Source organism: Chenopodium quinoa, unplaced genomic scaffold (genome assembly GCF_001683475.1).
Source record: "Chenopodium quinoa cultivar QQ74 unplaced genomic scaffold, ASM168347v1, whole genome shotgun sequence".
Lineage (NCBI taxonomy): Eukaryota > Viridiplantae > Streptophyta > Magnoliopsida > Caryophyllales > Amaranthaceae > Chenopodium > Chenopodium quinoa.
The window spans coordinates 7948938-8017068 of NW_018742484.1; the positions used below are offsets into that span (position 1 = coordinate 7948938).

The 68131-nt window shown below is 34.7% G+C and overlaps 9 protein-coding genes across 17 annotated transcripts; 6 read left to right on the top strand and 3 right to left on the bottom strand.

Moving 5' to 3' along the window:
• The first annotated feature begins 8431 nt into the window (after window positions 1-8431).
• Window positions 8432-10078, top strand: LOC110719700. The gene is made up of 6 exons (XM_021898681.1): window positions 8432-8789; window positions 8877-9036; window positions 9139-9267; window positions 9343-9486; window positions 9601-9801; window positions 9901-10078. Exons 1-6 carry the CDS (start codon window positions 8743-8745, stop codon window positions 10012-10014), a joined length of 795 nt encoding a protein of 264 aa, XP_021754373.1. The 5' UTR covers window positions 8432-8742; the 3' UTR covers window positions 10015-10078.
• A 145-nt stretch (window positions 10079-10223) lies between these two features.
• On the bottom strand, window positions 10224-14601 carry LOC110719701 (protein FAR1-RELATED SEQUENCE 7-like). Of its 4 annotated transcripts, XM_021898682.1 has the most exons (7): window positions 14172-14601; window positions 12540-13647; window positions 11293-12295; window positions 11125-11214; window positions 10966-11049; window positions 10816-10881; window positions 10224-10729 (listed from the first exon to the last, which is right to left on the bottom strand). In XM_021898682.1, the coding sequence occupies exons 1-7, from the start codon at window positions 14404-14406 to the stop codon at window positions 10247-10249; spliced, it is 3069 nt and encodes a 1022-aa protein (XP_021754374.1). In that variant the 5' UTR covers window positions 14407-14601; the 3' UTR covers window positions 10224-10246. The 4 variants fall into 4 exon arrangements, with proteins under 4 accessions (XP_021754374.1, XP_021754376.1, XP_021754375.1 ...); XM_021898684.1 differs by lacking the exon at window positions 11125-11214; XM_021898683.1 differs by lacking the exon at window positions 10816-10881.
• Window positions 14602-15835: 1234 nt separating this feature from the next.
• LOC110719703 (uncharacterized protein At4g10930-like) lies at window positions 15836-28572 on the top strand. Of its 4 annotated transcripts, XM_021898686.1 has the most exons (15): window positions 15836-15991; window positions 16161-16266; window positions 17570-17655; window positions 17741-17831; window positions 18236-18285; window positions 18371-18440; window positions 19934-20043; window positions 20853-20918; window positions 21358-21776; window positions 21869-21998; window positions 22169-22174; window positions 24041-25256; window positions 25353-25427; window positions 26821-27912; window positions 28124-28572. In XM_021898686.1, exons 2-15 carry the CDS (start codon window positions 16201-16203, stop codon window positions 28337-28339), a joined length of 3693 nt encoding a protein of 1230 aa, XP_021754378.1. In that variant the 5' UTR covers window positions 15836-15991; window positions 16161-16200; the 3' UTR covers window positions 28340-28572. The 4 variants fall into 4 exon arrangements, with proteins under 4 accessions (XP_021754378.1, XP_021754380.1, XP_021754381.1 ...); XM_021898688.1 differs by lacking the exon at window positions 22169-22174 and having other exon boundaries at window positions 15837-15991; XM_021898689.1 differs by lacking the exons at window positions 15836-15991; window positions 16161-16266; window positions 17570-17655; window positions 17741-17831; window positions 18236-18285 and having other exon boundaries at window positions 18373-18440; window positions 19938-20043.
• Window positions 28573-29150: 578 nt separating this feature from the next.
• On the bottom strand, window positions 29151-32713 carry LOC110719704 (E3 ubiquitin-protein ligase SINAT5-like). Its single transcript, XM_021898691.1, has 3 exons — window positions 32188-32713; window positions 30709-31095; window positions 29151-30036 (listed from the first exon to the last, which is right to left on the bottom strand). Exons 1-3 carry the CDS (start codon window positions 32422-32424, stop codon window positions 29677-29679), a joined length of 984 nt encoding a protein of 327 aa, XP_021754383.1. The 5' UTR covers window positions 32425-32713; the 3' UTR covers window positions 29151-29676.
• A 6010-nt stretch (window positions 32714-38723) lies between these two features.
• Window positions 38724-46760, top strand: LOC110719705 (probable inactive ATP-dependent zinc metalloprotease FTSHI 1, chloroplastic). Its single transcript, XM_021898692.1, has 15 exons — window positions 38724-39619; window positions 39695-39779; window positions 40687-41121; window positions 41236-41289; window positions 41379-41444; window positions 42248-42343; window positions 42417-42545; window positions 43164-43216; window positions 43312-43507; window positions 43720-43834; window positions 44211-44485; window positions 44913-44996; window positions 45083-45195; window positions 45277-45526; window positions 46118-46760. Exons 1-15 carry the CDS (start codon window positions 38883-38885, stop codon window positions 46304-46306), a joined length of 2877 nt encoding a protein of 958 aa, XP_021754384.1. The 5' UTR covers window positions 38724-38882; the 3' UTR covers window positions 46307-46760.
• Window positions 46761-47286: 526 nt separating this feature from the next.
• On the top strand, window positions 47287-52277 carry LOC110719706 (SUN domain-containing protein 2-like). 3 transcript variants are annotated; one of them, XM_021898694.1, is made up of 5 exons: window positions 47288-47994; window positions 48835-50177; window positions 50272-50357; window positions 51191-51257; window positions 52042-52277. In XM_021898694.1, exons 1-5 carry the CDS (start codon window positions 47775-47777, stop codon window positions 52051-52053), a joined length of 1728 nt encoding a protein of 575 aa, XP_021754386.1. In that variant the 5' UTR covers window positions 47288-47774; the 3' UTR covers window positions 52054-52277. The 3 variants fall into 3 exon arrangements, with proteins under 3 accessions (XP_021754385.1, XP_021754386.1, XP_021754387.1); XM_021898695.1 differs by having other exon boundaries at window positions 52045-52277; XM_021898693.1 differs by lacking the exon at window positions 52042-52277 and having other exon boundaries at window positions 47287-47994; window positions 51191-51828.
• A 1514-nt stretch (window positions 52278-53791) lies between these two features.
• Window positions 53792-59196, top strand: LOC110719708 (F-box protein SKIP8-like). The gene is made up of 3 exons (XM_021898696.1): window positions 53792-55152; window positions 57616-57812; window positions 58726-59196. Exons 1-3 carry the CDS (start codon window positions 54682-54684, stop codon window positions 58985-58987), a joined length of 930 nt encoding a protein of 309 aa, XP_021754388.1. The 5' UTR covers window positions 53792-54681; the 3' UTR covers window positions 58988-59196.
• A 1136-nt stretch (window positions 59197-60332) lies between these two features.
• Window positions 60333-62158, top strand: LOC110719710. The gene is made up of 3 exons (XM_021898698.1): window positions 60333-60702; window positions 61560-61802; window positions 61885-62158. Exons 1-3 carry the CDS (start codon window positions 60461-60463, stop codon window positions 61919-61921), a joined length of 522 nt encoding a protein of 173 aa, XP_021754390.1. The 5' UTR covers window positions 60333-60460; the 3' UTR covers window positions 61922-62158.
• Window positions 62159-62443: 285 nt separating this feature from the next.
• LOC110719709 (ycf20-like protein) lies at window positions 62444-65269 on the bottom strand. The gene is made up of 3 exons (XM_021898697.1): window positions 64896-65269; window positions 64297-64439; window positions 62444-62979 (listed from the first exon to the last, which is right to left on the bottom strand). The coding sequence occupies exons 1-3, from the start codon at window positions 64923-64925 to the stop codon at window positions 62535-62537; spliced, it is 618 nt and encodes a 205-aa protein (XP_021754389.1). The 5' UTR covers window positions 64926-65269; the 3' UTR covers window positions 62444-62534.
• Window positions 65270-68131: the final 2862 nt, after the last annotated feature.

A 68131-nucleotide genomic window follows, 5' to 3' on the forward strand; every position in this document is an offset into this window, starting at 1 on the left:
CATGAACATCAATATTTAAATGCAAGATTCGAATATTTTATATCCCAAGATCATGACTTTGTCTCTGATTTCACCAATTCACCCTACTTAACCTAAAAGAAACGCTTTAATAATCAATTAATACCATTAAATTAAAACTAATAGCATTAAATTAATAAAACCCATATACTAAATCATATGATTCATACCATATACTATAATTTTATAATCAAAAGACTTCTACCAAGAAAGAGCCTCCCCTATATCATACCTTGAAGAACATAAAAACAAATAGACGATGAAAAGGTGAGCACTGGGCAAGTTTTCACTGGGACATTTCATCAAACACCTTGAAGGCATAGCCGGTCCCTTCTTAACCAATTAACAATTTGGTAGGTGTTTAAAGGGTTGAATAAGTCTGAAAATTTGCGAAATTGGACGTCACAAAAACGACCTTTACTTTCAATGAAAAGGTGAGGTTTTATTCTGGGGTTTTGCAATATTATATGGGTTTGAACAAGTCGAAGTTTATATGTTTATCCAAGACGTCATTAATAAGCAACAATCTGTGCATGATGTTTGGGTTGCTGCTGCAGTGACCAAGATTTGACTAGCACAACTGGAGGAACCGATGAAGGAGTTTTTAAGGAGAAGGAAAAGACGGATTTTATAACAGTTCCCGATTGAGATACTAATTACTAGTACTACCTCATCTCATTATTAATTGTGAATGTTTCTCGTATTTTACGGATTTTAATGCATTGGAATCATTATAAAAATAACATTATTTTGTTAGACAATAATGAAAAAGCATGTGTGAAATACATGTGGCTAGTTTGGGCACCAATTTTAAAGGGTATCTTGGAAAGTTACTAATGTACTGTATTAAGTCATGGTATACAGATTAAATAATTAATTACTTCGTATGAAACAAGAATTGAAACAAACACTTAATTTAGGGACATCCAATTAGGAAATCAAACACTTGTTAATGGGATATAGGGAGTACTTGTTAAAAAAAAAAAAAAAAAAGTAAATAATAGTTATTCACAAAAAGTGCAAAGTACTCTACAAATGATAATGATTCACAAAAAATCCAGATAAGGATACCCCCTACTCCAAACAAATATAATTGGTAGAGAACAAACTTATGATCTCAAAATTACAAGGTAAGGTTTTTTTTTTTTAAAATGAAAAATTAAATACTCTTATGATACTCCGTTATATACAAATTAACTACATAATGGTATGCAAATATACACTGTGAGAATCTAAAGTTGACCTAGTGGTTGGAGACCCTCTTTTCACCCCTGTGAGAGGAGTTCGATTATCACCCAAGTAAGTGGAATCCCTAATTTCTCCCCTACTTGCAAGGGAATCCTCCTTACCTTAAAAAAAATGCAAGAATATGCTAGTATACACTATTACAGCAATCCTTAGAAATACTTTTGCTGAACTTTAAATTCACATAAAATCACAACTCATGCACAACATATTGTAGATTTGTAGTACATGCTGACTGTGTTGGGCCATATCTAGTTCTTAGGCTTAGTCATAGCAGCCCAATGGCAAAAAAAATACCTTGCAAGTAGTTGGTATACACTAGACCCTAGTGTAGGTAGCCCAACCTACACTCCCTCTAAACGCAGCGTTTAGAGTTACTACCCACACCCCCTCCACTAACCCACAATAATTACCCACTCCCCACAATAACCACAGTAACTGCATAACTAACTTCCCCTACCCCACATATATATACATAAAAAAAATAAAAAAAAAATCAATTTCAAATCATTCTCTCTCTCTAAACACCATCTTCTTCATTTCTCTAGAGTTTCTCTCTCATCAAACCCAACGAATCGGAACAAATTTCAATTTAAATCACTGAAAAATTGCTTCAAAATACTCCAAAATTGCTTCAAATGTCTGATATTCGAGAAGAAATTAAACAATCACAACAAAAAGAGTAAGTAATTTCGTTAGTTTTGTTCATTTTTTGAGATTGTAGTGCAATTTTATGTGTGAAACCTTAATTTTGTTCATTTTGTTGCGATTGTAGTGCGATTTTGCAAAAAACCACTACAGAGAAGAACATGAAAGAAGAAACTGCAAAATCGGAGCAAAATGTATCTAAAGAGTAAGTAATTTTGTTCATTTTCTTTCGATGACAATTATAGTGCGATTTTATGTGTGAAACCTAATTTTTGTTCAATTTTTTGCAATTGTAGTATGATTTTGGAGAAAAATACTTCACAGACGAGTAATTTGTTGAAAATTTCTGAAGAAATGTATGAACCCTAACTTTTGTAAAACCTAATTTGTTCATATTCTTGCGATGAAAATTATAGAGCGAATTTATTTGTAAAACCTAATTTTTGTTAAAATTTTTTGCGATTGTAGTAATTGTTCTAAGATTTTACTGAAAATAACTAAAACATTAACAATTTATTAAATAAAACAGAGACGATGATGATGATGTACCTCTTCAGTCAAGAGTAGACAAATTGAAAAAAAACCGCCAAAATGATCCAATTGTAGATCCGGAACTTTTAAAAGATATTGACAAGTCAATTGGTACGGATTTAACAATGTCTCCACTACCAAGGTAATTAGTCATTTACAGAATATATTATGTTCATGTCTAATATGCTAGTTGTATTTGATAAAATTGGTTTTATCTTTGTTTAATATGTTATTTGTATATGATCATATTTGATACTCATAATGTTCATTTATAGATATAGTTATGATCATATATTTATATTTGTTCATATGAGTATTTATTGAGATTTAAAAACAAAAGTACATTTCATTGAAACATCATTGTATATGATCATATTTGATACTCATAATGTTCATTTATAGATATAATTATGATCATATATGTATATTTGTTCATTTGAGTAGTCATTGAGATTTAAATAACAAATATACATTTCATTAAATCATCATGCACATATATAAATATGATAATAATCATTTCAGTGATATGCATTCAAACTAATGTCATGTAATTAATTTATAATGTAGTGATGTGCCATTTAGAGTGATACACTTGCTTCAATTTAGAGATGGGAAATCTGAAACATTAACTCTAAAGAAGGTTATAGAGCAAAATGAATATGGTAATAGTTATGAAAGATACACTTTAAACAAGTAAGTTTATATGTATAAAATAATTGTTTTTACATTCAATTATTGTACATTGTATATATATACCAAACTTATTAGGTAATTCTTAAAATTTTAGTGAAAAAAAAAAGGTTCGAGTGAAATTTGTTATGTCAAAATCAAGACCACCAGAGACAAATCAAACAATAAGGTATAAAAGCTTTATACAAAATAACTAATTATCTTCTTCATTGTATAAATTAGTTCATACTTTAATATCATATTATATAAAATAATTCTGTTTTTTTAAGTGAACAAAGTGAGAAAATTCCTGCTACTAATGCAACAACTAAGAGTGTGTCTGCTACACATAACACAACTGACAAAGAGAGTAGGGATGAAAGGTATACTAATGATCAATTTTATATAAACAAATGTTCATTTTTATAACAGTATATTTTATGTACAATTTATGTGCATTTTTTATTTAAAGTATTTCTTAATATTGATTTCAGCAAGCAAGAAGAAGTTCAACCAAAAGTGCAAAGCAATCCAGTAAAGAATAGCCAAAAGTAAGAAAACTTAAATGTTCAATTTAGATAGACTATATGTTCATTTGAAAATCAGTACAAAAAAGTTTGCTCATGGCCAATAGTAATATAAGTTATATGTTCATTTTTTTATTTACTAATCAAAATTGTAAATTCAAACATATTTTTAATGAAATATCAGAAAACCCAAAGATGATTCAAGAATAACAACATTAAAGGACAAGATGCAAGAAATACATTTAGACATAGAGAGAAACCCAAAGTATGTTTAAATTTAAATAATTGAATTAATTTAATCAATTAATGAATATATTTCAAAGTTAATATCATACATTTACAGAAAGTACAAAGAATCGACAATCAGAATTATGAGAAATCTCAAAAGAATGGAAAAGGCAAGCAAGGAAATCAGGAAAGGTAAATGATCATATTTATTGAATATTTTTGTTTAATAGTCATAAATATCAATTTTAACAATACTATTACTTTTGAAGGTGAAGCAAAAAAGAAAGAAAAAGGGCCAATAGAAGAGAAAACTGTGGAAAAAGGTAAAAATTTTAAAATGTACATTTTTATTACAAAAAATGTTCATATTGGAAAAGCATAATATTAAATATTCAATAAGATTAAAAAAATTAAATTTTAACTAAATAAATTTTAATAGAAGTACAAGAAGGAAAAAAAGGGACTGAAAAAGAGAAAAGCCCTAAAGACAAAACTGTGGAAGATGTCTTTCCAAAGACAACAAATGTAGAAGGTAAAAATTTATAAATGTACATTTTTATTACATAAAATGTTCATATTGGATCTACATAATATTGAATGTTCAATAAGATTAAAAAAATATATAAATATTAACTAATTAAATTTTCATAGAAGGACAAGAGGGAAAAAAAGAGCCTGAAAAGGAGAAAATCCCTAAAGAGAAAACAGTGGAAGATGAGTCTACAAAGACAACAGATCCGAAAGGTAAATAGTGGAAAATGTACATATTCATTACCTGAAATGTTCATTTATATTGTATATAGTAAACATTTGTCATCCAATTTAATAAATGTTTATTTAATCTTTTATATTTGATCATTTCATATGCAGCACAAATTGCACCTGATTTTGTTCAAATTGAGGATGAAACTTATCTTCTAGATCAAGATGATGATAAAGTTTCCACAAAACTTAGTGAGGAGACAGCTCCATCATCACAAAAAAGTGATCAGTCAACCAAAATGAAAACAAGATACAAAATGGTTGCAAGGAAAAACAAAAACAAAAGCCTTGTTGTTGTGCCAAGTGGTAGAATTACAAGGAGCCAAGGTAATCATAATACTTTTCTGTTACACAATAAATATTACACTTTCAAATATACTAACATAAATTTTTTTAAAAACAATAGATGTTCTGTTAGATGAATCTGAAAAGGGAAGCCTGAAGAAGGATGTTGAACCTGCTAAAGAAACCGCAAAAATAGGACAGAAGAGAAGAATGTCTACAAGGAATTTTCCTATTCAAAAGGAAGCTGATGCACCACCTCCAGCACCTACTCCAATAAAAAAAATGGCAGGTGCTCCTGCTGAATATCCTCCAGACCAAGGCAAAAAGGGTAAATGTTCAATCTTAATGTATAGAATGATCATTTATGATGGTATATCATTAATGTTCAATTTCAATATATAGGTGGGAAAAAGAAAACTCTAGAAGAAGTGAAGAAAACTTCTAAGGTTGCTGGCAAAAGAAAAGCAGGTATATAATGATATATTATAAATGTTCAATTTCTATATATAGAATGATCATTTGAGAAAACAATTTTGTTCATTTTATCATTTGCTTACTGTACATTTTCAATACTTAAACAAAATTATATATTTAATTTTCAGATGTCAGTCCTGCCAAGAGAAATGCTGGAAAGAGAAAAAAAATACAAGAAGTACCATCAGATGAACCCTCTCAAGATCCTACTGATGAAAGTTCTACTGACAGTGATGATGATAGTGAAGAGTCAGTTTATAGAGCAGAAGAAGAGCCTGTCAGTGAGGATGATTATGAGGTGGAGGAAGAGGAGGAAGAGGAAGAAGTAAAGCCAAGGAAGAAACAGGCAAAGAAAGGGAATTCAGTGAAGGCAAAGGTTGAAAAGGAGGAGCAAAAGATGGTACTGTATGATGAAGGAAAGATTGAAGGTAGGAGAAAAAAGAAAATGAAAACTGAAATGGTTCAAGCAATAGAAACTGATGAAGTTGAGGAAATTCAGGAAGATGAATTTGAGGAAGAGAAATCTTCAAAGAGAGGAGGACATGTGAAGTTCATTGCATGGATAAAAAAGATGACACCTACCCAAAAACAACAAATTATTGATATAGGGTTAGGATCACTTCTTGACATTAGTTTACCTCAACTTGATCAAAAGTTCTGTAACTGGTTATTGGGAAGTTTTGAAGAAAATAGCCAGTGTTTTGAACTACCAAAGAATGAAAAAATAGAAATTGAGGTAGAGGATGTTAGGGTAGTTTATGGCTTGCCTACAGGAGAAATTCCAATTGTTGAGCCAAAGTTTGATAAAATTAGTGAGGAGTATGCAGAATTTCTGAAGAAATGGAGAAAATCATGGTCAGGAAAAACTCCATCAGTGAGTCAGGTATGATCAGTTTTAAATGTTCATTTTAAATACATTAAATGATCAAAAGTATAAATGTTTTGTTCATTTTGTTTGCAGATTGTGAATGGATACATAAATGATAAATTCACCAACAACAGACCACCAAGTGAACATTTCATTACTAACTTTTTAGCAGTGGCTGTGAACTGCTTGATGAAATGTGTATCAAACAATCAATGCCATTTCAAATTTCTTTATTCTATGATGGACAAAGAAAACATAAAAAATTTGAACTGGTGTCAGTTTGTATATGACTCACTTATCAAATGTCATGTTGATTGGAGAAAGCAGCAAGGCAAGGGGTTCTACAAAGGCCCTCTTCAATTTCTGATGGTATATTCTTAGATACAAGATGTTTATTTAAATTTAAATAAATGCACTTTTTTTTATTGTTTATGTTCTGTTCCATGTTTTCTTTTTTCTTGTAGTTGTTCTATTTTGATAGAGTTCAGAGGTTAGACAAAAGGCCTCCAAGAACAATTCCTATCATATCTGCATGGAATAGAGACATGGTTCTTGAGAGGTTGAAGATTGAATTAGAATTGGGATTTGGGAGAGGGAAAATTCTACCAAGGATTGCTGCAGAAGTTGAAGAAAGTCCTAAGGTTATAAAATGATCACTTTTGTTAACATAAATGTTCATTTGTATAATCTGAAATGTTCAACTGCATAATTTTTAATATTCATTCATATAGGTTTTTATGGATGATTTTGTTTCCCTGGTAAAAACAACTTGTTCAAACCTGTCAAAGCTTTCTTCAAAATTGGTGAAGGCAAAGGATATCTTCCCTGGAAATGACTTGGTGAAAAAAGTTGATGAAGTTTTAGGAAAGGTGGTAGCTAGGGAACCATCAATTCTAAGCCAAGATGAAGAATTCTTTGGCAGTGAGGATTTCCTAAATGCACTTGCACAAGCTGAGAAGAATCTGATGCAAGGGTCTGAAAAGCAAACAACTGAGAAGCAAATGACTGGGAAGAAATTAACCAAAAAGGGAAAGGAAAAAGAACAAGAATATGACATCAGAAAAGCTTTCAGCTTGGGGTTGACTCCACCTTCTCCAGCCATTGGTAAATTCTAACTAAAAGAGACTATATATCCTAATTTTTATATGAAAAATTCTAAATTTGTGGTCTAAATTGTCCTAAACAGAAACAGGGCCCACCTTTTCAACACTTGGTGATATAATTGAACAACCAATAATTTCAACAAATGGTAATATGTTCATATATTTAATAATAATGTACATAAACTTAAGTAGAAATGTTCATTTCTAATTATTATGTGTAAATACTATTAACTTAGTGTATCTCCAAAATGATGATTTATAATACAGCTGGAGAAAAGGATGTGGGTAAAACTTCAGCAGCTTCAGAACAAAGAATTGAAGAATTTTCTAGAACTGGTATAATGTTCAATTAAAAAGTGTAAAATGTTCATTTACAAACAAGAAATATTCATTATTAATTGTATTATTTTGTTAGACGCAGCAACTGGTTCAAAATTTGATGCTGACACTAGGTCAGATAATGAAGGATTGCCTAGAACAGGTATAATGTTCAATTATAAATACTCAAATGTTCATTTACAAAGAAATTATATTATATCTAATTAAATTTTTTCTTAGATGCAGGATCTGGTTCAGTGGTTGATGCTGACCCTAGGTCAGATGGTGGTGAAAAAAGTGATGATCCAAAAAACACAGTTGGAGGTGGAAAACAAAACAAGGAAGATGTTTTTGAAAAAACAAAAAATGATGAAAAAGTGGAGGGGTAAAATCCTGAAGACATGTCTTACTATTAGGGTTATGTAATGGTGTAGGATAAAATATCTAGATGGAACAATTTAACTTATGTTACTATCGTGTTGTAACTTGAAACTGGTGTTTCTCAAACTATTGTATGTGTGAACATTATTTTGTTGAATATGTAATATGAATGTATGGTTTATGTTAAATCAATAGGTTTATGTTAAATCAATATCTTTCATTTTATGAATTGAAAATGATTCAGGGTGTTACATAAGAAGCTTTTATTTTATTAATATGTACTGACATTGTTTCACTTTTCAGTGAAAACAAGAAGATTGTTGCTTCATCCTCAAAAGTCACAAAAAGGTACATTATTTATATTAAGTAAATGTTCAAAAATAATAATGAACATTTTCATATACCTAAATGTACATTTGTGTTATGTAATATGACCAGGAATGATGATAAGAAAAAGTCAATTGCAGAAAAGAAGAAAAAAACTGAAAAGGAAAAGGTTGAAAGGTATAATTTCAAATTTATTTATATACACTCAAATGTTCATTTATGTTCCTCATAATTTTCTTAATTTAACAATATTTTATATTGAACAACAAGACCAAAACGCGAAAAGAAAACAATTCCTCCTGCTTTCCGATCTCCTTACTTGGTCAAGTACAAGGATCTGTTTAAAGATGAGAAAGCCATGAACCAAATTGCAGTAGACTTTGCTCTTGGTGGAAAAGATGAAAGGTAATTACTTACACTAATTAAACTTAAGGTTTAATATCTTTTATAAAAATATGTTCACATTCATATTATTAAATGTTCATAATGCAGTGCACTCTTATACTATGATGGCTTGAATCTCATCAATAGAAATGAAATGAAAACTCTTGGAGATGATGTTGAAGTGACAAATTGTGTCATAGATGGATGGGCAAGGTTTCTTAATCATAAAAAGCCGAGAAACAAGATTTATTTCTCAACAGTGCTTCATGTTAGTCTTTCTTCTTTTTTTATATTATTGATTCTATTTTCCTATGATAAATAATTGCTAAAAATTCATTTAACTTCTATATGTTTGTTTGTATTTCAACAGCACATTATGTGCACAAATAGAGTTTGTCAAGAAGGATCATCAATGAAGACAAGAATTAATGCCTTCATAGAAAGAATTGACAATGAACTGAAGTTGAATAAAATTGACAGCATTGTTGGATATAAACAGGTATTAATTCTTGTTTAATACAAATGTTCAATTACCTTCAATATATTGTCCAATAACATTATATAATTTGTTCAGGTCTTCTTCCCAGTATCAACTTCTCAACATTTTTTTCTGTTGTGCGTCAATCATATAGAAGACAAAATTCATATAATTGACAATAGAAAACTACCAAAAAAGGTATCAGTCCAAGCAAAATATGAAGAACAACCAAAAATGATGGTGAGATAATATGTTCATTTATAGTTGACTACATGATCAATTATATTTTATTAATTGTTCATGTCTTCATCACAATACAAACTTCTAAACAATTTTTACTCTTTTTTCTATCAGTTAAAAGGATTGGCAGAGTACATGAAACACCTTGGATATCAAGATGCAAAAAGAATTGAAGACTACACAGTTGTTTTGGAAAAGATGAAATGGCGTAGCAACAATGACTATACAAACTGTGGAGTTTACATTATGAAGCATATGGAAACCTTCACTGCTGATCCTAATGAGAGCTGGATTTGTGATTTAAAACCAAACAATGTAAGAGTTATAAATGATCAATTATTTAAGATATAATATTCATTTATGAAACAGTAAAGATTGTTTAATTAAAATTTGACAATTCATTTTGTTCAACAGGTGGAACAAATTAGAAATCTAAGGCTCCAATACACAGCAGAACTGATGTTATTTGAAGAAAACACTGAATCAAGAGCAAATAGAAGGAAAGCTAGAAAATTTGCAACTTTGTAGTTTCAAATGTTCATTTACAACTATGTATATGTTCATTTCTTATATATGACTATTTTTTTTTTTTTTAGAAGTAGACTTATGGATTTTATTTTAATATTATTGTAATTGATATTTCATTTTAATCTTTGAATGAAAGTTTTTTATATAATAGATCGAAAATTCAAAATTACAAAATAGTAATTAAATCAACATTACAAAAAAGTCTAATGTTTATAAAGTTCTGGAATACTAATTATTTATCTTTATTAGCCAAACGTTTAGCTACACTTGTATCAAAAAAGGCTAACAACTTATCATATTTAGAAGAAATCTTTTTAGAACCTAATTGAACATTTCTTGATTGAAGAATTGGAACACGAGCACCTTGATCATTTCTTTGAACTGTGGGAGGAGTAACTTGAACATTCTGAACAGGAAATCCTTGATCATTTATTTGAACCGTAGGAGAAATAACTTGAACATTTGTTGATTGAACATTCCTGGAGTTGGATATGATCATTTCTGGATTGGTGTTTGAACAATTCTGAGTTTGATTTTGAACATTCCTGGGAACAGTAGGTTGAATAACAACAGGAGATTTTGTTGACGCACTAGTATGAATTGGAACTCTTGGATTAATTTGAGAGTAAGTTTTAACACCAGAAGCACCTTTATTTGCACCAAAATTAGAACAAGGTTGAACAGCAGAAACACCTTCAAGATTTAAATCCTTCGCCTTTAAAAAAAATTAAATTGATCATTAATAAACCAGTATATGATCAGTTACAAACACTTATACAAACAAATATGGAAAAAAAAAACCTTAGCAATAGATGAAATATCAACATCAATAGATATGATAGATGAAAGAGAGCTTTCACCAGTAGCCTACAAAAAAACCAAAAAAAAATATAAAAAATAAAAAATTAAATAAAAAAAAAATTATAATATAGATCATAAATGTTCATATACCTGATCAAAATCATTGGAAATACTATGATTTGATTCCTTAGAACTAGAAGGAATTTCTTCTACAACAGCTGATTTTAAGCCGACCTATATTTTTAAATTATAAAAATCAATATTAATAAAATATAAATAAAATGTTTTTTTTGGCACATTTGAATTTACCTGAGCCCGTTTATTGCTCAAAACAATCAATTCAATGGGATCACTAATAGAATTAGCATAAGTAACAGCACAACCGTTCTCATCAAGTTCCTATTTAAAAAAAAAAACATAAATGATCATTTACGAAAACTGAAATGATCAATTTGAAAATATGAAATGATCATATACCTGTACAACTGCTTGCCCTATACCCCTTTTGTAAGGAGTGTACAGAGACTTTTTCCTCTTGAAATTACCCTTTGCCTTGTTACACTGCTTCTCCAAGGTACTCTTAGGCCTTACATTCCTCTCACCTTTAGGCCTAGCTTTTGGAGGATTCTTGATCTCAAGATCAACAATTTCAACCTCTTTAACAGGTTCACTAAAGTCAATTACACCTGATACACTCTCAACCTTTTCTTTTAACAGATTGAAATAACACTCAACCTCTGCCCTTGCATTCAAAGAATTCTGACAACTTGTTATCAACTTAACAAACTTTCTGATTGTTTGTGACCTCCAAACACTAGTAGCCACAACATTTGTCCTCAAAGTAGGTTCTTCAATACCATGACTACACATGGAAGCCTTTGTCCATCGTTTCATTATATACTCTTGTGGAATATTACGCACACAATGCAAATGATATACTCGAAGAGAATGAGAACAAAGTAAACCAGTCTCACTAAAGTACATGCATGTGCAACAAATTGCATGTGTTTCCTTATTAAAAACAACTTCATGCTTAATTATATCCTTCCCAGGCCTCCAAAGAAGATATGAATATTCTGGAAAACGCAAACCATTATCAACATGATCATAAGCTGTCCCCCTAATGAACTCCTCTTCAAAAAGAACATAAGCTTGAATAGTGTACAATGATCTTGCATGATCTAATATACCAATATTAGCAAAAGCTAGGTGCCTATTACCCCTCAGAGTATTGTAATCTCTTGCACCTTCCTTACTTCTCCACTCAGAAATGACATCAAGAAAAACATGATAAAAATCACATAAACCTTGAGTCTTATTAAGACGTTGTGAAACTGACTTATTAGTAGTTTCACTACGTTGAGAAGACAATATACCACCAGACCAATACTTCTTAGAATAAGCAGGACACCACATTTCCTTTATTTTATACAAATCACATAACCAATCATCATTTTCACATTTGTATTTATCACACATCCTGTATAACAGAAATGATCATATATTAATTTAAAAATGAACAAAATATAAATTAAAATATGTACATTTGTGTAAAGAATAATGATCATAAACAATATGGACACTAATAATATTATGATAACATACATAACAAAGTAAATTGTATGATCATATGTAAAACACTAAATGTTCATATATATATCACATAATAATCAAATATATCACATAATAAAAATAAAAAATAAATACAAAAAACAATAATTTACCTTTTCCAGAAATATTCAAATTCAGCAGGAGTTTCACAATACTTCAAAAGATATCCAAACAAATCTGTAAAGCCTTCCAAAGCTCTCAATGCTCCAATGTGTTTCTTAGAATTTTGTTCAAGATGCCATACACATAAACGATGATGAACAGTTGAAGGAAAAATGTTTCTTATACCCGCTGCAATCGCTTGTGCTTGATCAGTCATAATTGTAATGGGACTTTTCCTCCCCATTGAGTGCAAAAATGTATCAAACAACCAATCAAAAGACTCGGTGCGCTCATTAAGAATAAAACCCATACCAAACATGACATTGTTACCATGATGGTTCATCCCAACAAATGGAGCACATATCATTCCATATTTATTAGTTCTATAAGTTGTATCAAAAACCAACAAATCTCCAAAGTAATGATAATCTCTCATCATCCTACCATCACGCCAAAAAAAACTAACTAAAGCACCACTATCATCTTGTTCAAAATCATAATAAAAATCTGTCTCATCCACATGTCTCTTGGCAAAATATTTAATCAATTGGTTACCATCACATCCTTCAATTTGGGCAGCTTTTTCAGATGACAATGCATTATAAGCATCAGAAGCAGTAAAACAAAGATTAGGAGATCCCCCAACCTCCTTCTTTAGAACCCTCAAAGAATCAGTAACTTTGACTCCACTCAATTTCATTGTTGAAATGAAAAGAAGCTGCTCTTTATTCACATCTCTTTGAGACCTTATCAAATGCCTTTTTTCAGGAGGAATCATAGCATGATTATGAACCATTTCATGTCTTGTACATGTATAGACCCCTAAATGATCAATATGAAACTGCACAAAAGCTAAACAACCAGTTCGATGATCCAACTTCTCATAAATCCTTTTATTCTTACACTTATTATCTTTGAATCCCTCATTACAACAAACAAATCTTTTCATCAAAAAAGAATCATCTCTTCTTCTCTTACTCTTCCCAATTCGAATTCCAAAACCTTTCCTAAAAGCATATTCATTATACGCTTCGAAAGCTTCATCTTCAGATTTAAATTCTTTATCCTTTAATTCAGACTGTTCTGCTTCTAAATACATAATATCATCATTTTTTTCCACTGCACAATATACAATTATAAATGATCATAAAGAGTTTCATGAATGAACAATAACAAATAAGTAAAATGTTCAATATCAAAACAGCACATGATCAATTGCAAAAAGAATTTCAGCACATAATATTTTGAACAATATTTTCATTATTTACCACTACACATAATATCGATATAAAAATGTAAAAATAAATGATCAAAAATGACTTTAAGACTGAACATAAACACATTAGTAACAATGAATAAGAAAACATAAACGATTAATTGAAAGTATAATCTACAAAATATACGACAAAAACACACAATTCTAAAACACAGAGAAAACAACAAATGAAACAACAAATGAAGCAACAAAATGTTCATACAAAGTACAACAATCCAAAAACGTTCATCATAATGTAATCAAAGTAGTAAATTCAAAAATCGAAAGTGAATAATAATACATCAATTAAGTTCAAATTAACAGAGCATTATAACAGAACAAATTAGGGATAATTAAAAATTGAAAAATTATGATCACAATTACTCACATTGTTGCACAAACGAATCAACGAAACGAAGTCCAGAAGGAAACACACGCTCGCAATCGCGATCAAAATCAACGCAATCTCCAGATGCAGAATTCGCCATTGATGATCGGTAACAATTAACGAATTCGTTCAAAAAATCAAATGAAGAAGATGAATTAGCGAGAGAAAAATGTAGATCAAAAATGGAGGTTGGTTGATCAATTGAAGAGAGAGAAAAAATAGGGTTTAAAATCATATATATACATAAATTGAATAATAAGAATCAAAGGAAAAAGGAAAAAAGAGGAAGAAAAGAAAAAAAGAAAAAAAGGAAAAAAAAAAAAAAAAAAAAAAGGAAAGAATCGCAAAAGGGAACTCAATACCAGCTACAAAACGACGTAGCATAGGGGGGGTGTAGGGAACACACCCTACACTAGGGTGTAGGGTAAAATTTTCACAACTCTAAAGCATTCATGGATGATTATATAGTTAGAAATTATATGTATGAATCTTTTGGCAAGTAGTCTCAACTCTAAAGCATTCATGGACGAATCAAGAGTGGTCTGGTTCGAGCCATAACCTGCCATATGCACACAAATACACTAAATATTTTGTATATGAATGTGTGTGGTCTAGTGTCATAACTAATGAAGTAATGATTTTAACAAGGAATGAAAAAACCCAAACAAACCCAATGAATTACCTGCACACTAAATTGCCCTTTTTTGGAAAAAAAGTGCATGCTATAATTGCTATTACTTGATATGTAAACGAATAAATGACTACAAAGGTACATACAATTACGTAACATGCATGCACTTAACAATACTAAATTTTTTCGAGAAGAGAGGTACTACAAGCGACAAGCTATGAATCCCCTAATATTTAATTGCACGAGAGATGAAAGAGTACCTATTCAAGGTGCTGAGTCACCATTCGTGACTCTCTTCGCACAATTTGACCTTAATTACCTCTTTTTACTATACCTTTTACCTTCGGTCCATGCCCGAAAGTTTGGTTAACTTTTTACTAGTTGGCTCTCAGCAATAACAGTTTCTTCATCTTTCTTCCATCAAGTTTCCTAGTTCTTATAGTGACAAACAACAAGGGTAGGTTGTGTTCCTTTTGGAGGAACAATCCAAAACAAGAAGAGTCTATTCCAAACAATCATCAATTACTCTAAACACGAAGATTTAACCTTTTGTTTTTATTTTAGTTAATATGTAATAGCTAGTTTAAGTATTTAGTTGAACAATTTTTAGTTTGTATACTTTATATTAGTAAAAAAAAATTAGTTCTCACTCTCAAGCCCCTTTTGCGAAAGAATGTAATAATAGCAAAAGAAAAATAAGAGTGTGAACAAGTATGATAAAAAAATGTTGAAACTTTAAAAAAATCACTCCAAAAACTTGTTGAATAAAAATAAATAAAATTATGTTATAATATTCAAGAAAATGATATTTACCTTTTTGAATGTTCCACCCGATTTATCCTTTCGTTTAATTTGAATACGGGATCCGTTATAGATTCTTGTGGACTTGACAATTTCGTGTAGGTGAAAAGCACGTTCCATGTCGCCATGGGCGGAAGTCTAAACATTGAACATTTGTTACCGTGTCCGTGTGTAGATTTTCCACTTATAGTTGGACTTAAATACTTCTTTTTTTTCTTTGGTTTTTTTAAAAAAATACTCCTTTTTTAAAACGTTTTTTATAATTAAAAAAAAAAAATTCCCAATTTTCATACATGAGAAGAATATCTCTCCTTCCAATTTTGACTTACAAATTCAACAACAAATCTATTATCAATGGCACTCTTAATTTTCTCACTCTAGCTTTCAGGTATTTTCTCTCTCTACAATTTCATCATTTCCTCTCAATTCCAATTTGATTTTCCGATTTTTGTAATGATTTGAACATTTTGGAACCCTAGAATTTAGCGAATCCCTAACTTTATCCCGATTACGTTTTTGATTGATTTTATTGCTATCTTTTGAATTTCATGTTGCAGATAGTTGGAAATTGGGTTGAGTATTGCTTGAGAGGGGAATATGGAGATTGAATTACTCAATAATGTACAATCTGAAGAAGATACTGTTGAAGTTGATGCTGAAATTGTAAGTTGTTAGCTGGATTTTCATGTCCTTGAATTGTAATTCGAAGCATTTGATTTGGTTGATTTTGTATTTTGATGAAATTGTAGAGTATTAGAGCTGAAATTTGTGTAGTGTAATTGTATTTTGATTGAACGTTCAAGCGATTATCTTGCATGTGTAATTGTTTTAGCTTGTTCTGATTGGAGTAATTCGAATGAGGTAATATGAAAGGTTAAGCTGATTGGAAAAGAACAACTACAGGTTTGATATGATTTTGCATTTCGCGCCCCCGAACCCGAAATTCTTGGAATTTGTATGAGTTTGCTTTAATATCTTTGTATTGATATTATTGGATTTCTTTGCAAGTATGGATCCAAAAAAGTTGGCTAGGGAACTATTATGGTGTCTTAGTTCAGTTTGTTGAAAATGTGAGTAGCCTGAGTACAATTCTATTGTTGTAATTTACTGACAAAAGACTCCTGACGTTCCTCGTTTCTTTTGACCTTGTGCTTTGACGTTACAAAGGCTAATCATGAAGTTGAACACTGTATTTTGATGTTAATGCAACTTGAGGAGAGAATTTATAATTATTTATGCGAAAGGATTAGTTTAGTTTTTCTGCCTCTACTGTAAGAACTTGAAGGTCTACTTGCTATGGAGCCGACAGATTCTAATAAGACTATGGCTTTCCCGACAATGTTTTAGAACAATTTGTTTTAGGTTGGAAGACACTAAGACTGAGAATACTGGTCAGGTATCTGTTTTGTCCCCATTTGTGTAATCATTGTTCAGTGGCTAGAATAATGGGTGAAGGTACTTTGATGCCTCGGAATGAATGTGGAGCTTAAAGTCTGGCCAAACAAGATTGCCATTTATTTGCAGGCTTGGCTTGCTGATTAGAATAGGGAATACAGAAGTACTAGCTCCATGTTATGATATTCTGGTGGACGTGGTGGTAGATTGGTTTATATTGTGAAAAATGAATCCTTTATTCTCTCACTTTCATGTATTTGACTGTGGAATTGGGTATTTAATACTTTACCTGTTCACTAAGTCCAAAGCAATATGGGTTTGTGGTAGTCTCCCCGTGTGAAATCTCGTGCAATTGAAAAAAAAAAAAAATCTTCCATGTGAATGCATCGTCTTTTTATGCAAATTCTTCGATTATCTGTAAAAGGAAATAGTGAGCAGAAACGACATTGGTATATATTTGACACATGTTTCTGTTGTTTTACTACCATTTGACTAATCCCACCCTATCTGTGTAGTATCTGATGCATTGCATAGGATTTTGCCTTTTGATGTATAACATTATTTGTTGTAGGATAATTTGGGTGCCGAGGGTGAAAGATGCGGCATATGCATGGATGTTGTAATTGACAGGGGAGTTTTGGATTGCTGCCAACACTGGTATGAGATCTTAAATGCTTTTTCAGTGACTTTGTTGACCTTTTAGTTCAGCCTGGTTATTAACTGTCGTATACATTGGTTTCAGGTTTTGTTTTGTTTGCATTGATAACTGGGCCACTATCACAAATCTTTGCCCGTTGTGCCAGAATGAATTTCAACTGATCACATGTGTCTCTGTGAGTTTCATTACTTCTTGTCAAAATGGACAGATACTATAGCATCCTCAGACCCTGGATCGCCTTTGTTGTTCCCTTAGTCCTCTTAGAAAACTGTTCTGTGTAAATAATGATATTTTACTCCCTCCCTCTCTAAATAAAAGTCCCACTTTAAGTTGGCACCTTTGCCAACACATAATTATTCAGAAGTATATAGACATCCAGTTTTTACTATAATACATATATTTTATATATATATTCTTAAAAGTAAATGGCCAATATAAGCACATGATTACATGATTAGTGCAAACAATCAAAGTGGGACTTTTATTTAGGGACGGGGGAGTATGATGAAATTGCAATTGGTTCATCGTCAACTTCAAAGATCAACCTGACCTAAAATGTATTAACTTGGGATAATGTAGGTGTATGACACAATTGGCTGCAGCAATATTGATGAGGATATAGATTCCAGGTATCAAGTTGGTTATGTGTTGCTGTAACATTATAATAACAGCTCTATGAATGACAATTAACTGGCATGGTTTGCTTCTTTGCAGAGATGATGATTGGTGTGTTGAAGGGAATAACAACACTCCCTCCCTTCCATCTTATTACATTGATGAAAATGTAATTGTTCGCTTATAAAATTTTGTCATTTGCATTACTACATGTAACACTTCAGGGGTACTGTCGGTCTGATGTTGCTTATCATTGGTAAATTGTCATTTTCAGTTCATTTCTTAATCTAAGGCATTATATGACTTGTTGGTTGCAAGGAGGACTAGCTTTTTGCCTTTCCCCTGTTGTAGCTATTACAGATCCCGCTTTTTGCCTTTTCCTTCTCTTGACTATTAACGATAACCCGATAACTGAAAATTTTCATCCGACTCTTCTACATACGAACAGTATATTCAAATCGACACACACAAATTGCCATATCTCTTTGCTCATGTCTTTAACAACTTTAGTAACAGTTGATTCTGGTGCTAAATTCTTTTATCTAATATGCATCATTCTGTATTTTCTGGAATTCTGGTCATGGATATGAAGTGTTTAACCCTTTATTTGATAGAATCTATGTTTCAGCATGTTTCCTAGCTGAGGATGTTTCATTGGGGTTCTTGCTGCCACTGCTTTACGTTAACCCCAGTGTTAGAGTAGGATTTCTATGTTTTATTACTTTATAATTCAGAGGTGAGATTCAGATATTTTTGTGGATTCTCAAAGCTTTAGTTGGCTTGGTCTGAAGATTTAGAATGTCATAATCTAATGTTTGGCAATTTACTTTACTGTTTCGAGTACTGTAGGTATTCTGGTTATCCGTATTCCTAATAGACAATAATGTTGTGGCAAGTTGTAGCTAGTTTGCACATGATAGCAGTTTGTTTTGCATTGGTGTAACTGGTTTCATGTGCTCATGGTGTTATAAATGCTGTTATTATTGAACCTCGTAGCTACATATGGCCAACTACCATATTTTTTGGTTTTTCTTGGGTTTGAGAGTGGGATGAGTTTTTTTTTTTTTTTTTTTTTCTCTTCTTTCCCGACCAGGGGGGGTGGGTGGGGGAGTGTGCTTGTGGTAATGGTCAATGTTTCCATACTGATTGTTTGGGACAGCGAATGTGCTAATGTACCATGTGATAACTCCAAGAATAACCTGCTATCTTGAGCTCAAGATGGCATTTCTACCTCTTACGTGATTAAGGCAGTGGATGTGGGGATGGAATGCTGGATGTGATGTTTAAGGGGTGACTATTTCAGTGGTTGCCATAGTTGGTTTATTTTAATTACAAATTTAGGTATCTTGATAATTGTTCGTCATATGAGTCCTCTATCTTTAGTCTATCTTTGAAGCATCATCCTGTGATAGGCTGATAGCTACTTAATATTCCTCAAATGCTATACGCAAGCTTCTTTATGTATGCCCACTGTTTTTTTAGTGCCATTTTTTCTCTAACAAAGAAATAAATAATTTTGGTTAGTTATTTGTCTTGAGTTATATGTTTGCTGATCGTTCACCATATCTTGTGTATGAGCTACAATTTGTTTAAGTGGTTTGATTCTGGTCGCAATAAAATTCTTTTTCCGCGACCTATCTGATTACTTTGCACTCTGTGTAGGCAGTTACTTGCTTGGATGGAGATGGCTGCAAAATGCGGAGTGGTTCATTGACCTATGAAGAAACAATGACCCTTGATACTTCTATTGCTTGTGATTCCTGTGATATATGGTATTATGTCATGTCCTTTTGCTTTTTTAAAAGCCAAATGTCAATCTGTTTATGCTGTTGATCTGTATCTTTGCTTACATTTTCAAGGCAGCACTGTAATTAGAAGATATTATTTGAGTAACTTATTGGAATAGTTTATTTCTTTGGCTATGTCTCTTGTTTGGTCCAGGTATAACAGTCACTTGTTGCCCTACCTCGTGAAAAAAATATTGCAATTTTCTATTCTAAAAATATGCATTATGATACCCCAAATGACTAGAAATTTTTATTTTTACTTTTTTGTTGACCAGTTTTGGTGGTAGAGTAGGTAGAGTAACCAAGGAAGTTAGGTTATTGATGTGTTCTTGAATCCTTGTGGTGCTATAAATAGCCAATTAACTTAGGTTAATAATTTTGGTATAAATACTCTTATTTTTTCTCTGTCATTTTTTGCTAGTATGCTTTTATTTTTCTGTCTCTTCTTTTGTTATTCTATTTTTGGGGTAGGGGGAGTTGGGCCAATGTATAAAAATGCTCAAGGCACACTAGAGCAATGAAGGTCCTGCTGCACCTAGGCACACCTCTTTAAAGTGAGGCGTACAATATAAACACCCAATTCTTTGTATTGAAGTGTGCCTCTTTGAATGCGCCTTGCTTAGAGCAAAAAAGCTCTCTAACCTAAATGCCTAGTGCCTAAGGCGCTTGTTTTATACACTGAGTTGGGCTGATTGGATGGTGTCAGTAAGCCACCATTTTCTTTGCTCATCTTTGTTGTTGGTTGTGTTTAAGTCTGAAATTATGTTCTGATGTTTGGACTTATATGGTGGCAGGTATCATGCTTTTTGTGTGGGATTTGATCCTGAAGGCACAGGTGTAGATTCATGGCTGTGCCCTAGGTAATTCTGAAATACATAATATTTTTATTTATTGAACTTTAGCTTTTTGAGTGCCTTTTGGATGTGATGCTTGACCTTCAGGTTATCTATTACTTCTATATGTACTGCTGTGTTTTGCTATTACTTGGGTAGTACCTTGTATGACCTGGAATTTGGAATGACATTAGCTGACGGATGAGCTGCATGCCCTATTCTTTTCAAAAGTCAGTTGATGTGTGCATGATCAAAGCTCTATAGCTGGTAAACTAGACATTCTCTTAATATTTTGTAGACAATTCTGTTATCACTATTATTTTTTTTGGGAAGGTGGTGTATCTGCATTGCCTATGTCTGCCAAGCTGTTAGTGTTAATTTATGCTGTGGTATAGCCATATAACTCTGTATGCAAAAATAAATTGCCGGATAAACCTTTTAACACTTCTCTATGCTCTGAATGTAGATGTCTTGTTAATGAAGTAGACCAGAATTCAGATCTCAAGGAAACGTATCTTAGGGGAAATAATGTTGATCACCATCATCTTGCTGACACATCTTCTGGAAAAGTGTCCATATGTGTTGCTGATTCAGGAGAAACAGCAGTGGTTGTCTCAAGGATTGACAGTGAAGATGCTGTCGACGAACCGAATATGAATGGTCAATCTACTGGAGAACTCACTGATCGCTGTAAAGATAAGCAATTGGGCTCTGATTGTTGTTCATCTGAAATGAAAAAATTACCAGATCAAGGGAGGGATGCTATCCAACCAGAATCACATGTCCTTTCTGCCAAGTTTGTAAACACTGTTATAAAAAGTGAGCCAGATGAGAACGAATCAAGAATGTCTCTTGACCTCTTATCTTTGGCTTCAACCTTCTCTGGTAAAAATGATGTGTCTAATTAGCATATTGTCATCTTTGACACTTTCCTATTGTTATTTTTATTGATTTTTTACTGTTTCATGTATTGGAAGATGACAAAGCTAAAATTTTATCAAGTGGAGACGAGTGTCTGCATGATGCTTCAACTTATGAGAGTTTGGAAGATTTGAAGTCTGATATTGCTCCAAGACTTGCTGTGAAGCGGAAGCGTCCTGAGAACAGGTCTTTTTCTTTTGTAACGTTTTCTTACTTCACTGAATTACTTTTTCCCTCTGTTTGCCTTGTCTAAATATGTGTGTTTTCTCGGTGTTTCTGTTGACCCAATATATTTTATGACTTCACTCTAACAGAGTGCTAGGAGTATTGTCTCTGAAGGGTAAATGATGTTGCAGAGCTAGGTAACTTTATCATCTGCACTCAAATTCAAAGCATGATCATTCAACACATAAAGTTTTCCAAGGTGATATGGAATCTCATTTCTAAGGTGATGGGGTCCACATTCTGGGAGATCATAGAGCATGATGGTTGAGAACTTTAGAAATGGCGTTGGAAGGTTAGAAAGGAAGAAAAGAGAAATTTTCAGTTAGAGGTCCATGAAAATAGCTATACATACACAATATGTATTATACCTTATAATCTGAAGCCGTCCTTGGGCTGTCATTAATTAATACCAAATTGATGACTACGTGGTTCTACAAATGTGGTATACCTGCAGGAGTGGCTGGCTTTTGGATCTTAGGTGGTGGAGTGGGTTATATTGCAGCTCAACTTTTTGTTTATTTCCTGGTGCACTATGATTTGGGTTCTAGACTTCGTTGCAATACTTTTTTGTTGGAACTAATCCAATCCAATATCCATTATGAGAATTGGGAGCCTTAACCTGGTAAATCCAGGTTGAATATTAGCTGATCCAATATACTTTAATGTCAGACTTCGGGTATTGTGGGATTTCAGGTACCTGATCTTGGACCAAAAAATGATTTGTGCTCTGTCTTTCTCCACTTTCTTTGGTACATGTCATTTTCTAATTTGTGATGTTTAAATTTTGAATTGGGCTTATAGTTGAAACATTATCTGGTATTTTGTCTCTTTATTTTTTGGGAGTACAACTAAGTTATTGGAAGAAACTGTATGTTGGAGGTGGTCCATGGATTTATCAGATCATTACCTGATTGGTCTATACTGATTGTGGGTATTAAATGGCATATTTTTTATGTCAGGAATTCTGGGAGCTGGAACCTGCCCCATGACCCTAGTTAGAACCTGTATCATGAAGCAACTACTTTGCGTTGGTCTTTGGACATGCAGATATCAAACTATCTCTTTTCATCCCTTTTGTGCTGTTTGGGGGCTCCTTAATTGACCAGCTTCTCATCAGCATATTCTTTTGGCTTTCTTGGTTTTGAGTTCTCATTTTCCATGTTTAAAATTGTATGTAGTAGGTTATATTTTTTTCAGTTTCATGTGAAATTTGAGGAGAGTAAGAACAGTCTATTTTTCCCGAGGAGAAAATAATAGGACTAGAACTATGCTTTATATCCAACTTATAGGTAAACTAGTATTATCTTCATTCTGATCCTTCAATCAACCTCTTTATGTGATGAAGCTTTTGTAAGGGGTATAAGCCTATCACATGGGACTAGTATTATCTTCATTCTGATCCTTCAATCAACCTCGTATGTGATGAAGCTTTTGTAAGGGGTATAAGCCTATCACATAGGACTGCATGTGAATTCTCCTGGGGCTTGTTGACCAATTATGGTATATATGCAAAGTTTTGGAACAGGTACATACAAACAAATCCATGTTTCCAACTTGTTAAGGCTCAATGTCAATGACACGGGGACACAGCCTTAATATTTGACATTGGTGTAGGGACATGTCTTTCAAAACTTTCAGATAGAGCTTTTATCATGAATAATCTAATTATAGCATCAAACTAATTATGTAATTGCATTTTAGTATGTAACTTACCATACTAAGCAGAGTCTTCTCTTTGTTGCCTGATTAGTAGGTCCATTTCATGTAGTAAGATTGCACTCTCTCTATTGTCTTACTTATGATTTATAGGCCCATTTTCTGATTGCTAGGTCAAGTATTGGTTATGGATTCTATTCTTAATCAAAACTTGACCTAACAATCAGACATGACTGCAGCAGACATCTACATAGTGATAGAAGAAAGTGTTAACATGGTGACTTTAACATTCCCTTATTTCCTATAAATACTGATTTGTGCTTTATTTTGTGTGTCCTGAAAAGCAGTTCTCAGACAATCGATTGCAATGGGCATCATGAAGGTAAGCTTGAGGGTGCATCTTCATCAAAGAAAGTAAAAGCTCATAAACGTACCAGAAATACTTCTTTGAATGACCAAGCAGATGTCTATGCATCTGAGAATTTGAAGAAAAACAGAAAACCAATAAAAAGATCTGTAGATGAAGTAGACAAGAATATAATGGTGAAGAAGAGCCGGCCTATTGATATAATGAGTATAGTCCAGGGAGTCAAAAGTAGCACAACAAATAGGTCTGCACGTGAAAAGGAGGCTGGTAAATGTGCTAAGGTAGAAAAAAGTGCAGCTGGACTACGAGTGAAAAAGATCATGAGGAGACCTGGTGCCGAAAAGGAGTCAGAAGCTGTAGTACAGAAGCTGAGAAAGGAAATCAGAGAAGCTGTTCGTAATAAGCCGTCAGATGACATTGGGAAAAGCATTCTTGACCCTAATCTGCTAACTGCTTTCAGAGCTGCCGTAGCTGGATCTGTGGCTGAACCAGCTAAGAAGGTATCTTCTGCAGTGGTCAAAGCAAAGAAGTTAATGTTACAGAAGGGAAAAGCAAGGGAGAATCTCACAAAGAAGATATATGCAACATCTAGTGGAAAAAGAAGACGCGCATGGGATCGTGATTGTGAAGTTGAATTTTGGAAGCACCGCTGCTTGACAACTTCTAAACCAGAAAAAATTGAAACTTTAAGAATGGTTCTTAACCTTCTTAAAAGGAGACCAGAAACCAAAATTGCAGATCAAACTTCTGAGGAAGACACTACAGCTCCTATTCTTTCAAGGCTTTATCTAGCTGATACTTCGCTTTTCCCTCGAAAAGATGATATCAAGCCTCTTTCTGTTCTGAAAGCAGCTGCTTGTTCCAACCATAATAACCTGCTATCTTCAGGAGAAAGTACTATGGCATCTTTGAAAAGAAATGAGGATCCTGCTCTAAGTAATATTGCTTCTGCTGATGACAAGAAGAGTGTTTGCACCAGTAATAGAAATGGAGCTGTTTCCGGGAAACTTTATGCAAGTGGACACCCCGATAAGGTCTCTTCACAAAAGAAAATTACTGGTAAAGTGAATGACTTTAAGATTGATAAAAGGAAATGGGCCCTAGAGGTTCTTGCGAGGAAAACAGCTTCTGATGTTACGGGACCCATGCAACAGAAACAAGAAAATGCTGCATTAAAGGCTAACTATCCTTTGTTGGTATGTCATAATCTCATTTTAGAGTTTCCCTATCTATTATTCATTAAAAATTTGATGTATTTCTAATAAGCTTCTCTGGTTTCATTGACTGAGCAGGCTGAATTACCGACAGATATGAAACCTGAACTAGCACCCACTCGCCAGAATAAGATTGCGATATCAGTTCGGCAGGTATCTGCTACTTCCTGTAATTGTAAAACTACGAGTGTTTGCTACCTCTGCAGCAGTAACACTTAAGGTCTGCTATGGTTCAGAAATAACACAACAGTTGGTCATGTTATAGTTATATTAACAGTAGCACCTTATAAAATTTGGTGAATTGAAGCACCTTAATCCATGATTAACAGTTTGTTTGGATAAAGAAATGGGAAGGAAAATAAGGGGAGGGTGGGGAAGAGGAGAGAAGGGATAAGGGAGGGGAGGGAAGAATAACGAGTTTTCCTTCCAAATCTCTCCATTGTTGGAGAGATCAATTTCTTACAATTTAACCCTTCCATTTCTCTCCCCTCCAATTTCCTTCATTCCTGACTTGTTATCCAAATGAAAGATATATTTCATCCCTTCATTCCCTCCATTTCCTTCGATCCAAACATACTCTAATAGAGACACCGAAAAGTGAAGCAGCTTATAGTTGGCACGAGTCTTTATTGTCTATTGCAGTACAAAGTAATAGTTGTGTGAGCAATACCCATGGATCTATGTAACAATCCATGCTAATTTATATCCTACTTCTAAATGAGCTCTGTTCAAGAATAAATATGTAGTATTTAAAGAGAGAAGTAGCGAGATAACTAAGAAGTACATCTACCATTATATGGAAATCCAATAGTGAATAAAAGTGTGTCAAAAAAAAAAAAAAAAGAAAAGAAAATAGTGAATAAAGTGTACAACATGTCCGATTGGGCTGAGGGAACAATAGTTATCCACAAATTATTGTTTTGAATCTGCTGGTTAAATGTAGACTATGAAGGCAGTCACGCCTGATTCCTCTTAAAGGTTTTTTACATCAACCAATATGGTGGGACACTCTTCTCTAATGCCGCTGTATTATTTTGAACTCAATACGGTTGCTTTCAAGTGGTATATATTTTCTGATCATTTAATGGAGATTATTTGTTTATATGTTTGTGCAAAAATCATCAAAATAATCCACAAAAATATCATTGAGGACAAACGTAATTGCATTCATTCTAAGCAGGCACATAAATACATAATTTAATCATACACACAGAAATACAATTAGAATACAAAAAATAAAACAACTTTTATTTCAATAAAAGAGAGATTTATTGCTAATCCACAGCTGTGGAGATGTTTTTTCACTTTGTTTAGCATCTCATTAACATTGTCAGGGGGCAGCTAGGTAATAGTTTTCTCTTACCTTTTTGATTGAGCAAATCTTTACAAATGACCCTTTACAAGCTACATCTAACTTTCTAATTATTTAGGACGTTTGATCTGCTTGACAGAACAGTAGGATTATAATTGCTTGCTTGATAGAATGATAGGTTTGTATAATTGATCAATCTTCATTAAGGACTTATGCAGCTTTTTTTATACACAGACACAACTTTACCGCTTGACAGAACATTTCCTCAAGATGACAAATTTGTCATCTATGCATCGAACTGCTGAAACTGAGCTGGCTGTTGCGGATGCTATCAACATTGAAAAGCAGGTTGCGGACAGGTCCAATAGCAAGGCTGTCTATTTGAATCTTTGTTCACAGGAGATACAAAATCGTACAAATTGCAGTACTTCCAACACTCTGGCTGAACCCAGTCCTTCTAGCCCTGTACCACCAGTACCCTCCAGAGGTTACTCTGAATCTACTCTTTCAAGCCCAGTACCAGTATCCTCCAAAGATGACCAATCTTCGATATCATCACCTAAATCTGAAGCTGAGGCAGCGTTGAGAGCTGCTGGTCTTTTGTCTGATTCTCCTCCGTGTAGTCCACTCCAAAAGGTTGCTGATCTTAGTGGTGATGATAGTAAGCCTTTAGGAGAGGTCAAAGAAGAAGAATTAACAAGTATATTTGAAATGGATTGTCATCCTGATCTAGACATTTATGGTGATTTTGAGTATGATTTAGATGAAGAGGAGTATATTGGGGCTACTTCAATTAATGCATCAAAGGGGAAAGGAGAAGAGGGGGAGTCCAAAGTGAAAGTTGTTTTCTCCACTCGGAATACCTTTGAGTTAGACAATGCTTCTGAGGCTAAAGAGCAGGATTTGCTGAAGACTGATACACTGAGCACACCAGATTTACCTGCATGTCCCAATGATACGGGCACTGAAAGCTCACCCATGAAGGATAAGGTCAATTCTATACCACCTTCTGGAGACACCTCTCTGGATGGAGAATGTGAAGAGCTCTCGGTCGCAGAATATGAAGCGCTATATGGTCCAGACAAAGAGCAATCAATCAAAAAAAATTCTGACCTGGTTCCAGCCGACAATTCAGAATTGCAGACAGCCAATAAACTTAATTTTAGCAGTTCCAACCAGAATAAATTGACCACTGATTCTGTTCACAGCATTATTGTTGGGGAAAATTCTTCTGACTCTTCTGTCTTAAGAGAAAAGGCTGACAGAGGGAAGAATGATCTCAAGGTTGACAAGAAAAGTGATCATGCTGAATCAGTGCAAAAAAAGGTATTAACTTCCTCCAGTACATTTTTCTGGTTTGTGGTTCTTTGCTATTGCACATTAGTCAGTTATAGACCTCTGCTTAAATATTTGTATTACATTGTTTATCAAAAATGCCTTTTCGCATAAGCTTAGGTATAACTTGCATAGTTTTATGGCCGTGGATGTCAAGGAAACTTGCCTTTAGTGACAAAAAATTGAACGATATTGGGTGCAGGTAGAAGCTTTTATAAAAGAGCACATCAGGCCGCTTTGCAAGAGTGGTGTGATCACAGTGGATCAATATAGATGGGCGGTAGGGAAAACGACTGAGAAGGTGATGAAACATCATTCTAAAGCCAAAAATGCCAATTTTCTTATCAAGGAAGGTGAAAAGGTGAAGAAGCTTGCTGGGCAATATATTGAGACGGCCAAGCACAAGGAAAATAAGTGAAATTTTATGTCATTTATTACAAATTGATGAAAAATCCCCTTTTTAATATCTTGTACATAAGAACAGAATATTGAGACAAACACTGCTGATTTAGGCAATTTAACCTAGCATAAATGACAATCTGTAAAAAGAAAAAAAAAAAAAAAAAAAGAAACAGCAGTTTTACAATATTTTAACTGCCCTATTGTTCGTTAGATTGGGATTTTATCGTAATTTCAATTACATTCAAATAATAAACTGAAGTACAGTGTAGCTATCCTACGATAACCAAATGAAAAAAATATAATCAACTTCTGTTTTATCGACCTGAACAACTATCAAGAGAATCAAATGATCGAATTTTAAAGAGTGCCATCAAGTATTGTATTCGTTCCATCTAATCTTAATTACTACTAATCATTTAGACATAAATTTGAAGTAATTAATAGATAGTAATAATGGTCTAATGAACAATAAGTTGGTGATAACTATAAGGTGTAGCTATTAATTTAAGACGAGGGAACATAAGCTTTGTAATTTGACCTTGTTTTAACCCAACACCGGCGAGGCAGCATCCGTATAAGGGGTATATACAAGTATAATGCTATTTGTAATAAAAATTCCTTGATTTCTTCGTGTTCTTTTTAAAGGTCACAAAATGAAGCCTCTACCAACTACACCACGAGCTACTTTATGCAAAAGACAGTAGCTGATGTGATTACGCCAAAGAATGTAAACTCACTTCTTCCACCATCTCTTTGCTAAGACTTCAAGAGTTTTGGCGCACAAAGATTGAGACTGCATGGAATAAAAGTTGTTGTTGCAAGCACGCTTAAGGAAACGCTTCATTTGATTCGGGAGGGAGGGGATAAAAACAACAGAACGTGTACAATTCAGCATTTCCAGATGTTAAAGAACATTTTACATCACAAGAGTATGTTTACACAGCACTTCCAGAAACAACTACTCCCCCGATACAGCTCTCACATCGTTGGAAGATATATGCAGTTACAGATCTTGAATCACAATTCCCCATCCATGAAAGAGTAGAGCTTAGTCCGCCTTAGATTCAACTGAATCTCAATTCTGGAACCACATTACATTTAATACATTTATAAAACAGGAGAAGCACGTTCTTGACCCATGTAAACATATGCTCCTTCAGAACCCACCTTGTCGGCATTATGGCTTCCTAGACTATAGTCACTAGCCTCTATGGGCATAATCCTCGAAGATGTCTAATATCATCACAAGACTAGTGTTATGATATGTATTTTTCCATGACTTGCCTGGTGAAAAATAGGCAAAAATTGTGAGATTATGACCAAAATAGGCATGCAAATCGTGGAAGGTGACCATTAACTGCAAAGATTAGATATGCAAGCGGCAGATTCCAAATTTTGTTCTTTCCAAATTCTTCCAGTAATCCGAAGCTTAAGCTCTTTTTTATCCCCACCAGAGAAGAAAAGTGCTAATTTACGTTGAATGACAAGACCATCATGACTGTCTCTAACCTTTCTGTGGCTATCACGAATGCTTCGTGGGGTTCCCTCCCATGTCAATTTTCTCCCATAGCCACCCACCTCTAAGCTATAAGTGTACCGTCGAGCATCAGTTTCATCACCCATGAAACGAAGAAATGCCATATAAACAGGAGCCATGCCTAGCTGGAACGCTTCAAAATGCAAACAGAAATACTGACCAAAACAATGGAAAACCTGAAATGAGAGATATTGCAAGATAAATAAGTACTCCAAACAATGGTCAAACTTCCATGTACATATACCAACTAATCCTGAATTCCTATTACAGAGCTAGAAAAACAAGTTAACATTTGCAACTTAAGTTGGTTAAGAATACTTCAATAAATACTACTCCCTCTAACCCAAATATTAAGTAAACATCTACTTTTGGCACAGAGAATAACAAGAGTGGATGTATAGAGAATAGAGCGAATGGGTGCGAATTGGAACCAACTTCAAAGAAAAAAGTAGAGAGATACAGCTTTCTTAAGATGTTACTCTGTAACTTCTTTTTTTTGTGTGTGGATTCCGAAAATGGAAGCCTTGGCTGTGAGACAGAGAGTATATCCAATGATCACAGAACACTAAATGACTTCAGTATATGTTACTTGAACTCTCTGGTCCAAAATATAATAGCACATTGATCCTTGAGCACCAAACATAAAGCGGCACTAGGGCCTTTCAAGTTAAACCATAACCATCGAAATGAGCCAAAAAGCAACCATATATTACTACGAAAACCTAACTGAGCATAGGACTATGGTTGATAATGAATCATACAGCTAATATAATACTCATCACCCAATTTCCCCAAGATTCTAAATGCAACATATACCCACAGTAGTAGAACATAAATAAGGCACTTACTGTTAACATCCAGGTAGCATTGTCAACTTCAAGGGGGTTAGCTTTGACATAACGATGATTAAATGTAGAACCAGAGTGCATATCAACTTTATGATCATCCCTCAGATGGGTAACGAGGAAAGGAATATCCCCAACAACGGAGCATTCATAACCAGCATATGGGCAGCTGAATGGTCTAAAGTTACATAGGGCTTCATGCTTAAGTTTAATATAATAAGGAGAAATCTCCAGGCAACCAAATGGGCTGTATTTGCAAGGAAGATCTAGAGACTCGGCCACCTTCTCCAATGCCAAACATCTGATTTCTCCAAGCTCTTGTCTGCAAGTAGGGCACCGATTGTGAACCCTTGTCTTACACTCTGAACAAAGTGTGTGTCCGTTATGGCACTGTTAACAAAACCAAATTAGAAATGCAGTGAATAATCTATTCATAAAAAATAAAAAAAATAAAAAATAAATAAAAATAAAACAATTAACAATCAAATAGAACATTAACAGTCTCTAACAAGAATTTTATAACCTAGAAGCCTCTTTTACAATTGATAAGCAAAGAAAACTTGCGTTCTAACAATGTTATATTTAGAATTAATCAGGACAATGGTATAAAAGGAACAGAACAGAGAAAAGTGAGAGCATTCCGCATCAAGAGCAGCGAAATTAAGAGGGATCAATCAACATTAGATACCACAAGAAAGATTCCACTTCCAATTAACACAGTATTAGATAATTTTACTGTTTAAATTTTAACAGCATCATACATTTTTAATCCAGCTAATTTTATCAACTATTTTAATACCAAATCAGTAATGCAATTCCACTCCTAGTCATTTCCTGCAATAATTGAAAACTAAAACTCACTATCTATACAACAATCTTCCACAAACATGGGAAAAGCAGAAACTCAAACCATTTCCACAAAAATGGAAGACCTTTGTTCAGGCAATCTGTGTATGCTAGACAACAATTCACAATCCTATCATAAAGTTCCATGATTATGCAATAAACCATCCAGCATAAACTATGAAAAGTTGCAAACTTTACAAGATAATCAGCTTTTTGAGATCCCTATAAATCTATTAATATCCTCAAACACATATACAGAAATTTTCAGCTTTAAGTACACCAAATTATCACCATAATCCACATTTCAATCCTTTTCACTCTATTCTTCCCCTGCTACAAAAGTTCAAAATGTGGGTATTTTGCCTGCTTTTCATAAAGTAAAATAAATTAAACCCCAATTCTCAAAATTCAATTGAACAGCACAAGGTATCTCCCAAAATCCTGAAATCCCCAAATTTATTACTTTTTAAAAGGATTCTTACAAATCAACAAAACCAAAACTTGACTTTCATTTTCCCCCAATCTAAAACCCAAAAATAGAAGCTAAAATCAATTTAAATACCAGCAAAACAATAAGAAATCCATTGAAAAATATTGCAAAAAATAAGAAATTTAACACAACAGAGAGAAAAGAACCTGGTGAATAGGAGGGTACATAGCATGAGCACAAACTGGACATTCAAAGATTTCAACAACGCTATTAGTTGTCGAAGGAATTAAAGGCGACGTTAATTTCCTCCTTGATTTTGAAGATTGATTGTGATTGTGATTATGATTATGATTTTGAGGGTAATCAATCTCAGCTTCATACAATCTTTCTGTAGATGACGACGACGTCACACATTCAATCCTATCTTCTTCCATCTTGTTCATCTTCCTTTTTCCCCTTTTTTCGATCCAAACCCAGAAATTAATTAATACCCATCAACCAAAAACCCAAAAAGATTTAAAATTTCCGATCAAATTTAATTGGGATTTGACAATTTTTGGCTGGATTTGTCGGAAAGATTTTTTTAAAAATAAATAAATTAAACCTGTTGTTTTTGGGAATGTTGAGAGAAGAAGGAAGAGAAGGATGGAGAGGAAAGAGGGAAATGGAGTTGAAGGTGCTTTGCTTTAATTCGTTGGCTTTTTCTCGAATTTTTTACAAAAAATAAATAAAAGGGTGTTTGATTGAAAGTGATAATGATAATTTATATTAAAATAATAATAATGGAGAAAATGATGATGATTAGAGGAGTATATTATTATGGAGTACGGAGCACTAATTATGTGTAATAATAAGGTTAATTTTTTTGGATTTATAAATAATTTTATTTTTTATAGAATTAATTAGGTAGGGTAAGAAAAAATGTTGGGAGAGGGACAGATGAGTCAACCTGAAAATCTTTTATTACAAAAATTTAAAATAAATTAATAAATAAGGATTTAAAAAAAAGGACTAATTGAAAATAATTTTGGCATTGTCTTACTCTTCCCCAATCACCATTGGAGTTATGACTTCTGACAGGCAAAGCTTAAATGATGGTACATTGTCTTCTCTTAAAGGGGTAAACTTTTTTGAATTAGAATTTTAAAATTTTGTTGAAAATCAAATATACCTTGGTAATGGTATCAAATGTTTGCTAATGGATGGACATCTAAAGTCTAAACTGGCCAATGAATTTGTATTTGAAATTTTGAATCTTCAAATGTTTTTAAAGGTCTAATCTAAATTAAGGTCTGTTTAGTTCAACTTATCTAACATCAAACTCATTCGTTGCATTGGTTCTTACCAAATAAGAGGATAATTCACTTTACTAAAATGTTTGCTCCTAATCGTCTATAGAGTTTTGAGCTAGTGACCACTAGATGTATTGGAGGTTCGGAATAGGTCCTTAATGACCGATATATAGGATCTCACTGGCTACGGATGCCTCTGTCTGTCTCAACCCAAGTCTATTTTCCATGCTACGGTCTGATTTGATATGTTTTTTTAAAAGTTCGAAAGGCCCTACTAAACCGGTGAGTTTTCTACCAACTCCACCAAACTTTACAGTCTAATTTGATATGATTTGGTGTGACATGAGATTTTACCAAACTTTGACTTTTTGTGTATATATATTCTATTATAGAATAATAAATAATATATCAAATGGGGACTTTTTAGATTCGTAATAACGTAATTTTTATAATTTTTTTAGTACGAAATTAAAAATATTTAGCAAAAAATAATAAACATATAAAACGATAAAATATGTCATAACTTATTTTTTTCTAAGAAAATTTGTTAATTACTATCCTAAAAAAGGGCACTTTGTCAATTAATGCTCCTAAAAATAAAAATTGTTAATTATTACCTTACAAATATAAAATGTTGTTATTTACAACTCCTTCCGTCTCCTAAAAAAACGACCCTTTTGGAAAGTATCACGGATATTAAGAAACTTTAATGAGAAATACAAGTGTACGAGAAAGCTAATAAAAGCACATTGAAAAGGTAAATATATATGGGTTTTGCAAAAAAGTAGAGAAAAAGTAATAAAAGTACATGGAAAAAACAAAATTTACATGGGGAAGCTAATTTTGCACAAATATTATTGTAAATTGAAGGGTATTTAAAAGTAAATAGGATGAACACCTTGGGAATAAAATTTAGCCAAAAGGGTCGTTCTTTAGGGGGACAGAGGGTGTACCTTAAAAAGTGACTAAGCTGTTTGATTACTATCTCTAGCCATTTTCGAGTGAATCTAAAATTGTTAGTTGAGACGAACACTACAAGAAGGGGGTGAATTGTATGTGAGTTCCTATTGACTATTTTGCGGAATTTAAACAGAATATAAAGGAACTTAGCAATGCACACAAGATTTTACGAGGAAACTTTCTAGGGCCCAACTGGAAGTAAAACCTCGACCCTCCAAGGGATTTCACACACCAAATCAATCCACTATAATAGGGCAAACTCTCCTAGTTACAACCTATTATAATCAGACCTTTACTCACGAGTTCCTGATTGAACTTGCTACTCAATAGGACCCTATTCTACCCAATCTAAATCCCAGACTTAGATTCTACTCGACACTCCCTAAATGTCTACTCACTTAGCTTCAATCTAGAAGCCTACAATCTATATGCAATAAACTAAACACTCATCCAAATCAAAACAATACAAACTCTTGACTCTAATATGTGATAGGAAAGCTGGATTATCTCATCATACGCTGTATTGTTTAGGATACTTGGGCTTCACGCATACCAGGATTGAGTCCCCGCTGTCCTTCACTCTCCAACTCCTTGTTGGAATTTTGGTCTAAGTTAAGCTTCTCAACTTGCTGTCAAGCTCCAGTTAGAGAGCTTCTCTTCATGTTCCTGTTAGAGAACTTAGTTAGTTCCACTGAGGAACTCTTCTTCTACTTTCTTTAACTTTCCTTGGAATCTCCTTGTGTCTTCATAGTCAGATTACTCTTCCATTTCCAAAGTCAACTTCACCTGTTCTAGTTACAACACTTAGAGAAATCGCATTAGTTGAAGTTTGCTTTTATTCATCATCATCAAAACTCTTAAGCTTCAACTCACACACTTGAACATAACCTTCAAACACAAGCTTAAACACATACTCTATATTTGGCATAAGTTACTTGGCTCCAACCTTCCACCCAAAAGTGTCTTTGTGTGGAAGTGGTGTGTTAAACTTTAGGGAACCAATTCTGAAGAGCAGCAAAAGATGTTTGGAAGACACTTTGATATCGGAGATGAGCTTGTTAGCTATATTTCCAGAAAATCTATTGATGTGCTCAAAGTTAATTACAAGGTGAGTAAATAACTTCATTTGTTACACATTCATCGGTACCAACATGCATGCTGATGTGAACTGAAATTATCCTATGCCTAATGATGAGAATTGAAGATTGCTTGTTAAATTGAAGAATCTGTTTAAGATACAGTAAAATTCCATTGCTATTCCGACATGTTTGTGTAGATAAGCGAGTCTTACTTGGAGCTGAAGTTTCAACTTGAAGTACAAAGTTGGTTGTTGGATACCAACTCAGGTTCTCTTCTTGTCATCGGAGTTTTGTCACCCTTCAACTGTATTGCTTGCTGACTGTCATTTAATCCTACTACATCGAAAACTAGAGGAGCTAGATGATGGGAACTGATTGACGTCCTTTTTGGCATTTGCCTTGTATTTTTTTTAATCTTTTGCAGTTTTCTGGATAGAGGGGTTGCGTTTATGATATTTGCTGTTCAATGTTTTTGAATAACTATTTGCTTAGAATAAAAGATTACTTTGACGAAGAATCTTAGGTTGTTCTTTTGGCAAAACGTCATCCACCAGTCCCCTGCTGCGATGGTACGACTAATATTACAGCACTAATCATAAAGGCACTATTTTGGAAATTAATACAACAATTTTTTTTCTATAAACAAGACAGATTGACTCCTTTAAGATATTCTTTATCGTGCATCCCCTTTACGGTGTAATAAAAAGAGAATGGAGGAAGTTCATCACTATATTCCTAGCTAGATCTACTCTACACTAATTATATGAATAATTTGAAAACGTAACAACTTAATTAAATTTAGGTTGTTCTTGATCCAGTCATTGTTTAATGGTACAAGTGTTGAAGGATCTCTTACTCTTATTACTCCGTAATTTACTTTTAAGAGCAGATTGATGCATGTAAATAGGTTGAATATGAACAGGTAAACTTAAGAAATACGTACAATTTCATCAATGTTCTGATTTTTAGTAGTACGGAAGTCAATAACAAAGTCATTGTTAGACCACTTAGACGTTAGTAATCTTGTATATAACGGAGTATGATCACTCGGAAACAATAAAGTTTGGATCTTCCTTCATCTTATGTACTGCTCTTAAATACTCCGTATTGATTATGCCTTATGTGTATACAGATTAGGAGGGAAGAAAAATAGTAATGATAGATTTAGCAGATAAAGCTTGGTTATATTGATGAATGAGTTTTAATAAATATTTATACTTAATACAAACTACATGCATGAGGATGAAATATAGTTTATTCATCTAATTATTTAATTTTGGCTTGAATTAGGGATATATTTTGAGTAACAAGTGAAAACCATAGTCATGCAAAAACTCAAAATGACATGCCTAATCTAAGATAAGAATGGGAGTTTTTGTAGGTAAGAAGGATTCTAATCAAACCTCAACCTCAATTTTTTTAGTTTGGTATTTACGGATACAACTCTTGAAAGAGAGGGGGAAAAGCATAAGGCATCCCACTCTTAAATTAAAGTTGATATTGATTGAACCCTCAACCTCAAGTTAAAAAGTCCAACATTTAATATTTTTCACTGAGTTACGCTTATTTTGGTGAGTGTTGTTTAACTAGTTATATAAACATTACCATACAGAAGTTTGGAAGACGTCTTGAACGTTAGATATCCTGGCTATTCAGCATTTGCTAGCTTCACATCCATGGTACGGAGTACAAACTACAAATTATCAATTAAGCTCTTCAAAAAACTTTTGTCGGTGGTGATGAGCGACTTATAGTGCAAATGGTACGAGTAATGAAGATTGGGAGGTCAACAATATATTTGTTCCCAACATAAGGAAACCAAGGTTAGAAGACCAACTAACCATTAAACAATTTGTCTAAAATGACCCGTTGGTATGTTTTTTCACGCAATCAGCTTCCTCTGAATTTTTTTGAAACCGTATATGTTCTACCTACGCTTTTACCCTCAGAAATTTACGCTTTAACAACCTAATAACGCTCTTAGCAATACGGGTTCATCTAAGTTGTTGAAATCTACCAAACCATGAAGTGTTTGAAATAATTAAGGATCCTAAACAATTTTTTTTTTGAAGAATCCTAAACATTTATTTTACGGAAATTTCACCATATACCACTGAGTTTAAGCATAATTCACCGTATACCACCAAAAACTTTCTAATACACCATATACCACTCAGTTATTGTATATTAACACAAAATGCCCTTTTTGCTAACTGTCGTTAGTCTGCCGTTTGAGGGACTTTACCATTATGCCCTTATACATCTAACTGGCGCCATTGATAGGGTTGACTCCCCCAAACATAATTTTTCTATTTTGAAAAAATTGACCCCCCATTTCCCCTTTCCATTGAGGCTTCTCTCTGTTCTTCTCCATTAAAATCGAACCCCAAAATCAATCAAAAAGCTTCAAACTTTCATCGATCCCCCTGGCGGCAACAATTGCGATCCCAGCCACTTCCCAGATGGCCGGCGACTGCCCTCCCCTGGCCCCTTCCCCCCGCCGGCGACATTCTCGACCCCTTCCCCCTACGCCGGCGACCATCCCACTCCTACTCCCCTTCCCCGAAAATCATCCCCCACCTGTAACCCAATTCCCGATTTCCTCGCCGGACTCCCCTTCCCCGATTCCCGATCTCTCTAACCCTAAAAAAATCCTCAATTTCCCTCTTGCAAATCCCAATTGGAATATCGACGGCAAAGAAACCACCCATCAAATCTTGACGAAGAGAGAAAAGGTCGAATTGATGTTGTTGTATGGTTGCAGATTTTGAGTGTTGTCGGTTCAGGGGGAGAGGGAGGCCGACGCGCTGGCGAGAGAAAGGCTGGGCGCCGGCGTGGGTGGGGGCGGGATAGGGTGGTGGTTGGGGGTTCTAGTCATATTTCGTGCAAGCAGGGGATGTTAGGATAGGGTGGTGGTTGGCTGGGAGACGTTGGTGGTTTGGGAGGAGGACGGGAAGGGGAGATGGCAGGGGTAGGGGGAGCTCTGGAAGGCCGGAGAGGGAGGAGGCTAGGCAAGGCTGCCGGCGAGGGAGGAGGCTGGGCAAGGCCGCCGACAGGGAGGGGGAGCTGGGCTGGTGGGGGAAGGGGGTGTCGGGGTTGGTGGAGTGAGGAGGTGGTGGCTGTTTTTTTTTTTTTTTTTTTAATTCTTTATTTAACTAATTGATTAGATAATATTAATAAGAACCAATATGTGACAGCCACGTGGCATAATTAACCTTAATTACTAACGGCGTTAACGGCAGACTAACGACAGTTAACAAAAAGGGTATTCTATGTTAATATACATTAACTCAGTTGTATATGGTGAATTAGAAAATTTTGTGTGGTATATGGTGAATTACGCATTAACTCGGTGGTATTTGGTAAAAAATCCGTTTATTTTAATAAAGTGTAACTAGTACATTTGTCATCCATAACTCCATAAAAATACTACGTATAAAATTTCTTAGCCAATAGTTAGCCTCTTGTTGTCTTCTTCCCCAGCTGCTTACATGGTGTCCACTGTGGTTGCAGAACTACCCCGATAAGGAAGTCCGATTTCTTTCACATAAACCCTAATTTGATGAACTTATGCCCCAATTCAACCCCCAAACTATGTGCACACGAGAATGTCTTTTGCCTACTAGGGTTTATCAACCATATCCAATCAAAATTCTAAGCTGCTCAACCATTACTTCAATTCGAATTCGGAAACATTCTCAGCAATTCAATGCTACTAAATTTTCTAGGGTTCAAGTTAAATTCACTCGTCGGCGACCCATTTTAGCCTGTAAATCATCGACTGAGGATACGACGAATTCGAATAATGAAGATTTTGTTACTAGGGTTTTGAAGGAAAACCCTAGCCAAGTAGAACCCAGGTTTCGAATTGGGGATGAAGTGCTTACTTCGACTGAAATAGAGAATTTGAAGAACAAAAGATATCGTTTTGGAGCTTTTGAGGTGTTGAAGAAGCTGATTTTGAAGGATAAGGGGAGGGAAAATGAGGTTGTTGAGGAAAATGGGGGTGAAAAATTGGAGGGTAATGTGTATTTGAAGGATATTTTGAGGGAATTTAGAGGGAAGCTTTATGTTCCAGAGCAATTGTTTGGTGTGAATTTGTCTGAAGAAGAGGAATTTGATCGAAGTTTCAAGGCGTTGCCGAAAATGAGCTATGAGGAGTTTGTCAAGTTTATGAGGAAGGATAAGGTTAAGTTGTTGACTCTCAAGGAGGAGCAGAGTGGAATGGTTACTGGGGATGAGGTTAGAGATTATATTGTGGAGCTGAAAGAAACTCCTGGAGAGAAGAGCTTGCATCGAACTCGATGGTGAGATACTGATTGCTTTAATGTTTTGACTGGTTTTGAATGATTTTGATGATAATGTTATGCAGTTGTTGGCAGGGCAATGCAGTTGGATGCTAATCAAGCACAGCTGATCTTGACAGAGTATACTGGTCCTCAGTATGAAATAGAAACACGAGCGACGGTAATTTTACTCAAAACACGGGAATTATTAATCCATTATAGCTAGACTGGTAATTGGAAGATCGTAAATTCGTAATTTCAATATTATGTTGTGTTCCGTAATTGCCATTGGTAGTACTTAATGGTTTTAAGTAACGTTGTAAGCTATAGTATTGTGATAATATGTTCAATGAGCTTTTGTTTTGCTTACTGTTGTTTTTCAAATTTTTGTATTTTATCAAGTTCTTAATCCTTGCTGTTGAGGGGTATGATGGTATTGTATTTGTATCATGTTGCTGTCAACTTTTGGTAGATATGAATTGCAATATGCAAAATCCGTTTACACCTTGTATGGAAAGTCTGTTTACGCATTTCTTTCTTGTCCCAATGCATTTTTACCATTATGAAATGCATCTATACTACATTGCCTCCTTGTTGAAGATTCATTCTATGGACATTTTCATGAGCAGAAAAGGAAGAGAATGGAGGATATAAGCCTCTTTATATCTGTCTAATATAATATTATTTAACAACTAAGTTCGATTTTCTTCCTCCTCTCCTTATTCTTCAAATTTCAAAGTCAAGATAGACTCTGCACTTTTGTTTATCAGTTTCGCTAAATACTGCATCATTCCCTAGATCATCTCCTTTCTATCATGAATATCGATTACTTGTTACAAAAATGTCTGATCTCTTGAAGATGTCTCAACTTTCAAATAGTACATTACATGATTTTTTTTCTTTGCAATGAACATTTTCAACCAGCCCCCTTGTTTGCAATGAACATTTTCTACCAGCCCCCCCACCCCCCCTCCTCTAAAAAAAGAAGATTGGTTGCATTGGTGGTGGTAGAATCAAAATATATTTTTTGGCGTAAACTTTTGCCAGTTAGTCAACAGTTTGTATTTATTCCATGTCTTTTTATACAGGCATCAATTGCGAAATTGCCGGAGTATCCTAATCCTATTGCATCCTCCATATCAAGCAGAATCATGGTGGAATTTGGAATGGTTACCGTTGTCTTGGCAGCTGCTGCAGTTGTTGTTGGAAGCTTTCTTGCTTCAGCTGTTTTTGCAGCCACCAGCTTTGTTTTTGTTGCTACTGTGTACATTGCCTGGCCTATTGTCAAGCCTTTTCTCAAACTCTTCCTCGGAATCATTTTTGGTATCATGGAGAGAGTTTGGGATAATCTTACTGACATGTTTAGCGATGGAGGATTAATTTCCAAGATATCTGAATTTTATACTTTTGGTGGTTTATCTGCTAGTCTTGAGATACTTAAACCGATCTCATTGGTTCTTTTAACTATGGTTCTCCTTGTACGTTTTACTCTTTCAAGAAGACCAAAGAATTTCAAGAAGTGGGTATGTCACCACCTTTCTTTCTTTTATATAAGTAGCATTGTGTAATTTTTTTTTTGTCTTTTAATGTGGCTGGTATCTGTACATGCTAATTCTTGTGATGTGTTTATCGTGTAGGATATTTGGCAAGGTATTGATTTTTCACAATCCAAGCCTCAGGCTCGAGTTGATGTAAATACCTTAGAAAATTCTGCCTATTCTATGTTCTTTTTTTGTAATTGATAATTAATCATATGATACTCACTAAATATAGTTTGTAGGGTTCAACTGGGGTCACTTTTGCTGATGTAGCTGGCATTGAAGAAGCAGTTGAAGAGCTTCAAGAGGTAAATATATACACTTTGATCAATGATCATCATGCTTATTAATAGAAATTCTACTTGCAGAACTATATTACAATGGGAAGATTAATTATACCATGTATTGGTTGCTTTTACTGCCTAAACTTCTTGTCTCTGTTGAAGGGCATTGTTTATGACTGAGAAAGTATGTGTTTGATGAATATAAAAGAACACTAGGGATCACCATTTTGACTTTATTATGTTATTCTACTACTTTCTTAGTTTCTTCTGTTATGGACCTTATGGTACTGGCTGAAAGTAACTGGTTGGTGCCTAAAGTGATGAGGAGCAATAATTACTGCTGCATCATGAGTACTTAAGAATAAGAGATTAGCCTCATATGACTGGTCTCCGTGGTTTATGTCCATCCAGGTCTTTATACGTTTCCTTTTCCTTTGCGAGATACTGGTAAAAGGATGATTGATGCTGTCTTTGCTATAACAGGCCTTTTTGAACTGCTTGATGGCTCATGAGTTTTTGAATCTATGTCTTATTTTCATGCAGCAAATTATGCATGGCCTCTGTCATTGTCTATATATCTCTCATAGCTCATAGCTTCTGAATCAATTGCTTAAAGTTTTTCACTCCGTATTCCTTCTTAGTAAGTCCTGTTTGAAAAACTAAAGTTTCTGCATAGACAGCTTGTCTTGAAAGGTTTTAGTCTATGAGCAAGCTAATATCCAGCCCTGACTGATTTCCCCACTCAATATAAATTTTTTTCAATATTTTGATACTGTCTTCTGAATTGTAACTGAATTGGTTACTTTTTATGTTGTGTGCTTCTGTAGTTGGTGAATTACTTGAAGAATCCAGATCTATTTGATAAACTGGGAATAAAACCTCCTCATGGAGTCCTTCTGGAAGGGCCACCTGGTTGTGGAAAGGTAATATATAGATGGTATTTATGGTGTTTTGTTGGTACATGCAATGTTAAAATATTTATCCCTTGTCTGGCAGACTTTAGTTGCAAAAGCGATAGCTGGTGAAGCTGGTGTTCCATTTTACCAAATGGCTGGGTCAGAGTTTGTTGAAGTTCTTGTTGGTGTTGGCTCTGCACGTATCAGGGATTTATTCAAGCGAGCCAAGGTAAAATGACATACTTGCTTCCTGTCATCATGTATCAGTGTGTAGAAGGCAACATGCCAGCATCGCTTCATGGATGCTACTGACTTTGTATGACCCATGTTTTACAATTTTATATCCCTTTCTGCGCAATGTTTCCTGAGAAGTCAGAATCCTCACATTCTGCCTATTAGTAGATAATTTGAGAAATTACTCTGCAACTGTTGGAGAAATGATCACCAAAACCCTATTTAGGCTGGAGTCTTAATTGCATCGTGTAATAGTGAGGGCAATGATTGTAGTAAATAGTCTAGCTTGGAAGGAGGAAGTGTATATGCCGGGTATTATTGAATTTGCGTGTTTCATTTAGTTCTTTTTGTGTTAAGGAGAATTCAAGCCTCTTGTAAGCTTGAATAAGTGAATAACCCTTTAATTTTTTGTAATTTTTTATATTTTCTTCTTCCCTTACTTTTCTGCCCAAAATTCCAGTTCATTACAGAGTCTCATCTGCTTGATGGTGTGATGTTGTCTTTGTGGGAACTTTGATGTATGCTTCCTAAGAGCTGATTAACATGTAAAACTGTTACACAAACTGCTCTGCACCATTTTCATTTACTGATTAATAAACATTTCATTTTGCAGGTAAATAAGCCATCTGTCATATTCATTGATGAAATTGATGCATTAGCTACACGGTGCATATCTTATTGTCAAATCAATTTTTTGAATATTATTAGCCATATGTTTACAGGATATTTTGATTTAATTTTCCTGGGTTTTGTAAATTCAGGCGGCAAGGAATATTCAGTGATTCAAGTGATAATCTGTATAATGCAGCCACTCAAGAGAGAGAAACTACTTTGAATCAGCTCTTAATTGAACTTGATGGTTTTGATACTGGCAAAGGTGTCATCTTTCTAGGTGCTACCAACCGGATGGATTTGTTAGATCCTGCACTTCTTCGACCAGGTCGTTTTGATAGAAAGGTTTGTAATCTCTGTATTTTCTTCCAATTTTTTATAAGTGCGGTGTATCATGATATCTTACAGCCTTGGCTATACATACTTCTTATAAGATGACAATCTAAGAACTATTGCTTCCTACTTAATTTGAAAGTGCTTAATATTTAGCTTATCTTCATTAATACTTTTATAGGGTAAAAAATCTTGTTAATCTGACCTTTTTCCTTCTTGTATAGATAAGAGTTCAACCTCCCAATGCTAAAGGAAGATTGGAAGTCTTGAAAGTTCATGCCCGCAAAGTGAAAATGTCTCCTTCTGTTGATTTGTCCAGTTATGCCAATGACTTACCTGGTATGGCAATATGATATATGACCTTATATAGCATATTACATGTTGACATGCTTGAATTGTGAATGAGACCTGTTTTGATGTATGAGATTACTTCCTCTGTTGTTTTTAGTTGCATCATTTTGCAAATTGCGGACTCTAGGCAATTGTTGGAGATGAGAGAGAATAATAAAAAAAAAAAAAATGGACCCATGTGGTAGGAGAGAGATAGAGTTTAATAACTGCGAGTAAAAAGGAAAGTGATGCAACTAATTTGAAACATCTGTTTTAGGAAAATGATGCAACTAAAAAGAAATGGAGGAAGTATTAGTTCTTACAGGATATATTGACCTCTCTATAGATGTGATTGTATGACGATAAGATATTCATGCATGTTCAGGATGGACTGGTGCGAAGTTGGCTCAGCTGTTGCAAGAAGCTGCTTTAGTTGCTGCAAGGAAAGGGCATGAAGAGGTTGACCAGTCTGATCTTGATGATGCGGTGGATCGACTAACAATTGGGCCTAAACGTGTCGGCATAGAGTTGGGGCACCAAGGACAATGTCGCAGGGCCACAGCTGAAGTGGGAACTGCTATAACATCTCATTTGCTTAGAAGGCTTGAGAATGCAAAAGTTGAACGTTGTGATCGCGTGTCTATAAACCCACGTGGCCAGGTTACCTTGTTTCCTTATGACTCTTTCTTGAAACTCGTTTCTTGTCATCTGTACCTACCCTAACAGTCTGTCACTTGTCAGCCTTCAGTAAGTATTCTCTACGTAGTGAGCATGGCTATTGGCTTATATGAAACTTCTTTCTCTTAGATTACTTTAAACAACAAGAGCTTTTGTTATGTTGCTTAAAAGTAGGAAAATTCTTTGATTGGCTATTAAAATGTCAACTTGTTCCATAATGTTGATTAAAGTACATATTTGTATAATGCTCATGTGCTTTCCCCAATATACCTTATGGCAAGGCTGGAAAATATGTAGGTCTATAAAATAACTTTTTCTAGGATGGTTTAATTTTCTTATATCCGTGAAGCAGGTACTGATGTTTTGATTAGTGTTACTATGCCTAATATGTATTGGGTTATTTTTGCAGACATTATCACAAGTCGTATTTCATCGTCTTGATGATGAGTTATACATGTTTGAGAGGCGGCCGCAGTTGCTACATCGTTTACAGGTTCAAACATTAGGATTTCTTAGTCTTTTTATCCATTTGTTGTGGTGTTAAAATCTTTTTTTGTTGACCTGAATTTACCTGGAAAGGTATTTCTTGGTGGGAGAGCTGCTGAGGAAGTTATATATGGACGTGATACATCAAGGGCATCAGTTAACTATCTTGCTGATGCAACCTGGCTTGCCCGAAAAATTATAACCATGTAAGTTTATTTCTCAGCTTCACTTTACCTTTCTATGTTTTCCTTTTTTTTAATAGATCAATGTTTCCAAATTTCTACCAGATGGAATCTGGAGAACCCTATGGTCATACATGGGGAACCACCTCCTTGGAGGAAGACGGCTAAATTTGTGGGACCCAGGCTGGACTTTGAGGATTCCTTGTATGATGACTATGATCTTACAGAACCCCCACTTAATTTCAATTTGGACGATGAAATTGCCAAGAGAACTGAAGAATTGTTGCGGGAGATGTACAAGAAGACTGTTTTGCTGCTTAGACAGCATCATGCTGCTTTGCTCAAAACTGTAAAGGTATATGACTGTGTGCTGGATCTAATTCGCTTTTCATCAAATTGATTTGGTTCTTGGGCTTTCTAAAATAGAAATATTTGTATAGCACAAGTGCACAATCCCCCTCTTAAATGCCTCAAGGCTGCTCTACCGATTTATTTCTGGTACCTGCCAAGGGTAATCACCCCCCCCCCCCCCCCCCCAAATGGCATGTACATATTTATTGTTGAAAAAGCGTTAATTTTTATGAGTGTTCTTGTATTTAAGCGAAGGTGGTTTCTTGTTGCTTGCTGCAACTATATTGTCAATTGGTTAATTAGATAGATAAATTTGAGAAGTTCCTGTTAGTTATTATTCTCATTCATGTCATAATGTGCTCTTGATTTGGGTATTGTTAACTGAATTACTCCTTTTGAATACACATCCACATGAGAGGGGAGATAGTGAAGGTGGTGATGCATGGTTGCTCACCAAGTCACCTGAAGTGGCTGAGAAAAACAGTAAAATTCTGGACACAAATGTGATGTGAGACAGTGTGGAACTCTTGCAACCCTAGGAGTATGCAATAGCCAGACCACATAGTATTTGATCTTTGTTGTGTCCCATTTTCAGGTTCTATTAAACCAAAAGGAGATCAGCGGAGCCGAGATCGATTTTATCATTGACAAATACCCTGCAGAAACATCAGTGAGCCTTTTGTTGGAGGAGGAACATCCTGGTAGCCTTCCGTTCTTTAGTGAGGACCAAGGCTATGAGCTAGAGCATGCATTGGCAACTTCATCAAGTGGTGAATTGGTGTAATGTTTCCACGCCATTGATGGACCAGGCCAACAACGTAATTAGTGTGTTGCATAGAAGTCATTTTCCTTGATATGAATCACTGTCTTTGCTGTGAGCCATAGAGTCTATAATTTAATCCACTGTACTGACATGCTGGAGACATGCCCCAAGCAGGCTGAGAGGAAGAACGCGGGTTAAGCTATTAGTTGTAAGCTCTCACATATTAAGGAATTTTGAAGTTTTGAAATGAGTCTGTAAGCTGTTTTTGTAGTTTTGTCACTAGTTGACATTTAATGTACAGAGATTCTTGGCCCAATATTTTACCTAGCTCCATTTTGAGGGAGCAATAGTGAAATTGTATTTTACCTAAGCTTAAATAGTATAAGTACTACAATTGTCCGAAGCTGTTTTGGTGGAGAAGAGGTTGAATTTGACAGACAATATAAGAAGGAATATCATCCAACATTCTTTGTTCTATCAAACTTCTAAGGTTGAAGGAGGATACGAGCCTTAATATAAGCTACCTTATCCTCAACTCTGTTAAACCAACCAAGATCTAATACATCATGTATATAATCAAATAGAAACCACTTGTTCTTAAAATAAAAAATAAAAAAAAAGGAAACCACTTGCTCCCTTGGCTTTCTCATGAATAAGATGCTTAATCAACATGCATAAGTAATCATACCGAACTAATTTATTGCTTGAAAAATGTGGTACACCTTTTATGTTTTAGAGAGTGAATAACTCAATTGAGAGTCGGGGAGAGGACATTTCTAAGTACCTAAAGGCCTGATCTCAAACCAATCTTACCATACTTGACCCCTTGAGAGTTGGGGAGAGGACATTTCCAAGTACCTAAAGGCCTAACCTTAAACCAATCTTACCATATTTGACCCCTTAAGAGTCGGGGAGAAGACATTTCCAAGTACTTAAAGGCTTGACCTCAAACCAATCTTACCATACTTGACCCTTTGAGAGTCGGGGAGAGAACATTTTCAAGTACCTAAAGGTTGTAATGAAACTTGATATCATGATCAGTCTTTTCTGGTACCAAAATTCCATTATACATCCGCTATCTTTTAAGTTGCAATCTAAAAATAAAGAAAATACAAAGTACTGTATGTAATACTTACACTTGAGTAGTGTAACTGTGTGATATTGTATCAATGTATGGATTATGTTGTACTCGTAGTTACGGAGTATTATTTTATAACAGTAGGCCATTTAATTCCAAGTACCTCGGCTCAAAGGCAAACCAGACCATGAATTTCCCGACGAAATTGGAGATATTTAAGTCATTACAAAAACTAACTCCAAAACTAAACTAATCAAACCCAGAAATTCCTCTTCTTTTTCAACTTTAATTCTTCCTTCAGCTCTCATCCTCTCTATCTCCAACAATCTGACTGCTAATCAAAATAGCAACACCATATTACTCGTATATAATTTGCACATAAACTTTCCCTTTTTATTGTACGGATGAGAAATGAAGAAAGCTCAAAACTTTGGGTTAAATGTCAAAAAATGTAGCATTCTTAATAATTATAAGAGAACGCATGATTTTGAAGGTGTTAAGAAGACCAACAATGGCGACATTAGCAGAAGCAACAACAATAATAATAGCTTCTATGAACTCTGCGTTTCCTTGATTTGGTGTTTCGTTTTTTTGTTTTACTGTGAAGTTTGTCTCAGCGATGGTCATGCAGGTATTTTTTTCATCCAATTAACTAATTAATTAATTTTCTGGGTTTTTAATTATTTATTTATTTTGATTAATTTCTCAATTACCCATGTTTTGATTTGGAGTTTTCTGCAACAATGTGGGACCTTTAATTATCTGGGCCTCATTTTAGGTTTTGCTTGATTATTTCTTAATTATGGTTGGTTTATATGGTAATATATGAGCTTTTAATGATTTCTTTGTATTTATATGGGCCAATAATAATAGCTTTTCCTTTTTGATCTGTATGTTTTGATGATCATTTAATGGCATGTGATTGAAATGAATCTGCTTGTGTTTTTGGATTATAGACAGTATAAAGCTCTGTTGTAGTTTCTATTCTGGTTTCCTTTGTGAACTTGCAATAAGCGTGATCACGTGTGATCTTGTTAGATGTATCTCGATGTGTGTTTTCAAGATGTTAGTGTGTTACGGTCTAAGATGTGTCTTGGTCTCTTGGAGACAGAGGGAGTGAATTATTTGTGACAACTCATTAGCAAAGCTATTATATAATGTTAGGCACTGAGGCTAGTTAAGCTCTGGCAACCCATAATTACATTTGTATTAAGGCAACCAACTCATAAAATTATAGTTGCTAGTACAATATATTAATGCAGCCAATATTTCCAGATCATAGAGACGCATTTTGGCTTCTTTTTTTTTTTTTTTTTTTTGGCATTGTATTATTATTACCTGTTCTGTTTCATCGTTGTTTGATCATTTTGCTTAAATGTGTGGTGTAAACAAGGTTTCAACTTAGTAGTCACTTTGCTGCCTGTTTAGTTCCAATTGAGTGGAAGACACTGACTTAGTTTATAATTTCCAGAGACTCATCATTACTCTAATTATAAAAGCATGTTATCCGAGGGTAAGCTTGTTGGTGATGGAGATTCCTTTCATAATATCACTATTGAAAACTACACGGACAACGTTTTGCTAGAGGTTAATATATCAATAAACGTTAACATTTCTACCATTCAAGGGCTAGGTTCTTCGAATTCTAATTGCTCGCTCCCTAGGCATAAAGGGTTGGAAGAATTGGTCTTTAACATATTAAGATTAGGTTACAACAATATGGTGTGTGAAATGCCTTGTCGAATTAATCAAAGAATGAACAAACTAGAGGACCATCAACATGGAATGGCTTTAGATTCCACTTATTTGAAGCTGGATGAGTCCCGAAGTACAACAATATCAGGAAAGGGGGTGGTCTCTTCTAGTGAACAGGTGAATATCACCCATCGACTTGAACCTGATGGAACAGCTTACAACTTTGCCTCAGCGGCTAAAGGTGCAAAAGTTGTAGCTCATAATAAGGAAGCAAAAGGAGCGAGTAATATTTTGGGGAAGGATCATGATAAGTATCTTAGAAACCCTTGTTCTGTATCAGATAAGTATGTTGTAGTTGAGCTTCCGGAAGAAATTTTGGTTGATTCTGTCAAGATTGCAAATTTTGAGCACTACTCCTCAAACTTCAAGGAATTTGAATTGTGGGGAAGTTTGACTTACCCTACTGATGCATGGTCTTTTATGGGAAAATTTGTTGCTGCCAATGTTAAGCATGCTCAAACCTTTGTTCTGCCAGAACCCAAATGGGTTACTTATCTGAACCTGAGTTTGATTAGTCACTATGGATCAGAGCATTATTGTACATTGAGTGTCTTGGAAGTTTATGGTGTTGATGCTATTGAGCGGATGCTTGAAGATCTAATGGTGACTTCTAGCAGATCTGCTTCTAGTGAACAACCATCAAAGATTAATTCAACAGAAGTATCATCAGGAAAGCCTCAAGATGTGGAAGGAAATGAGAATAATGGTAGTGAAAGTCTTAATGGAAATGGTTCTTCTGTTAAAGGAGTGGGAACAAGTGACGAGCAAAAGACCAATAATGACGCAACTAAGAATCATGGCACCTCGGGCAAGATTCCTGATCCAGTTGTCGGAAAGTCAAGTAGCAGAATTCCTGGAGACTCTGTTCTGAAGATCTTAATGCAGAAAGTGAGGTCAGTGGAGGTGAACCTATCTGTGTTAGAAGAGTTTCTCCAGGAACTAAATAAAAAACAAGATGATATTATTCCTGAAATCAACAAAGAAATATCAAAAGTTACCTCGTTGCTGGACAACGAAAGAAAAGAAATCAAAGAACTAATTGAATGGAAGGAAGACAAGGTATTGTCTGACTAATATATCTGAATATTATGAGTATTCTACATATTCCTTTTTATCTAAATTTTAAAAAGAATAAATAATTCCTTTTTTGCAGGATAAACAATTTGAAGATATTGAGTTGTGGAAGGCTGTTCTCTCTTCACAAATTGATGAGTTGGTCAGTGAAAATAGGAACCTCAGGTCAGTTGCCCTTTCAGTTCGCAAATTTTCTTGTGTAGCTGCTACCTACTGGTTTAGTTTATGTCGTGCCATCAAATTTCATCATCTTCCTAATTACTTTTTCATGGCTTTATATGGTTCAATATTAGTAAAGGAAAGAAGATAAAGGGAGGAAAAAGAAAGCAGGAGAAGGGTAAGGAAAGAGATTTTATTTTCCAATGTTTGGTTAATGAAATGAAATGAAGGGAAAAGAAATGAAATTTGATATACAACTTTTGCATCTCTTTCCTGTCGAATTCCTCCAATTTTGGGAGAAAAAAAAGTGAAAATTTTGTGAGAGGGGCTTTCCTCCCACTTCCCTTCTTTTCCTATGAATTATCACGTCATTTATCAAACCAAACGTGGGAACATAATATTAACTTTTTTTTTTTTAACCCTTTTCCAGCCTATGGGTACATATTCTAGTTTTAGAATATGTAATTTTTAAAAATTGCATGTTTTTCATGATTTGGCATGTGACAAGTTAATCACAGTTTTCATTTATATGATGCTGGGATGGGAGCAGACTGATAAAGATGAATTATAGAAATTTCACCATATCTTCAGATATCTTATATCAGGGTACTTTTGACCACTTTAGGGTAAATTTATAGCTGATGTATTGTACTTTATGTACATCCGATTTGTTTAAAAGTTTGTCTTACCACAAACTGAGAATCCTTCCTGTACTTGGCTCAAAAACTTGTGACTGATGTGTTCTGTGCTATTTTTCCAAAGGGATCCATTTTCTCTCCTTCGATAACTCATCACATTTTATTTGTTCTTATCATCTTACACTGCCCATTTTACTGCAGATCTCTTGTTGAAAACATAGAGAATGACCAGACGAGTCTACATAACAAGGAGCTTGCGGTTTTATTAGTGAGCTTCTTCTTCTTGTGTATAGCATTCCTCAAGCTAGTCTCCAAACGGGTTTTGCTCCTTTTGAAGCTTCTCAAGGAAATGACGTCTCTAGAACGAATAGAGGATGGTTGTTAATACTCTTTAGCAGTGGCATCACAATGTTAATAACTTTGATCTAGTATACCTTGTGCCTTTCTACACCCTCACTGAAGAGACTGTGGTAGGCGATTAATTTGGTGCCTGAAAGCTCATACTGCTTCCTGCCCTTTAAACTGTGGCAGAGATGTACTCATATCAGGTAGAAGCAACATAAGACTTTTGTAGGAGTAACTCTAGTGGATTCATTGGCTCTTGTAATAAACAATCCATTCCATCATTTCCACTTGGTAGTTTGTAGGTTAAGACCTGGTTGTTATAGGCTGTGAGTTAGATTAGGTAGAATACCATGTTTGTAGTATTTAGCTATATGTAGAAATTAATGATGCACTTCTGATTGGAACGAGAATATTATTTGAAACGGTTATTTTTTGCATTATCATATACTGTACATTAGTAGAATCGTTGCAGTTGTATCTGTTTCTCTGTTGAACATTGTGGCAGCAAATACATGAGAAAGGCGAGCCTGTAATGAAATCTTCCAATTCATACTAAGGTTGGAGCAGATTCATCAGAAAACTGTTGTCATATCAGTTTCCACTTCCAATTTTCTGACGTTAATTCTGAATGCCACTAGCTCTCTGCTGGGATTCTAGTATTGTACTTCGCACAAAAACTAATGCTTTAACTGTTCTTCCCTGCGCAGCAGCACAGATAATGACTTCCTCGAGCTTTGTCCTAGTTGTTTCACAAGCAACCGCATTCAATTTAAACACTCTTGGACACACTGCTTTGTAAATCAATACATTCTAAATGTGAATTCTACTAAGCCTAGATGACTTAAGGGAGCTACTGCTAAGAAAGTGATAAGTAAGAGATACAAGTATACAACTTTTGTTGATTGATAATGCATCCTTTGAATTTGAAATTAAAATTGTTGAACTTCCAATATCTTTTTTTACTTGACTTATTTCAACTATTGACTTGACTTTTCTAATCTTGGACCAGTCTTAATTGGGCATTGGAGCCTGGTTTTCTTTAATTTAAGAATTTGGGCTTCCGTGAGGTGCCCTTAGCCAAAACTTTTAAAATAATTGTAAAAATGACTATAGTAGTTAGAGTCTTAGAGTAAATCACAGAGTAAGTGACTACCGTTAAATGTCAATTTTCAAACGGGTTATCTAAAAGAAAATGGATGTATTAATTTTTTCATAATACATCGTGTGTGTATATATATATATATATATATATATATATATATATATATATATATATATATATATATATATATATATATATATATATATATATATATTTGAAGACATTCATAATATATGTTTGAACGCATGCATAATGAATTAAATAAAATTAATGTGTGTTTTATATACTCGATTTTCATGTATTTGAATTAATTTCATTTGTAAATTGCAATTGGTGCTTATTGATTATTACGGAATACATGAGCTAATTTATCTAAATTATTTTTTTTTAAAATAAGTGAAAATTAATTAGGTGATCAAAATAGAACTTGAAGAAACAAAGAGAGTACTCGTATAACCCAAAAAAAAAGGGACTATACATATAAGAAGTACTTTGCATATTACTCCGTATGAATGTATGATACACTTCCTACACTCACATATAGAAAACCCTATTATGGTAGCAATTAAGCATGGTGAAAAGGAATCAAATTTGGCATATACTATGATATACCCTATGAATAATTGTTCTTCCCCAATTCAAAACTCAAAACCCCTATTTTATTTTAGGGTTTTTCTAAGCTATGCTCCTGAGGAGTTGGGTTTTTCAAGTTGTGCCCATGCTTTTTGAAAGTTTTAAGTCGTGCCCCTGAATAGCTAATCTTTAATCAGCTATACCCCTCCCCTAATCCCTCAGTTAACTTTCTGTGAAAAAATCTGTTAACTTTAATTTTTTTTTATTTTTTAAAAAAACCCAACCAAAAATCCTCTCTCTTCCCAACCCCTCCACCACCTACCACCCACCAACACACCCTAGGCCACCTGCCGAACCCCACTAGTGACCCCTACGATCACCCATCATAGCCCTATCACCACCCATCGCAGCCCCACCACCTAGTGCACCACCAAAGAAAGTGTTCGAATGCAATGGAGGAATTTAATTCGAATTGAAATTTAGACAAATTGGTTTAGGGCTTTTGTTTCATTGGATTCAAATTGCAAAATTAAGTTGTTAATTGTTGTTGTCGTTTTGAAATCAAAGAATTTGGTTCAAAACAATAGAAAACCCTAAGTTTTCCCCAATTTGATTTTAATTGTTAAATCATCAATTTTGGTTCAATTAGATTGAGATTAAATACACAAAACTTGTTTTAATTGATTTTTTCAATGAAAATCTGCACGAATATGGTTCAATTGGTCGACATTGTTCGACGTTTGCCTAAAAATTTTCGAAAAATGTTCGAAAATCTGGGCATGAAGAATGGTGGTGGTGGCGCATCAAGTGGCTAGGTGTGGTAGTTGCTGGGGTACGAGGAGAGAGAGGGGGAGATTAGGGTCAAGGAGTTGAGAGAAAAGGAGAGAGGAGGGTGACGCGGTGATGGGTTGAGGAGAGAGGAGCGAGGCGCGGTGGTGCGGCTGGAGGTGCAGTGGTGGGTAGTTGTTAGGGAGGAGGGAGAGGTGTTTTGGTGTTTTGGTTTTTTTTTTTAAATTTATTTATTTTGAAGTTAACAGAAAGTTAACCTAAGTTAACAGAAGGATTAGGGGAGGGGTATAGCTGATTAAAGATTAGCAGTTCAGGGGTACGACTTAGAATTTTCAAAAAGCATGGACACAACTTGGAAAACCTAACTCCACAGGAGCATAGCTTAGAAAAACGCTTTATTTTATTTAACTTTTTTATTATTCATTAAACATTTTCCTGAAATTAATTTATTATTCCCATAGTCAAACGTCAACCCAAACGGCAGAAAATCAAAACTACAGTAATTTATAGAGCATCTACCAAATTCTTTCAAAAAAAAATAAATAGTATCTACCAAAACGACGTCGTTCAAAACTTCAAAATCTACCCCCTTTAATTCCTCAAAAAGTAAATTCATCAAAAAAGATTGTCAGTTACAACTCACACAAACCTTCTTCATACTTTCTCTCTCCTCTGCAAATTCCATTGAAGAAACCCCAACTTCTAGGGTTTATCCGACACCTTCACTCAATTTCATCCTACCAAAATTAATCATATTAGGTCAAAATTCGACGCAAGAAAACTCCTATTCGTCGCTATAATTCGACGAATTTTCCCCAATTTGATAAAATTCCAAATTTTTCTAGGGTTTTTTCATGTACATTGGAGCTTTAATGTCGTATGAATGGAGATTATTCTATCATCCTTCTTTTCATCGTACTCCTTCATTGTAGCCTTCGCCGCAACCGTACTTTGCTTTATCTTCGCCGGTCGATTTTCTTCCGCCGCCGTGTTTTCGTCGTTGAAAGGTGGTCGGAGATCGAAATTTACTACGGAGAGAGATTCGAAGGATAGTGATAGTTGTAGCAATAGTAATAGTAGTAGGCGTGATTTTGATTGTAAGTGTTCCTGTAACGGCGCCGTTTTGAGCGCAGATTGTGCGCCGGTGACGGAGAACGGAGGTGAAATGCCGGCGTTGGTGTCGGCGGCGGAGAAGCTGACAGGTGCATCGATGATGGAGCAATTGGTGCCGGAGATTACGACTCATGCGCTCAGTTATTTGGATTATCCGAGCCTTTGCCGTCTTTCTATGACCAATTCACTGATGCGTAAGGCTGCTAATGATGATAATGCTTGGAAAGCTCTTTACCATAAGGTACAATTCTTGTCTATATCTTGGTACTAGTATTGTAATTTTTATTATAACTTTCTATTTTTTGGTTGTATTAAATGTATTGCATTTTGTTGGTTTTTGGTGATTGCTGTTAGCCTGCTAATCGTGTGTTTAAGCCTACACTTATGTGTTGATTGATGAATATTGCTCGAGTAATATTTATGACTCGTGACTTTTAGAATTTGGTTAGCAAATTAAGGCTACGGTTCTCTGAATTTCAATATTTTAAATTAACTGGTAATTTTTATTATACATGTCAATTTTTTTTGGTTGTATCAAATTGTTGCATTTTCTTGGATTTGATTTTGGTGATTTAGTTGGTATTGCATTGCTATTAATTGTGTATTTAAGCCTACACTTGTGTGCTGGTTGATTAATATTGCGTGAGTAATTTATGCAGCTCTTTTGTTACTTTGTTGAAAGATTGAAGGGTGCCTGATATATGGACTTATTGGCCCCCCTGACTGACGTTTTGATTCATGGGTTTATTATTTCCCTTTTTGTTGATGCTCTTCTTGACCAATACATAATTTAAATAACTATTTATAATTTAAAGAACTTGTAAGTTAGAGGACTATATTTGACAGATTCCAGAAAAAGCTCTTGCAGTCTGTAGTGTCTTACCTCACTAGATTTATGATTGAGATGATATAGTTCAATTTCATTTACTTCAGCTACTGTGCAGCTAGTTCTTGCTGTTCTCATGCCCCTACTTGTAAATTTAGCTGGTTATTTATTTTTTGGGTGTTTAAACTGTCAGTTCAGTGCCCTTTGCTACTTGATGTGATGCAGATTTTGACAAAGTTTTTTTAGCTATCTTAGAACTACTTATTCTAGTACATTAAAAGTTGAAGCTTTTGTTAATAGATGGTTGGTATTTTTTTTTCTAAAAATTTGGGTATGGTCCCTTGATTATATATTTTTTTTTCTAAAAATTTGGGTATGGTCCCTTGATTATATTTTTAAAGGCTTGTTTTGGATAGATATTTGGCCACTTTGCAGCACATTTTGGTTGCTAGACAGTTGATTGAGCTGATGGCCGACCTTTTTATATTGTCCATTGCGTCTGCATAGACTGAAAGCTTAGATAATCTATAACATATATTAAAAGGCGTTCCTCTCAAAGGAACGGTGTCACGTGGCACTCTTCAAGGTACATGAGCCGTGTAAGCTTGCCACGTCATTCTACAATTTACATGTCCCACGTAAGCTTATCATTATTCATCAAAACAAACTATGCTTTGGTTAGATTTGAACTTGTAACCTCTAACACATAAAGGTTATGCACTTACCATCTAACCAACCTTTATTAGTGATTTAAAAGTTCATATAAAACTATATATTCATTTCATTTAATAAGTAAATTATGTGAGGTCTTGAACATATGACCTTTGAGATGAAATTTGATATCTAAACCGTCAATCCACAACTTCATTGGTTAATATTTCAAAGAAATTATGATAAAGTCTCATGATTATATTTAACTAATTAATAGGGTAATGCATCCTCTTTCTCATAGTTGTTTATATTAGTTGACCCGTGGCATCGCTCGGGCCAAAATACTAGTGAAAGAATAATTTATGGTTTTAGACTTTGTGATATTCCTCATAGTTGGCTCTCTTCCTTTTGTATTGGTATTTTATATTTGAGTTGTTTTCCCATCTCTCACCCCAGGCTATTAGTCTTTACATGGTCCCTTGTGCAAACAATTCAGCTTAATTGGAGTACATTAATATCTTGATTATGCTACAACTTAACCATGCTGAGTCATGATTTTTGGCCCTATTTCATTTTTGTTTGTTCCTTTCATCCTATACTACCTAACCATGATTACTATACTACATTTAGAACTTGTATTTGGAGGTGTCAAAAGGTGAAATTTGCTGCAATGATTGATTAAAGGTGTTGCCTGATTCTCTGGACGGTTGCAGGATTGCAATTCAGTACCCATTTTTTCTTGATTAGTCCAAAGTGCTCCATTGTTCTAATTCACATGCATGATTTCATAGAAAGTTTTGGTTTTGTTTTTTTTTTTGTTTTTTTTGTTTTTTTTTAAAATATTTTTGTGGGTGAAATACTTAGGTAACAGTGATCTTAAATATATAAAGCAATTGTTAACAATGCTTGATGGGGGAGGTGGCTTACATAGATGCGTTGGGATATGATGTGTAAACTAGTACTTCACTCTCCTAGGAGGGCCTTAACATGTTTGTGTTTGATGAATATTTATATGTAAAAATTATTGATTAAATTTGTATGCATGAATGGTATCATTTGAACTTGTGCATGAACCTAGGAAATATATAGAATGCTGTAGTTGACTTTTCTGTTTCAGCTTATGCATAATGTTTTTGCATTTTGATGATTTTCCACATTCCTAGATGCCTGGAATTTTCATATTTTAATGTCTGCAACCTTAAATTTTATCTTCATTGGTTCTTCTAGGATTTTACTCTGGAACAAGATAGTGTCAGACCAGCTAATGGTTGGAAAGCTTACTATGCAGCTACAAGAACGATTGTGAATATTAATGCAGAATTTTTCAGCATCTTGAGGGACAGATCACTTCCAGCAATGAGTCGTTTCTGGGTTAATGCAGACTATGTGAAGTGTATCCATGCTTCAGGGGAGCTTTTTACTGGGTATGATGGTAGTTTTGCAGTATATAGTTTGAGGGCAATTTTTCTCGTGCTGTTTAGAGATTAGTTATGCATATCTGTGCACTTTATCTTTTATTGTTATGCATCTCTGACTCTCTGTGCACTTTATTTTTAATTGTGCTTTGAGAAAAAGACTGAAATGCATTTATATCTGATGTGGGTTAAGATCATCAACTTCAAATCATGATGAAAGTTGCTGTTGTATACGTCTTATGCTGTGTACGTTTGCTAATGCTACTTTTAGACTGCATTTTTGTATTATTTACTTTTTCCCTGACGAAGGATTTTGGTGAATATCTTGGTCATTTTAATGATTTCAAACAATTTTTTCTTTGATTTATCCAGAGTAATCTCACTAAGTTGTGAATATTATTGTTAAATTCATCGTCAAAAATAGTTACACTTGAGTAACTTCTGATAATTTATACTTTGTATTAGTTGTAGATTTACATAATACTATGGTAGAGTAAAAGTTTAGCTCCAGCTCCTTTGATATGTAGTATGCAGAGATGATTGTGCTTTACTGGTTTTTTTAGTTTGCTAAAAAGGCAAAAGATAAACATTACAGCCTCCTTTAGTTATTATATGCTGTATTTTATCATTTACAATAGTTAGCAAAATGGCTCTAGCCCTTTGTATGACTCATCGTATTAAATATGCATCTACAATTCTTCATAAAGATTAAATGTCGTAAAAGACCTGTGTACTTATCATTGAAGTTCATTCATCAGTTTGATCTGTTTTATGTGGTTAAAAGTAACTCTTAGTCCCATCTGTATTAAATTCTTTGCATTAAGTACATCCATTGTGCTGTACTTGGGCAAGCATAACGAGTTTTTGAAAACTTTGGGAGTTACCACAAAATCTGATCCTGCCATATTTTCTTTCCTTCCAGATATAATGCAGTGATGGGGAGTTGGCAGATTGCATTCAACTGGGAGCAGCTAGCAGATGGCTTCCAAGTACGTGATGTGCGGGCTAGGGTCCTGAGTGAAATGGCTTGGGTTACTATGAAAACCTACGTTGACATGAATGCAGGGCCATTCAATGTGACCAATGTGTTCGAGCATCATGATGGGAGGTGGTACATGGTCCATCACCACCGTTCGGTGATGCTGGTTGATGAAGATGTTGATCAACAGATTGGGCATGCGTAAGCCAAGTCGGAAAGGAGCTAATAATTATGAACATAGTAGTCACTGAGAAAAAAAATAGTACAGCATTATTTGTCTTCAGTGAGAAATTAGTTGAAACAGAAATTGTAGTTTCTATTATAATTTGATCCAATGCATTTATTATTACCCTCAGTTTTGGCTGCTGTTTCACGAGAAGAGGCATTCTATGATAATGACAAAATTCCTTGTCACGATTCTTTTCATTTACTTTCTCCAAATTCTTTGATTCTCTGACATGTCAGAAAAGTAAAATCACAGGTTCCAGTTTAGATTTTGAAGAGTGAGTGTTTGGAATATGTAAATGCATTGCACGCTCTTCTACTATCTTCTTGTGATTTCATTATTGTTGCATTGTACTGGCTTTAGTTTCTTTAACTCCATTGATATTCAGCCGAGTTGCAATGACTTAAATGTTCACGAAATGACGTGTGACTGAGCAAAACTCGGTTGGCTGATGCATTCGAGTAGGCAGTCTCCATATGCCGAACTTGAGATGAGGATGCAGTCTACATATGCCGAACTTGAGAGATGTCTAGTAGACGGGGATGATTAGCCGGGCTTGGGTCTGTGGCTGTGGATTGTTGGAGTAGGATTTATGGGATAAGGGGGGAGGGAGGGTGGGTGGTTGTTACGGGTTGTGGTGGTGATTGTGTGCTTACATCTATTGGGTGCTAGTAATTAGAAATGATGTTAAGCCGTCACGAACATGTTAACTACTTTTAAGGTTGCAATTTGGTTGCATAAAGTAAATCCTTAGTTCTATAGTCTAGTGAACATGGTGGTGAAATATTTTTTATGCAAAAATACAAATGTGTAATGTGTATCAGTATGCAATAAAAATTTAGCCCTTTTTTTTTTTTACAATAAAAAGTCTCTAATAGAAATGATGTAGACAAAAAATCCAGATGTAATATCGTGTTTCGGGCATCACCCTTCAACATTAACATTTATACGGAGTATTTAACTAAGCTTGGTAAGTACACCTATATTTTCCCCACTGGTGACAATTTGAGGGGTGGGATTCCCTTACCTCCCCCCCCCCTCCCAAATTGTCTAGTCCAATAACCCAGGCCGGTCAAGTAGAGTCCTTTATGTTACCTACCCAAAAAAAAAAAAAAGTACACCTATATTTGAGTGTATGGTCAGTGTTTTTGTTTTAATGTTTAGACTTAGAAAGTCACAAGGACAGTGGTGAGATCTTGGAATCGTGAGGAAAACTCTAACCACTTGAGCTATCCCTCACTTATATTTGAGTTGTAATGGTCAATGTCATAGTCTCGTTGTTACTTATTAGAACATCGGACTCTGAATCCGATAGCCCGAGTTCAAAACTCGGTAAAACTGTCAGCGATCTATTATCCTCTCAGCTGAGCTTAATCCTCGACCATTCGACCAATAAAAGAGACTGAAAGAAAGAAGAAAGAGAGAGAGAGGGAAGACTGGTAGGGAAGAAACATGAAGGGGCTTGCAACTTCACCACCATCTCCATCCCTCTTCTTCTCTCATCACCCTTTTAACAATTCATCTCCCCAATTCTTACACTTCAAATCTCCCCATCAACAGCAGCAGCAGCAGCAAAGACTTGGCCCTTTCATAACTCTCTCATCTTCAACTTCCTCTTCATCAGTTGTTCAAGAACAACAAGATTCACCTCTTTCTTCTTCCAATGATTCTGATTCTCTTCCTTTAAATTTCAGGTACTTTCATTTTTTGCGTTCTGCTTTCTCTTTTGTTATTATACTATTTTCTTATCATTAAATTACTGATTACATTTGAGTAACTATACTATGATTATCATATTTTTCTCATAAATAATCAAATTTTTGGGGAATTATTTGAGGAAATTAGGAATTTGGGTTGCGAATTGTGGTTTAACTTTTGAGTAACAATTTTAGTTTTAATCAATCATGTATTGGGGTTTGGCTAAGCAAGTACGTAGTAATAATATTTAGAGACAGAACAGTCATTAGTTCATTACTGCTATTGAGACTGCATCATAGGACATTAAATGTTACCGTGTTTGTCAAATTAAACACGTAAGTTTATTTATGTTATTAACTTATTATTGTTACATATTATCGGCTATCAAACAGGCCGTAAAAGTTAGTCTAAGGAAATGGATGTTCACCCCAATCAAACACACCCTTGTAGGAGGTTGATGGGATATATCTCCAAGATTTACAAACTCAACATTTCTTTCCCTATTTTCAATAGGACGGCATTATATTAAATTGGTAGACGACAACGAAGAAAGAAATTTAATGACTCTTGAATATTTTGTAGGAATTTCTGATTTTTTCAAGTTTTGGTGAATGCCTTACAATGTCTTCATTGTTGGCTCAATTTGAACCTTTTTGACATCTTTGTTGTAAAAATAAGAGATTTCATTTGCTTAGGATCAGTTATTGTTGTTTTGGTGAATGCCTTACAATGACAGTCGGATATTTCAGAAACAAGCTTTCCAATCCTTCTTAGGATCAGTTATTGTTGTTGCATAGTTTATGTGTAGTTCATTTGTTCCCTCCTGATTGACATTGTCATTGTTTACGTGTAGTGGTTGTAAAGGTTGTGGTAAAGAGGAAATAGAAAGTGGCTGCAATGGCGAGGGTCGGATTCAAGGTGGAATTGCTACAATCCCAGGCTTTGGTTGGTGGCCAATAAAGGCTTATAGGCCTTGTCCTGGTTTTCTTGCATCTGGTGGCAACTACAGGCGACGTGGTCAGAGCATGGATGAGGTTGCCTTTGGAGGGGGGAAAAGGCAAGCTTCCATGGATGATTTTGATGACTCTGAGTCAAAGTATGTCCTCTGTCATAAGCTTTGTTTTGTTTTACATTTCCTTGCAATCTGGCTCTCTAACAATTCCTTTTGCTGTTCACAGGAAGAAAGGAAAGAATAGAAAGCAATTCAAGGGATAAAATTTCTTTATCAAATCAACCTGTGATCCAGAGTTGTGCTTGCAAATGTGATGCTTTCAAATATTCATCTATGTATATGTCTAGTGGAGACAGCCACTGGTTAAATTTTGTAAATTGTCAATGCAAATGTATAGAATTCTATAGCTTAACCCTCCCCTTTGGAGAAGACTTGTAAGGTGCCCTAGATATGTTCCCTTCATGAATATTAAAGTCCCTAAAATGCTCTTTTTTACATTACATTTTGAGTTTTTGTCGCCGAGGTACATTGGAAGAAAAGTTCATGAAAATGAGCAAAGGCCATAAGAAGCCAATCAAAGTTCGCTAAAAGTTACTCTGTATTTCCAAAGAAAAAAAAAACGAAGAGTTGGTTAGAAGTTCCACTACAGTTCAGTTCTCTTCAGTCTTCACGGCTTCACCTAATAGCAACTTTTAGCTGAATTCAATCAACAATTTACAAAATAAATACGAGTACCTTTATACTCCGTAGCGTATAAAAATTCTAAATTGCTTGCTAGCATCAAATAAAGAAATGGAGAGAGATGTATAGACATGTGGAGATGATACATTGTTCAGATTACATTTTTCTTGTATATAGTTGAATGAATGAGAACTTTTAGCTACCCAATTTGAAAGCATCTACGAAAAGACCTAAGCAAACACCGGCTTTCCAATAATTGATCAACACAACTAAAGGTTGTAGCCTTCCACTTGATAATGCGGTTTTTTTGTACATTAGCATACCTATCCCCTCGATGGCAGCAACTACAATACCTGCAACCAATACATCCCAATCACCTGTCTGACCAAGTATTGTCGCTAGTGCATTTGCGGTGTAGAATCCTAGCAATAAAAGAAAAACCTTCATGGGGAAATTCTTTCTAGCCGAATTCAACTTTCCTAGCAGCTGCCTCCCTCCTGCAATCACAATCCTGCTAAGCCGTGTTTGGCCAAGACCAGAGGAGTCCTCGTTGATATCATTTTGCTGACCACCATTACTGGGAAATCCACCGGTATCTAAAGCAAATTTGACTTTCCAACAATGTCTTCCCTTGCAAAAACTGCTCAGCAGAAAGAGAGGGGGGAAGAGGTTTTTTGCTTAGGTTAGACACCAAATGAATATGAATGCCAGAGTATTATTTTTACAAAAAAAAAAGGGTTATAGACTTATGTTTTCTAGATCTAGTCATCTAGCACAGGCTTCTTATAACAAAGAAATGCGAGAAATAGTACAAGATGATATTCAAACTACCGACACAAAAGAATACATAGTATAAGAAATCAGAACTTCACACGAAAGGGCAATGTCAATCTTTTTTGTTTGAGGTAGTCACTTTTATAGCAGCTTAGCCCATCACCAAGACACCAACAAATAACAGAAGGCAATTAATAGGCTTATGGACTAATTCTAACAACTGCACAAACCCTAAACCACTGGGAATCACTTTTACTGAAGAAACACACAGCAACACACCAGAAACCACTGGAATTCACTTTTACTAGAGAAACTTTCAATTTGAGAAAGTGGGAAGGACTCTTAAAATTAGGTGAATTAACACACCAGGGTCTCAGATGATCATACATTAAAAACAAGTACAACCAGTTTTAAAAGGTATACATGGGAACTTTATAAGGACTGCAGAACTGTTCTCAACCATCAACCACAAGGTAATCATACATGGAAACTTTAAAGAACTGCAGAACTGCTCTCAACCATCAACCACCTCAAGAAATTGGCTGAATAATGAAAGAATCCACAACTTTGCAGATTAGAAGGTGTGTAGATGCATGATTGACGTGTTATAACAAACATAATAGTCACAAAAGAGGAACTACAACATGGACATGGAGAGCTTTTGCCTCAAGTAACAGGGGGTTAGAGACTTAGAGAAACCATAAGGCTAAACAGAACACAAAGTATATCATGGAATAAAATGGTAACTTCAGCAAATACTAGAACTTTGACTCTTCACACAGGGAAACTAAACCAAACATAAAAAATTCTACTTGAGATATTAAGAGGTGTAACCAACAGCCTCATCACATTTAGAGCATCTCATAACTTTGAGAGCACCACAATTTCAATACCCATTAGCCAATTGCTCTCTCTTATCAACATGTTAAATAATCAATCACCCAAACCTCGACACACCCAAAGCCATATATTACGGTTGAAAATAACGATAAAATCTACTCTCAAGAAATGACACATATTCCATTAGTTGTTTTTCCCCATGGGCAAGAGGAAGAGTGAACAACAGCAGCAACACTGATGTAATGTGAAATGCAAGACTTAATGACAACATCACAACTTCATATTAGTGAAGTAACTGAGAAATTCTTCATTTAAATTTAGATTAGTTTGCAGCATTACACACCTCCTCTCATAGAAAGACAGTGATGATGGAGCAAGGTTTGTCAAAGCCTGTCTGATCAAGAACCTGTTCTCTTGGCTATGAAAAATCGCCGAAACACAATGTTGCTTCAATTGCATTTCTCTATAAAAAAAATGTGGCATTGCCTGCAAAACGTATTGTTCCCATCTCAGAATTTTGATACACAGAAATCCCAAATCCAACATCTTCCCCAACTACCCAAAAAATTTCAAATATTGAGGGATAAATCCAGCAAAACTGAACAACAGCCGGAAGCTATACGTACTTTACCAATTACAAATAGGTAACGATATTGTTGATTGCAAAATAACTCAGTTTTTGGCTATATGTTAACATTAACCCATTAATTACCAACCAAAAATAATCTGTAGAGAAGGGAAATATAATACATTGTCAAAAAAATCATGCCCAATTCAAAGTAAAGAGTTCAAACCACACAAACCCCAATTGCTAATGTTAATCAAAATTGATAATTTATAGCTTAAAAACCCTAGAATTTACAAACAAAGCAACAGAAAGTTGAAAAAAATTAGAACGATTGGGAAGATGATTGAAAAAAAAAAAAGAGTAGAAGAACTTGCCTGGGATAATGAGGAAGGTGAGAGAATCATGATAACTTTCAGGTGGATGGAAAATCCTCAGCCATTAAAGAGCTTCTTCGACTGAGAATCAATGGCTTTGAACTGTAGGAAAGTTCACAAATATAATAACACATCAACTAAATCTAACTAATTCTTACCGATTTTTTGCAGATGAAATGGGGTCATGGAGAGCTCTAGCTAAATTAGTCTATCTGGTTGATTTTGGAGATTTGCATTTTTGGTAAATTATTAAGGAGAAAAATCAAATTTATCAGACTGATTATTTAGCCACCTTCTATGGTTTTACTTTTTTAAAAAAAAAAATAATTAGTGAAATGACAAACCTACCCCATTAATTATATGAAATGGCAAAGTTACCCTTCCTTAATTCGCTAAAATCACAAAATTATCCCGATTGGTAGTTTTTCGTAACTCAATCTTATACACTGGAATGCTGGATGCTCGTTATAAAAGATAACACGTGTGTCGTGGACTCGTGGATGCCAACTAGCTTAATTGGTTAAAGTCTTATGAGGTGAATTTGTTTTTTCAAGTTAGTGAATTTGCTTCACGACACACTATTCTCATTCCTTTTTTGGGTTTAAGAGATGGATTTGGGGTGAAGCCGTTTTAACGCCTTGTTACGTGTTAAATCGTGTTCTCACGAAAGGGAAGGATGTTATCCCATATGAGCTATGGTACAAAAGAAAATCAAACTTGAATCATCTCAAAATCTGGGGTTGTAGGGCAATTGTAAAAGTGCTTGGAACCTAAACGTAACAAGTTAGGTGAAAGAGGAGTTGAATGCATTTTTTTAGGATATACGGAACATAGCAAATCCTATAGGTTCTATGTAATAGAGCAAAATGACTTTTGGTCGATTCATACCACCATTGACTTTTGGTCGGTTCATATCACCATTGAGTCAAGGGATGCATTGTTTGATGAATATCAATTTTCTTCAATTCCTAGACCAAAGGATATAACTCCAAATGCCAATGCTCAAAGTTTTGATCAAGAGGTAGATGACAAAACTCATTTAGAGGAGGCATCTACATCATCATCGCAACCTAGGAGAAGTAAGAGGCCTAGGAAAGACAAATCTTTTGTCTCGGATTTTCATGTGTACTTGGTTGAAAGATCAAGGGATGAAGTTTCAACACAGCATCCATACATTTTTAATGTGAAAGATGATCCTTTAACTTTTGATGAGGCTATGAAGTCTCAGGATGCTCCATTTTGGAAGGAAGCAATTAATGATGAGATGGAATCCATCATGGGAAACAACACTTGGGCGTTAGCTAATTTACCTCCTAATTTTAAACCAATAGGGAGTAAATGGATCTTCAAAAAGAAATTGAGGATTGATGGAACGGTTGAAAAGTTCAAGGCCCAGTTAGTGGCACAAGGTTTTACACAGAAACCTGGTATCGATTATTTTGATACATATGCATCGGTAGCTAGAATTTGCACTTGCGACAATTAAGAAACTAGTGATCCATTGAATGGATGTCAAGACAGCGTTCTTGAATGGAGATTTGGAAGAAGAGGTTTATATGTGATAACCGGAAGGGTTTGTTGTGGAAGCCCAAGAGGCAAAAGTTTACAAGTTAATTAAATCACTGTATGGGCTAAAACAGACACCTAAGCATTGGCATCAAAAGTTTGATGAGGTTGTGTTGTCTAATGGTTTTAAATTGAACAATTATGACAAATGTGTGTATAGCAAATTTGATGACAACCGTCAAGGTGTCATAATTTGTCTATATGTAGATGACATGTTGATCTTTGGATCAGATTTGTCACAAGTTGAGATGAAAAAATCCTTCATTAGTTCTCAATTTTCCATGAAAGACATAGGAGAAGCGGATGTCATCTAGGGCATAAGAATAAAGAGAGAAAATGGAAAGTTGATCTTGTCACAATCTCATTACATTGAGAAAGTGCTCAAGAAGTTCAATGTTAGTGAAAGTTTGACCTTTTTTTATTCAACACCTATGGATCCTAGAATAAAGTTGATACCTAATGAAGGTAATGCAGTTTCACAACTGGAATATTTTAGAGTTATAGGATATTTGATGTATGACATGACAAGTACTAGGCCGGATATCACTTATGTGGTTGGTCAATAAGCAGGTTCACTAGTAATCCTAATATGCTACATTGGCAAGCGATTCGTCGTTTATTGAAGTACTTGAAGAAAACCATGGATTATGGTTTGTGTTATAGTGCGTATCCTTCGGATGTTGAAAGGTATTCAGATGCAAGTTGGATATCAGTGGATGGGTATTCCTATATGAGAGAGGTACCATTTCATGGGCATCTAAGAAGCAAACTTGCATTGCAGATTCTACGATGACATCGAGGTTCATTGCATTACATTCCGCTAGTTCATTGCATTACAATTGAGATTCCTTGCAACAATTCGTTCGAACGCATGAGATTCCTTTATTCGAACGCATGAGATTCTACGAAATTGCAGTATCTACGATGACATCGAGGTTCATTGCATTACAATTCGTTCGAACGCATGAGATTCCTTTGTTGCAAAAGCCAATATCTCCAATTGTGATACATTGCGATAATAATGCTACTTTGGCTAAGGCATATAACCAAGTATATAATGGTCAGTCAAGGCATATTGGAGTGCGGCATAGTTACATCTAAGGGATTATCAAGAATAGTGTGATAACTATTGATTATGTTCGAACGAATTTTAATCTAGCCGATTGTTTCACCAAGGCATTGGCTAGAGATGTGAATGGCAATCAATTTGGGATTGGAGCCCTAAGTAATTACCAATGAGGGAGTCTTAACTTAACGCCAAATAAGACGTTGGGTCTTATGTTCAATAAGATTAACTTTCTTATTTGGTATTCCCTCTGTCCCACTTTACTTGCAACATTTTAACTGGACACGCTTACCGATGCACATGTTTGACCGTTGATATCTTTTATTATATATTTATATAAGTTATAAAAATTTTATATCAAGAAACTATACATTAAAATAGACCCAATAACATCTTACATGATTACATTAATTTTCATATAATAGTTAAAAAAGATGGTCAAAGGGAGATGTGTGAATAGTGCAAAAAGTCAAACCTTTGCGAGTAATTTGGGACGGAGGGAGTAATTGGGAACTTATTTAATCATCCAAAGTAAAGTTCCGGTTTACTTTGATGAAAATAGGTTGTTTTTAGACTTAATAGAATTCCTGATATAGTGCTTTGT

What these genes read in the sequence shown, in the direction of transcription:
- LOC110719700 (XM_021898681.1), top strand. Translation starts at nt 8,743, where the DNA reads ATGAACCAAATTGCAGTAGACTTTGCTCTTGGTGGAAAAGATGAAAG. An exon ending in ATTTCTCAACAGTGCTTCAT is followed by an intron (nt 9,037 to 9,138) that starts GTTAGTCTTTCT and finishes GTATTTCAACAG; the next exon opens with CACATTATGTGCACAAATAG. An exon ending in GTGATTTAAAACCAAACAAT is followed by an intron (nt 9,802 to 9,900) that starts GTAAGAGTTATA and finishes TTTGTTCAACAG; the next exon opens with GTGGAACAAATTAGAAATCT.
- LOC110719701 (XM_021898682.1), bottom strand. Translation starts at nt 14,406, where the DNA reads ATGATTTTAAACCCTATTTTTTCTCTCTCTTCAATTGATCAACCAACC. An exon ending in TGAGCAATAAACGGGCTCAG is followed by an intron (nt 11,050 to 11,124) that starts GTAAATTCAAAT and finishes TTAAAAATATAG; the next exon opens with GTCGGCTTAAAATCAGCTGT. An exon ending in ATATTTCATCTATTGCTAAG is followed by an intron (nt 10,730 to 10,815) that starts GTTTTTTTTTTC and finishes TTTTTTTTAAAG; the next exon opens with GCGAAGGATTTAAATCTTGA.
- LOC110719703 (XM_021898686.1), top strand. Translation starts at nt 16,201, where the DNA reads ATGGAGATTGAATTACTCAATAATGTACAATCTGAAGAAGATACTGTT. An exon ending in TTGAAGTTGATGCTGAAATT is followed by an intron (nt 16,267 to 17,569) that starts GTAAGTTGTTAG and finishes TATTTGTTGTAG; the next exon opens with GATAATTTGGGTGCCGAGGG. An exon ending in GATTCATGGCTGTGCCCTAG is followed by an intron (nt 20,919 to 21,357) that starts GTAATTCTGAAA and finishes CTCTGAATGTAG; the next exon opens with ATGTCTTGTTAATGAAGTAG.
- LOC110719704 (XM_021898691.1), bottom strand. Translation starts at nt 32,424, where the DNA reads ATGAACAAGATGGAAGAAGATAGGATTGAATGTGTGACGTCGTCGTCA. An exon ending in TGTACCCTCCTATTCACCAG is followed by an intron (nt 31,096 to 32,187) that starts GTTCTTTTCTCT and finishes TTTTGTTAACAG; the next exon opens with TGCCATAACGGACACACACT. An exon ending in ATGCTACCTGGATGTTAACA is followed by an intron (nt 30,037 to 30,708) that starts GTAAGTGCCTTA and finishes CTCTCATTTCAG; the next exon opens with GTTTTCCATTGTTTTGGTCA.
- LOC110719705 (XM_021898692.1), top strand. Translation starts at nt 38,883, where the DNA reads ATGCCCCAATTCAACCCCCAAACTATGTGCACACGAGAATGTCTTTTG. An exon ending in AGCTTGCATCGAACTCGATG is followed by an intron (nt 39,620 to 39,694) that starts GTGAGATACTGA and finishes AGTTGTTGGCAG; the next exon opens with GGCAATGCAGTTGGATGCTA. An exon ending in CTTTGCTCAAAACTGTAAAG is followed by an intron (nt 45,527 to 46,117) that starts GTATATGACTGT and finishes TCCCATTTTCAG; the next exon opens with GTTCTATTAAACCAAAAGGA.
- LOC110719706 (XM_021898693.1), top strand. Translation starts at nt 47,775, where the DNA reads ATGAAGAAAGCTCAAAACTTTGGGTTAAATGTCAAAAAATGTAGCATT. An exon ending in TCTCAGCGATGGTCATGCAG is followed by an intron (nt 47,995 to 48,834) that starts GTATTTTTTTCA and finishes TATAATTTCCAG; the next exon opens with AGACTCATCATTACTCTAAT. An exon ending in AGTGAAAATAGGAACCTCAG is followed by an intron (nt 50,358 to 51,190) that starts GTCAGTTGCCCT and finishes ATTTTACTGCAG; the next exon opens with ATCTCTTGTTGAAAACATAG.
- LOC110719708 (XM_021898696.1), top strand. Translation starts at nt 54,682, where the DNA reads ATGGAGATTATTCTATCATCCTTCTTTTCATCGTACTCCTTCATTGTA. An exon ending in GGAAAGCTCTTTACCATAAG is followed by an intron (nt 55,153 to 57,615) that starts GTACAATTCTTG and finishes TGGTTCTTCTAG; the next exon opens with GATTTTACTCTGGAACAAGA. An exon ending in TCAGGGGAGCTTTTTACTGG is followed by an intron (nt 57,813 to 58,725) that starts GTATGATGGTAG and finishes CTTTCCTTCCAG; the next exon opens with ATATAATGCAGTGATGGGGA.
- LOC110719710 (XM_021898698.1), top strand. Translation starts at nt 60,461, where the DNA reads ATGAAGGGGCTTGCAACTTCACCACCATCTCCATCCCTCTTCTTCTCT. An exon ending in TCTCTTCCTTTAAATTTCAG is followed by an intron (nt 60,703 to 61,559) that starts GTACTTTCATTT and finishes GTTTACGTGTAG; the next exon opens with TGGTTGTAAAGGTTGTGGTA. An exon ending in TTTGATGACTCTGAGTCAAA is followed by an intron (nt 61,803 to 61,884) that starts GTATGTCCTCTG and finishes TGCTGTTCACAG; the next exon opens with GAAGAAAGGAAAGAATAGAA.
- LOC110719709 (XM_021898697.1), bottom strand. Translation starts at nt 64,925, where the DNA reads ATGATTCTCTCACCTTCCTCATTATCCCAG. An exon ending in CACCTTCCTCATTATCCCAG is followed by an intron (nt 64,440 to 64,895) that starts GCAAGTTCTTCT and finishes TACGTTTTGCAG; the next exon opens with GCAATGCCACATTTTTTTTA. An exon ending in CTGTCTTTCTATGAGAGGAG is followed by an intron (nt 62,980 to 64,296) that starts GTGTGTAATGCT and finishes TCTGCTGAGCAG; the next exon opens with TTTTTGCAAGGGAAGACATT.